A 72,089-nucleotide genomic window follows, 5' to 3' on the forward strand; every position below is an offset into this window, starting at 1 on the left:
TAAACCCTCTTAAATAAATAAAAAGGATTTAGTAAAAAAGCTTGAAAAAGGTTTTCAATTTGAAAAGTGACAAAATTGTGTGTTCAAAAGGATTAACTCAGAGTCGCCACCTGACATTTGATTTCGGTGTGTCAAGTCACATTTTTTTTCTAAAAATAATAATTTTCCTTTCAAAATATTTTGAACTCTAAAACTAAGTCTACACCAGAGATTTGGGCAAGGGGGTTCATTTGACTCGGGGAGAAGGTGTTAGGCACTCCACAAGTCCCGTAACTAGTACGGTTGCGCACTTGATCTAATCGGCTTTTAGAATATTCGAATTGAGGTAAAAAACACAGAAAAAGGGAAATTAAACACACAATAGGCTTGAGGTCGTCCCTACCCAAATAAAAGAAAAAAGAAAAATGAAAATAAAATAAAAATACTATAAGTTTCTACTTTTGGCCTCCATTTACAAATACTTCGGGGCATACCCCTGAAATAAAATATATACAAATCTTTCGGGGCATTCCCCGGATAAATTTAACAAAGGGGACAACCTCTCACTTCAAAAGCTAACAAACAATTCTAAGGCTTTCCTACCCGAGTGATGACGGCCTAGCATGCTCCTAGCGGTTAAGTAAGAAAGAGTACAAATATAAAAATAAACTAAGTTAAATAGGATTCTTTTCATGTTCATTCTCCTTTTAACCTATAATTTTAATGTATTTAGACTGAGCCCAATCCTAAAGCAAGCAATTTAATTAAATACTAGCGGGCTCGATCTTTTTCCGATTCCCCACGGCCCAACAATTATGCAAAATAATTCATGTATTCAAGATAGGAAACACATAAAAGAAAGAAAGAGATCACGATTGACAAAGTAGAAGAAAAGAAAAGGGCAAAAATATTAAAGTGGATCAAAATTTGATGAAAGCCATTTAGAGTTTAGCTAACCCCCCCCCCCCAATTCCAACATGTCCTTCATTTTCAGATTTTACCTTCCCAGAAATCTCACTTGTATGCACCTTATGCGAGAATCACTACCACAGATATCTTTCCTTGTTCCATTTTATCCACAAAATTAATCCTATCACACTTTGCTCAAAGAATTTATTCAAAGACATGTATCCTCATGTTAGACTTACAGAGGCATGCAATCACAGTTTAACAAAATGGATCAATGCATTAAAACATGTAGTCAACCCGCAACATGGTCATAAGACAAATGAATTGAACCATACTACAACAAACCTTTTAAACACTGATTGGGTTTTCCACTCTTACAAAACCAAAATTCTAATAGTGACAACTTAGAACATTTGAAACACATCCGTAGTAGACTCGAAACAAACAATTTTCATGTTCAGATTCCACTTAGCACGAAGAGTAAAGAAAATCAAAGAAAAATAAAACCGCATCCACTGTAACCATTTCCATGTCTGAATGACACCCTGTATGGGAGTAAATAACAGAGAATTCAAACAGACAATTCATAGGATTCATTCCGAATTAACATAGACGAAATGGAACAACCAGTTTAACTTAGTTCCTATGATCATTCAAATTGCTTAGACATGAACATCAACTTAGCATTGAAACATAATCACCATTTGATTACCATAAGATATCTAGCAAACTGTTTGTAATTGTTTGTAACAAGTTGAAGACATGTTTTAGAACCTTAATTAACTTAACTACGCAATCATCAAACAAGGAAAGTCATGGAGGAATTCAGTAACTTCAGGCCAACAAATATACACCTACAATAACCACAAGCAGATCAGTCATTTATTCATGTTTCCTTAATAGACATACGATTAACCAATTCAAGTCGAACACACAAAAAACTAGGCATTCAGATCTGAAATAACTCCCTAGAACACTGAAACGATTTCATGAATAGCTAAGAAACATACTCGAGTCAATTCTTAACATCCAAGTTTCAAATAGCCCCGAACCAGTTAAATTTTGGCTCTCATCATATTAAGATCGACAACACAGAAATATAGTAGGAGGGAAAGATAAACCTGATATGCGAAAAGTTTGATTAATTCTGGAAGTTGAATACAAGCAAGTGCGGCAACAAAATCAAACGAAACAACAACTAGAACTCGAACATAAACTGGACTGAATTGGCTCGACGTGAACGGAACCGCAAATGAAACTCGATTTGCAAACAATGAACAGCTCGAACGACCTCGACTCCACGACAAACCTCAATCAAACTCCATAGTTGAAGACCAAGTCAAGAATCCAGTATTCATTTTTTTTTTCTGTTTTGGAAATCAAAAGAACAAACTAAAAAAACTCTAATGTTCTTTATATAAACTGAAATTAGAAGATTAAGATTGCCAAATCAGAACTAAAAACCTAGCTTGATGCCTCTCCAATTTTCTCTCCCTTTTCTTTCGATTTTGTTTCTCTCAAAATCTGAAAACGAACCCCTTATATATCGAACCTGGAAACCTCCAGCCTTTCTCTCCAAGGAACTGAAAAATCCCTCAACCAAGTAAGCGCGTGGTTGAATGGAAAGCTTGGATCGATTTAGATCAATCCCATGCTTCTCATTCGTCCAACACATACTCGAAGAGATTCTCAGTTGCGCATGCAAAAACGAGTGAGAAGAAAGAAATTAATTCGAGAATATTCTTCACGTGGTTTGGATGAAGTGGAGAAGAGAGAGAGAGGGGATGGGGGGGACCATGGGGACCAACGAGTGAAGTTTTTGGGTGGTCTTACCATGGCTGAAGCGCGGCTAGGATGGGGTGAAGAGGGGGCACCGTTTGGGTGGTGTTACATTAGGATAGGGTTTGAAAATATTAGGTTTATATATGGGTGTGGGATTAAATTTGAGCCTTTGGATGAAAACTGATTGATGGGCAGGATTTAATTGCGAAAATGGGGCGAGTTGGTGGGTATTTGGGGCGGGTCAGTGGGGGATGTGGGCTAGACGGATTTGGGCCTCTTCTTGCCCGAAATTGGGCCACAAATTTGGGACTATAACGCTTTAAATCCATCAAATTAAAAAACTTAAACCTTTTCTTTATAAAATAATTTAAAATTAATTCTAACTAATTAAAGTAAATTATATCGTACTATGAATCTATATATATATATATATAAATTATTATATTCAATATAAAAGTGAGAATCATGGTAAAAACAAAATATATTGCTATAAAAATATTAATAGCCTAAACTAAATAGAATAAGATAGAACATGAAACTATTTTTGCATTTTTTTTTTAATTTTTGTGCCTTAAAAATAGAATTAAAATTAGTAATAAAGTAAAATCCTATAGAAATAAACTCAAATAAATATCCTAAAAATATTAGAACTATTAGAGGTGATTCTAATGTGTGGGTCAAAAATTACATGTCTACAGCTGCCCCTCTTTGACGGGAAACACAGAGTGTTTTCAGACAAAGAACAACAAGACATGTTTTTTGATCCGACCCTTATTTAGAAAGATAAAAACTAGAGAAAAGAGAATGTGACCGAGCTCTGGTATCTGAGCTGCCTACATATCCTTGGCTATAAAGGAATCAGGCCACGTGTAGTTCAGAGTGAGAAGAGCGATGGAGTATACCGAGGTGGAGAGCCGAGTGAAGTGCCGTCGAGGTTCCGGTCCGCGGTTCCTGCCATTACATCAAAATAAAAGCAAAATATTACAGCATAAGCAAAAGAAAAAATACACGATCCTATCTACTTCTTGTCTTGAATCTCTATTTGATCTTCAATATGAGACTGAAAAAAAAATGGACCCTGTTCTTCAGGTTGGGATCCTGATGCTTCTTAAATTTGCGAATTGAGGTAACTCTAAAATGAATTCCCTCGTTCTCTAGGTGGGCGCCTGCCAATAGCTTGACCTTGGTATAAAATGAGTTCCCTCGTTCTCCAGGTGGGTGCCTGATTTCCAAAACTTGAATTGTATTCCCTCGTTATCCAAGTGGGCGCCTGATTACCAACAATTTGAATTGTATTCCCTCGTTATCCAGGTGGGCACCTGATTGCTAAAACTTGAAACTGTATTCTCTCGTTATCCAGGTGGGCGCATGATTGCTAAAACTTGAAACTGTATTCCCTCGTTATCCAGGTGGGCGCCTGATTGCTAAAACTTGAAACTGTATTCCCTCGTTATCCAGGTGGGCACCTGATTGCTAAAACTTGAAACTGTATTCCCTCGTTATCCAGGTGGGTGCCTGATTGCCAAAACTTGAATAGTAACCTCTCGTTATCCAGGTAGGCGCCTGATTGCCAAAAACTTGAATTGTATTCCCTCGTTGTATAGGTGGGCGCCTGATTACCAAAAACTTGAATTGTATTCCCTCGTTGTACAGGTGGGCGCCTGATTACCAAAACCTTGAATTGTATTCCCTCGTTATCCAGGTGGGCGCCTGATTACCAAAAACTTAAATTGTATTCCCTCGTTATTCAGATAGGTTCCTGATTCTCGAAACTTGAATTGTATTCCCTCGTTATCCAAGTGGGCGCCTGATTACCAAAAACTTGAATTGTATTCCCTTGTTATCCAGGTGGGTGTCTGATTACCAAAAACTTGAATTGTATTCCCTCGTTATCCAGGTGGGCACCTGATTGCCAAAAACTTGAATTGTATTCCCTTGTTATCTAAGTGGGCGCCTGATTGCTAAAACTTGAATTGTATTCCCTTGTTATCCAGGTGGACGCCTGCCATTACAACAAAACAAAAGAAACTTTCTGCCCCAGTTTGGAGTCCGGGCACATCTGTGAGTGTCAATCGAATCATGTTATCTAAAGAGCTCTAAGCATTTAAAAGCTAAATCCAATTATCTAGGAGGGTCTTGAAAATTTCAAATTAAATCTCATCTTAAGAGTGACAACTTTAAAGCTAAGTTATATTTCCTACAGGTAGAACTTACGTTAAATCTCGTTATCTATGAAGGTTTTCAAACCTAGCTAGATCCCATTATCCAGGAGGGTCCTGAAAGTTTTAAATTAAATCTCATTATCCAGAAGTGTCCTAAGAACTTTTAAAATTAAGTCCCATTATCCAGGAGGGTCCTAAAAATTTTAAATTGACTCCCATTATCCATGAGGGTCCTGAGAACTTTTAAAAATTAACTCCCATTATCCAGGAGGGTCCTGAAAACATTAAAATTAAATCCCATTATCCAGGAGGGTCCTGAGAATTTTAAATTAAATTCCATTATCCAGGAGGGTAATGAGAATTGAGAATGAACTTACCTGAGCCATGCTCTCGTCTTGGAGGATTCTGAACAGAATTTCTTGCCCCTGAACCATGCCTTCTTCGTGGGAGGGTCCCTGTGGATTAACAAATTTTCTTGCCCTTGTTTCAGACAAATAAAATCTTGTTAGTTGGAAAACGTGGTGGTTAGTTTGTGGCATCATTGTTGAGCGTCTGCTTCTGCCATTGCCATGCTTAATTCTAATCAGCTGCTTCGAGCCGTCAAGGAGTTTTTTGACCTTTTGATTGGAACTGGACCACAAAATCTCTGAATGATCTGAATCTTTTACACTCACTTGTTGCATGGAGTTTTCATTCTGAAAGTTGTTGAGTCCTTGTATTTTCTCAAAATTCAAGATTCAAATGATTGCCTGAACCTCAGTTAGCACCATACCGCTTATTCTAAATCAAGTCAATTGTGATGTGCCTGGCCGAACTCCACTTTGTGCAATTTAGAAGCTGGTAGTAGGCTTTGAAATCTTTTCCTGCTTGTTAACCAAGGGCTAATTCCAAAGAGACTCATAAAGATAGACTCAAAGAGCAAAGTGAAAATGATTTTTGATAAAAGGAACAAATGAAAATTTTGAACACAGATGACTATGTGAAGAAGAATAAGAAAAAGAAGACTTATCTAAGGGAAGCAGCCAGCTCCAATGATCATGACATGCATTTCGGACTGATTAGCCTAATCCGTCCAACCAATCATATTTTCAGTTCATGTCCTCTCTTCATAGTTCAAAATCGGGCTTTTACTGATCCAATTTCTTTGTAAAGTCATGAGCATCATTCGACTTGTAGTGCCCTGAAGGGTTTTCACCAACAAGCCTCTCTCATTTGTTCATCTCTCAACTCACCATCTCCATACGGTGCCCGCGAGGGTTTTCACCAATAAGACTCTCTCATTTTAAGTTTCTCTCAGCTCACTATTGCCTTATGGTGCCCGTGAGGGTTTTCACCTGTAAGACTCTCTCATTTTATTCACTTCTCCTTTGTGCCCATGAACAAAGTGTTACCCATGATGTAAATAATACCTCTATCTCGCTTGACCTGGCATCCTCAAAGATTGATCGGAAGGTCTTTCTTTGGACCGTAATGTAGGCTTTTGGAAAGGGTCAGAAAGAAGGGTGGCATGAAGGCTCAAACTAATTTAAGATGAAAAAGGGGTCAAAATTACAACTTTTGGAATCAGATCTTTTCAAAACCAAAACTTCTGCCCCAGTTTCTTTAGGCCTGGGGAATTTTAATTTTTATTTTGATGGGACCGAACCGTGAGGCTGCCTACGTATCCTTAAAAGGAATCAGGTCGAACGTAGTTCAAAAAAAAGAAATTTGTTTTTGTAGCTTTTCTTTTCTTCTTTTTCTTTTTTTTTTCTTTTTTTTCTTCTGTTTCTTCTTTTTTCTTTTTTCTTTTTTCTTTTTCCATTTTTCTTATTTTCACTCATTCATCGTCATTTTTTTTCATTCTCCACTTCTGCTACTAATTCCAAAAGAGGGGTGTGAAAGAAAATAAATAAGGCTCAAAAGGGGTAGTAAAGGATAAAAGTGTTTGGGTAGCGGAACAAAACGCCTTCGTCATTTTAACTTTGAACATGCCAAGTACAAAATACAACTGAAGGTAAGCAAAGAAATCATACATAGTACCTCTTAACTACATCAGAATTGATAGCCATATCTACACATTTGCCTTCTATGTTGCTAAATGCAAAGAACCATTGTGCAAGACTCTTGTCACTATGAACGGCCCCTGCCAGTTTGGGGAGAACTTGCCTTTAGCTTCAGCCTGATGAGGAAGGATGCGTTTCAATATCATCTGGCCCACTTCAAATTTCCAAGGACGCACCTTTTTGTTGTATTCTCTTGCCATTCTCTTCTGATACAATTGACCATGACATATTGCAGCCAATCTTTTCTCATCAATCAAACTCAACAGCTCGAGCCGGGTTTTGACTCACTCATCATCATCAATTTCAGCTTCTGCAACGATCTGAAGGGATGGAATCTCAATTTCTGCAGGTATAACTGTCTCAGTTCCATATACCAGCGAATAAGGAGTTGCATCTACTGAAATGCAAACAGTAGTGCGATAACCTAGTAAGGAAAAAGGCAACTTTTAATACCATTGCCTAGAACCTTGCACCATCTTACAAAGTATCTTCTTTATGTTCTTGTTAGCAGCCTCAACAGCTCCATTTGCCTTGGGGCAATACAAAGTGGAGTTCCGATGCATGATCTTGAACTGTTGGCATACCTCTTTTATCAAATGACTGTTGAGATTAGCAGCATTGTTTGTGATGATCACCTTGGGAATTCCGAAACGACAAATGATATTTGAATGAACAAAATCCACCACTGCCTTCTTGGTCACGGACTTGAAAGTTACAGCTTCGACCCACTTGGTAAAGTAATCAATGGCCACCAGAATAAACCTATGCCTGTTTGACGCTGCCGGCTCAATTGGTCCAATGACATCCATGCCCCAGGCAACAAAGGGCCAAGGTGCAGACATTGTGTGTAACTCAGATGAGGGAGAATGAATCAAATCACCATGTACTTGGCATTGATGACACTTGCGAACAAAACTGATACAATCTTGTTCCATGGTGAGCCAATAATAACCTACTCGAAGTATCTTCTTTGCCAACACATACCCATTCATATGCGGCCCACAAACTCCAGTATTTACTTCGGCCATGATAGTTGAAGCTTCTTTAGCATCTATGCACCTCAGCAGTCCCAAATTTGGAGTCCTTTTGTACAAGATTCCCCCACTTAAGAAAGATCCACTAGCTAGACGTCGAACGGTTCTCTTTTGGTCACATGTGGCATATACTGGATATACCCCCGACCTGATGTATTCCTTGATATCGTGGAACCAAGGTTCACCATCGATTTCCTCTTCCACCACATTACAATAAGCATGTTATTCACGAACTTGGATATGCACGGGGTCAACATAAGCCTTGTCCGGATGATGTAACATTGACGCCAGAGTAGCCAAGGCATCAGCAATCTCATTATGAATCCTGGGAATATGTCTAAATTCAACCGACCTGAATCATTGACAAAGATCATGCAGGAACTGCCGGTATGGTATGAGCTTCAAGTCTCGAGTTTCCCATTCTCCTTGAATCTGGTGAACCAACAAATCTGAATCTCCCAGAACAAGTATTTCCTGGACTCCCATGTCTATAGCTAACCTCAAACCCAGAATGCATGCTTCATACTCATCCATGTTGTTGGTGCAATAAAATTGAAGCAGAGCTATTACAGGGTGGTGCTGCCCTATTTCAGAGATAAGTACAACCCCTATTCTGACACCTTTCATGTTAGCAGCTCCACCAAAGAAGAGTTTCCAACCTGGCTTTACATTGTGGTCATCCTCGTCAACACACATGACCTCTTCATCAGGAAAATAAGTCTTTAGTGGCTCATATTCATCATCCACTGGATTCTCGGCCAAGAGGTCGGCCAAGGCTTGGGCTTTCATCGCGGTCCGAGTCACATAGATGATGTCAAACTCTGTAAGTAAAATCTGCCACTTTGCAAGTCTTCCCGTGGGCATAGGCTTATGAAAGATGTACTTTAGAGGATCCATGCGAGAAATGAGGTAAGTAGTGTAGGACGACAGATAATGCTTCAACTTTTGTGCCACCCAAGTTAGGGCACAACAGGTCCTCTCAAGCAGAGTGTACTTAACCTCATAGGGAGTGAACTTCTTACTGAGATAATAGATTGCTTGCTCCTTCTTTCCCGTGATGTCATATTGACCCAATACACAACCAAAAGAATTATCCAAGACTATCAAATAGAGAATCAAATGTCTCTTAGGCTCTGGTGGGACAAGCACAGGTGGATTCGACAGGTACCTCTTAATCTTATCAAATGCTTCTTGACACTCGTCAGTCCGCTTGACTGCAGCATTCTTCTTCAGCAGCTTAAAGATGGGTTCATAGGTTTTCGTGAGTTGAGCAATAAACCTGCTGATGTAATTTAACCCTCCAAGTAGGCTCATCACCTCTGTTTTGTTCTTTGGCAGCGGTAACTCTTGAATGGCTTTGATCTTCGACGGGTCCAATTCAATACCGCGTCGACTGACCACGAATCCCAACAGTTTTCCAGATGGGACACCAAATACACATTTCGCTGGATTGAGCTTCAGGTTGTACTTGCAGAGCCTTTGGAAAAACTTCCTCAGGTCCTTAACATGGTTAGACTACTTCTTTGACTTTATGATCACGTCATCTACATAAACCTCGATCTCCCTATGTATCATGTCATGAAATATGGTGGTCATCGCCCTTATGTAAGTTGCCCCAGCATTTTTTAAATCAAATGGCATTACCCGATAACAGTATGTTCCCCATGGCGTGATGAATGTTGTCTTTTCTACATCTTCCTCATCCATCAAGATCTGGCGATATCCCGCGTAACAGTCCACAAAAGACCCAATCTCATGCTTGGCACAATTATCACTCAGAATGTGAATGTTCGGCAATGGAAAATCATCCTTTGGTCTTGCTTTGTTAAGATCATGGTAATCAACACATACCCTTACCATCCTTCTTTGGTACTGGTATAACATTAGCTAACCAAGTGGGATATCTCGTGACCCGAATGACCTTTGCGGTAAGCTGCTTTGTGATTTCTTCTTTGATCTTCACACTCATATCAGTCTTGAACTTTCTCAACTTTTGCTTGACAGGAGGGAATGCTGGATCAGTTGGCAACTTATGAACTACCATATCAGTGCTCAGGCCCGGCATATCGTCATATGACCATGCAAAGACATCTTTGTACTCAAACAATGTCTTGATTATTTCCTCCTTAACTTGCGGCTCTAAATGCACACTTATCTTGGTTTCCCTAACATTATCCTGGTCCCCTAAATTGATTGCTTCAGTTTCACTCAAATTAGGCTTTGGTGTTTCTTCAAATTGTTTTAGCTCTTTACTGATTTCCTCAAATGCAGCTTCTTCATCATATTCTACTTCTTAGATTGTTATTTCAGAATTATATTGGCTTTTAAGACTCGACTGAAAATTCTTCGTGCATGTCACGTCACTACAACCAACATAAAAAGAATTGTACAAAAGAAAAAAGAACAAAATAAAACACTATTAAGAATAACGGAAAACGGGAAATTGCATTTCATTGAAAATGAAAGGATAGAAGGGTTTTAACATCAAAATAAGCAAAACTAAAAATCTAGATTACAACCCTGGAATAGCCCAGATAACAGAAAGGAAAACAAAGCAAACTACCAAAACTCCATCCTGGTGGGGAGAGGAGTAGCTTCCCAATTGCTAAGCTTCACGTTTGGGCCAATGAGCTGCACATCTGCTTTACTAGAGCCTTCACCAACTTCTACCATATTGACCTCTTCGAACAGACTTTGGAACCTCTTGATCAGCTCTTCATCAACATCAACCACAGGTTTTGGGATTGAGAAAGTTGGAGGTTTTTCGGCCCCTGGTTTGACAAAAAACTTAGAGATGTGTGGGACGGGCTTGGAGAGCGACCATACCTTCTGTTTCAGATTTTTAACCTTTTTCATGTCCTTCTCTATGAGCATGAATTCCAAACCAAATGTACCAAGATTTCCACTAGGGCGCACTAGATGCACAATACCTTGCAGAGATGAGCCCAGACCCTTGCCCGGCACAAAACCATTCTTCAACATTTCATTCGCAACCATGATGGACGCGGAAAATAGCTTAGGACCCGAAATGCATTTTCCTTCAGGAATCTTCTCAACAGACACTATTTTAAAAGTTTGATAGACCCAAGGTCCCTTATCATCTTCAGCTTTGATAAACAGAACAATTGTGTCATTACGAGCTGACAGGTCCTCATCACTGTGCACAACTATTTCCTGCTTGTCCCATTCGAACTTCACCATTTGGTGTAGCAAAGATGGGACTGCCTTAGCGGCATGTATCTAGGGCTTGCCCAACAACAGATTGTAGGAGACAGCCACATCTAACACTTGGAATTCCATGGTGAACTCAACTGACCCTATCAACAATTCAATCATTATATCTCCAACAGAATCTTTTCCTCCCCCATCAAAGCCTCGAACACACACACTGTTCAAGTGGATTCTTTCGGTGCCAATCTTCAATTTTTGTAGAGTAGACAGGGGACAAATGTTCGCACTAGAGCCACTGTCAACCAAACCCCTTGAGACGACATAATCTTCACACTTCACCGTGAGATAAAGAGCTCGGTTGTGTTCTGTATCCTCCATAGGAAGTTCATCATCTGAGAAAGTGATCATGTTTACTTCGAAGATCTTGCTAGCTATATTTTCCAAGTGATTTACTGTGATCTTATTAGGAACACGTGCCTCATTCAAAATCTTCATCAAGACCCTACGATGTTCATCTATATGTATCAGCAAAGACAAAAGAGAAATCTGAGCTGGTGTTTTCTTTAACTGCTCCACAATGGAATAATCCTGCACTTTCATCTTTTTCAGGAACTCCTCAGCCTCTTCCTCGGTGACCGATTTCTTTATTGAAATTTGGATATCCTTGAATGGCTTGGCTTACCTTAATTCTTATGGGGTGAAACATCTCCCAAAACGAGTCAATCCTCCAGTTTCATTAACCTCTTCCTCTATTTCTTTTCCTTTGTATGTTACTATCACTTATTTGTAGTTCCACGGAACAACCTTGGCATCGATCACTGGTAGCTGGGTCACCTTTTTAATGATGATAGGGGTGATAGGATCCCCCTTCACAACTATAACAGGCTTACTTGGAATCCCTGGCACTATCACCTTTGAACTTTCCGGACTTGACCCAATATCTTTTGAAGGCGCTTTCACGACCAACATCGGTGGCTTCAAATTGAGCGAGCTTGGCTTTTCTGTCGCCCCTTTAACTGTCAAGTGTTTTGCTTTGGTAGAGTCTAGAGCTTTAACCAAATTACTTTCAATGGCACAAATCATCATGACGGACTTAGAAGACTTCTTGGTCTCCCCATCCTTGCGAACTATTTCAATCATATGTGTCTCTCATGTGCTGGCAAAGGGTTTTGGTTGATGTTTGGCACGTTTGGGTTTTGGACTAAAATTTGGTTTGTATCAATGAGCTCCTGGATTGCCCTTTTCAAATGCCAGCACTTCTCTATGTCATGCCCTGGAGCATCAAAACAATAGGCATACCTTAGGGAATAATCGAGGTTCTTTGGAGGAGGATTTGGTATCTTTGACTCAATCGGCCTCAACACGTCCAGCTGCCTTATCCTTTGAAACAGACTAGCATAGGACTCTCCAAGCGGGGTAAAAGTTTATTTTCGCTGCTACCTCTCTTTTCTATACTCTGGCCTTGATCGAAAATTTGAACCATTGGGGTTTTGGTAAGGTTGTGGAGGTGGATAGGCATTTTATGGAGCTGGGTAGGTATTCTATGGGACTGGGGCACGCCATTGTGGGTAAGGAGGTGGTTGAGCATATGCCTGTGCATGGTGAACAAGGTATTGGGATGGCCTGGCTGAGTATTTGGGGGTTTTGTGGGGAAAAGTAATGTTGGGGTAGATTATATGGAGCTTGGGCGTAGGTTTAAGGTCGGTGTCGAAGATAGGTGTACTGATGAGGTGAACCCCTCTGGACATGCCATGATCCGGAGACAACTATAGCGACATCTTCCTTCTTCTTATTGCCTAGCAAACTTCCGGTACCACTCTGGATTGCCTGGGTGGTTGCTTTTATAGTAGAATAGCTCATGATCTTACTCGACTTGAGCCCCTCTTCCACCATTTATCCCATCTTTACCACATCATTGAAAGACTTACCAATGGCTGAGATCAAGTGGCCATAGTAAGTGGGCTCCAGGGCTTGAAGAAAGTATTTAACCATCTCGTCTTCTTCCATCGGAGGATTGACTCGTGCAGCTTGCTCCCTTCATCGGAACCCATATTCTCTAAAGCTTTCACTGGGTTTCTTTTCCACCTTGGTCAGATATAGGCGGTCTGGAGCAATGTCTATATTGTACTGAAAGTGCCGGGTGAAGGCCTGAGCCATATCGTCCCAGGTGTACCACCTGCTAGCGTCCTGGCGTGTGTACCATTTTAACGCTACCCCACTAAGACTTTGGCTGAAGTGTGCAATTAGTAATTCTTCTTTTCCCCGGCTTCTCTCATTTTACTGCAATAACCCCTCAGATGAGCTACATGATCCCCATGTCCATCATACAAGTCAAACTTGGGCATCTTGAACCCGGCAGGCAGTTGGACATCGGGGAATAAACACAAATCCTTATAGGTCACACTCACTTGGCTTCCCAACCCTTGCATATTTCTCAATGATTGCTCCAGACTCTGTACCTTCCTAAACATTTCTTCTTGCTCTGCGTTCTTGGGTGGTTTGTCAGTTTCAACATGAGGCTCAAATTGGGGAGTGTAAGAGTAAGGATCTGGGACTTTGAAGATGGGCTTTGGTGCATAGTAATGGGCATCTGTAGCGGGGAATGTGGGCTCACTAGAGGATCGGTGGAGGGTAGCTTGTGTAGGGGGTACAAAAATAGGAGCAGATGTCGGAGCAGGGTAGGTTGTTTTGGCTGGCGGAGCATGAAAAGTTTTCGCTGAAGTGTCGGGGTAGTTGTGGTAAGGGGTAAAGCCAGGTGCGTGTTGTGGGGAAAGATCAATGGTATTGGGCATCTGGGATTGAGAGAGTGGTGGTATGGAAGCAGGGTTTTCTGTGTAGTTGGTAGGGAACGAGGGTGGAGGGTGTCCCTTAATCCATGCTTGATACATTTCCGCCATCTGATGCTTCAACCTCCGGACCTCCTCTTGCAATTCTGATTCTGACTCAACAATCTCCATTGGTGGGTCTACAACTCCAGTATTTGTTTCCTTGCTAGCCATAATTATTTGACGCTTTGATCGGGTGTTGTATGGATGACTTGCCAGGATGCAAACAAACTAACCACCTCCTGTTATTAAATAAAGATAACAGAGGACAACAACACAAAACCACCATGTTAGCGTTAGGGCATTTATCAAATAATAATATCACATTACGTGCAATGCACCTAGCAACAATTAACGGTTCTAAAATGGCTTTGAGGGTTGCAGGGTCATATGGCGTCATCCCAATTTGCTCATTTCAATCCTTCTTTCTCTTTCTTTTCCAACACCTCTTATCACTCTTTTCTCTTTTCTTTCTTCTCTCTTTTTTTTGAACCAAAAATGATTTGATCGAACCCGCTGTAGGTTGCCTACGTATCATGTCCCTCATGAATCAGACCAAGCGTAGTTCTGGAAGAGTGAATAAAATCTTTTTGGGATTTTTCATTTAAAAACTTTTCGATATTAAAATACAATGGAAAGTATGATAATGAAAGATATGACAGACTCGACTACACTATGACAGACTCTGACACTACCTAAAGGACTCGGTACTCCTAGACAAGACACGAAAGTAAAAGACAACATGAGACTATCTCAAAACATCTAAATAGAATGACTCATCAAGCTGCTCCTGAATCGACGGTCCTGGCTGGGACGGGTCTGATGAAGGTCCGGATGGCCCTATCAGTCCTGCCGAATCTAAGCTCTATATTATGCCCTACAAAGACACCTCGAAGCTGGGAATGAGAATCCTAGAATGTGAGCCTGCATCTGGAAGGCTGACTCTAGTAAGATACTCACGGTGTTGTCCCATGTTCTCTACCAACCCTGCCAACTATGATCTCAGTGACTGAAGTGTAGCTCGAACCCCAACCCTTTCTGATGCATAGGCCTCCTATGCCTGGGTAAATCGATCCATCAATTGTCTATGCAATATCCGTGAGGTGGCCTCCTCGTTAAATACTCCTCTAATACGTCAGGGCAATGGCCTGCTAACCCCCCGCTAAGTAGACTGTAGCCATATAAAGTACTCATGGGTATACCCAGGTAAATGTGGGTCGGCTGCTAAAGTATCTCTACCCATCTTCATTGCATAACGCTAATAGGTCTGGATGTCGACCTCCCTGTGAAGCATAGTATCAAACTCCCTAATGAAGTCACGAGAATCAGGAATGTAGGGGACTTCTTGCTGCCTCCCTAACTGACGCATCACTCTAGCGGGGGTATATGGTCTAGTACACCAAAGTCCAATCAGTACCAAGAAGTCTTGCACGCGATATCCTACTAAGATCACGTCCAAATCAATCCATAGGTATGACCACAAAATCTTCTCTTCAGTCAAGGATCCTAAATAATCAACCCAATCCTGAACTTCGAGTGGTAAGGCAAACTTATCGAACGCCATCCTATGCTCGATGCACTTTACTCGATCTCTCAGACAACGGTCAGTCACATCTTTCTCAAACATGGTGGCGGGATGTAAGTGTTCCATCATCCACTGCTGAAGCAACAAGTTGCTTCCCTCAAAGAACCTCCCACCTTCTCGAATCCTGGTCAAAGTATAATAGATCTCTGCCAAAATTGTCGGAACTAAGGTGACCTTACTACTGTGTTTATCATGGAAGAGTGCAAAGGCTATTGACCCCAGACGCGTGCTAATATGTCTACCCTCCAAAGGAAATACCAGGAGACCCAACAATGCAATAGCGAATACCTTAGGACGCCTCTTCTTCCAAGAATCATATGATATGGAAAATTCATCTCCGAAGGTCTCATACCTAGTAGGACGAGCAAACCTTTCGAATAAAAAGTCCAAAGGTACCTAAGATTGATCTAGACATCCCATGTGAGTTTCCAAATCCATCCCTATGATCTTAAGGAACATGGTGCTTGAATGAGCCCTTGTGTAAATCAAATCTTTGTCTAGGTATGGCATGCGGGTTAACCCGACTATCTCAGCTAAGGTGGGTGTCTTCTCAAGATCACCAAACTTGAATACCATTCCCTGTGGGTCCCAAAATGTTAACATTGCTTCTACAAGGTTGGGATGGAGGGTGATGTCCATCAAAGAAATAAGAGTCCCTAATTTATCCATCAAATCACGTTGCTCAAGTAATGTGAACATGTTCCACCATTTTACTAGCCTTCTAGGGACTTTGACCACCATTGATACTCTAGCGTTGATGAGTGGATCCATACCTGAATGGGAAAAACATGGTTAATGACTCAAGACATTATGTGACACCACAACATTTCCTAGGGGACGGTTGGGCTATTTTTGCAAAGTGTCCTGAGGGGCCAAAAGTGGCTAAAGATGCAAACTCAAGAAAGGTGACCTCAAAGACATGGGAATACCTCACTAAAGCTTATATGGATTCAAACTCCTAATAATCATGGCCCAAAATTAATTTGCAGATATGACCCGTTTTGCAAAAATGGCCGATATGGCCAGAAGTGGCTAAAGATGCAAACTTGAAAAGGACGGACCTTAAAACAATATGACTCCTAGTTGTGGACTCATGATCCTAAAACATGGGTTATTGAACCACTTTTGCGAAAATGACCCCAATTTGCAAGAATGGCCGATGTGGCCGAAAGTGGCTAGAAATGCAAGATATGGCTAAGACCCCGCAAAACCAAGAACCTAAGACACTAGGAAGACCGGACCCTATGTGGACTAACTATGTATCACGCCCTGAAAGACGAGAATCAGGTTCGCGTAGTTCAGGAAAATTGGACATGGGAGAAAGCCTGAAAAATGACACTAATTTGGAAAAAATATATTTTTTTGTCTTTTTGAAAAATGATGGAAAATGTAAAATCTTTTTGGATTTTCTTTTTCTCTTTTTTTTTGAATTTTTGGAAAATGATGGGAAAGCGTAAAATCTTTTTGGATTTTTCATTTTCATTTTTCATTTTTTTTTTGAATTTTTGGAAAATAATGGGAAAGTGTAAAATCTTTTTGGATTTTTCATTTTCATTTTTTTGGGTCTTTTCTTGAAAAGGTTGTGAATGAAAAACATTACTGGTCCCTACTTGCTTCATTTTTATACTTCACCCTCTTTTCTTTCTCATTTACCCTCAAACCGTCATTGGTCCGCCAAATAACCTTTTTACCTTTAAAGAATGCAGCATGTATCACATAGGGATGATTTAATGTCTTCTTGGGCCGCAGGCCCATTTTCGACGAAATTTGGATAGGTTTCCTACAAATGGACATGGTGCTTGGGACCGAGCCCTACTAGGTCCAAATGACATGATGCAAATAAGAATGACCTAAAGGCTGACCTACGGTTAGGGTTCACTAGACAAGGCAATTCGGGGCGGCACGTGGTCGATGGCGGCTGCTCTAGCTGTCTGCCCACTCCATGTTCTCATGTCACCCCCCTAAAGACACGGGTGACTGACAAAAAGGCCATGTACGCTCAAACGTACTCCGGAAGACTTGTTGCAGAAAGAAGACCCGGGGTTATGCAAATGATAACAATTTATAAAGCAGTAACACATAAAGAAAAATTGTAAACATATAAGCAACTAGCAAATAATAAAACGACATAAACAAAAATAAAAATCAAATAAAGCAAACAAAACACATAAAAACCTCAACCGAACATCCTAAAAAGCCAACAAGATCAAGTACTAGCTCGAACCTGTAACTCCCCAGCAGAGTCGCCAAAGATGTCACACCCCTTTTTTTTTACAAACTTTCACTAAAGCCTCTTAAATAAATAAAAAAGGATTTAGTAAAAAAGCTTGAAAAAGGCTTTCAATTTGAAAAGTGACAAAATTGTGTGTTCAAAAGAATTAACTCAGAGTCGCCACCTGACATTTGATTTCGGTGTGTCAGGTAACCGTTTTTTTTCTAAAAATAATAATTTTCCTTTCAAAACACTTTGAACTCTAAAACTAAGTCTACACCAGAGATTTGCGCAAGGGGGTTCATTTGACTCGGGGAGAAGGTGTTAGGCACTCCCCAAGTCCCGTAACTAGTACGGTTGCGCACTTGATCTAATCGGCTTTTAGAATATTAGAATTGAGCTAAAAACATAGAAAAAGGAAATTAAACACACAAGAGGCTCGAGGTCATCCCTACCTAAATAAAAGAAAAATAAAAAATGAAAATAAAATAAAAATACTACAAGTTTCTACTTTTGGCCTCCATTTACAAATACTTCGGGGCATACCCCTGAAATAAAATATATACAAATCCTTCGGGGCATTCTCCGAATAAATTTAACTAAGGGGACGACCTCTCGCTTCAAAAGCTAACAAACAATTCTAAGACTTGCCTACCCGAGTGATGACGGCCTAGAATGCTCCTAGCGGTTAAGTAAGAAAGAGTACAAATATAAAAATAAACTAAAGTAAATAGGATCCTTTTCATGTTCATTCTCCTTTTAACCTTTAATTTTAATGTATTTAGACCGAGCCCAATCCTAAAGCATGTAATTTAATTAAATATTAGCGGGCTCGATCTTTTTCCGATTCCCCACGGCACAACAATTATGCAAAATAATTCATGTATTCAACATAGGAAACACATAAAAGAAAGAAAGAGATCACAATTAACAAAGCAGAAGAAAAGAAAAGGGCAAAAATATTAAAGTGGATCAAAATATGATGAAAGCCATTTAGAGTTTAGCTAACCCCCCCCCCCCATTCTAACGTGTCCTTCATTTTCAGATTTTAACTACCCAGAAATCTCACTTGTATGCACCTTATGCGAGAATCACTACCACAGATATCTTTCCTTGTTCCATTTTATCCACAAAATTAATCCTATCGCACTTTGCTCACAGAATTCATTCAAAGACATGTATCCTCATATTAGACTTACAGAGGCATGCAATCACATTTTAATAAAATGGATCAATGTATTAAAACATGTAGTCAACCCGCAACATGGTCATAAGACAAATGAATTGAACCATACTCTAGCAAACCTTTTAAACACTGATTGGGTTTTCCACTCTTACAGAACCAAAATTCTAATAGTGACAACTTAGCACATTTGAAATACATCTGTAGTAGACTCGAAACAAACAATTTTCATGTTCAGATTCCACTTAGCACGAAGAGTAAAGAAAATCAAAGAAAAAGAAAATTGCATCCACTGTAACCATTTCCATGTCTGAATGACACCCTGTATGGGAGTAGATAACAGAGCATAATCAAATTCGAACAGAAAATTCAAGCAGACAATTCCTAGGATTCATTCCGAATTAACATAGACGAAATGAAACAACCAGTTTAACTTATTTCCTGTGATCATTCAAATTGCTTAAACATGAACATCAACTTAGCATTGAAACATAATCACCATTTGATTACCCTAAGAGATCTAGCAAATTGTTTGTAACAAGTTGAAGACATGTTTTAGAACCTTAATTAACTTAACTGGGCAATCATCAAACAAGGAAAGTCATGGAGGAATTCAGTAACTTAAGGCCAACAAATATACATATACAATAACCACAAGTAAATCAGCCACTTATTCATGTTTCGCTTAACAGACATACGATTAACCAATTCAAGTCGAACACACAAAATACTAGGCATTCAGTTCTGAAATAACTCCCTAGAACACTGAAACGATTTCATGAATAGATAAGAAACGTACTCGAGTCAATTCTTAACATCCAAGTTTCAAATAGCCCCAAACCAGTTAAATTTTGGCTCTTGTCATATTAAGATCGACAACACAGAAATATAGTAGGAGGGAAAGATAAACCTGATATGCGAAAAGTTTGATTAATTCTAGAAGTTGAATACAAGCAAGTGAGGCAACCAAATCAAACGAAACAGCAACTAGAACTCGAACATAAACTGGACTGAATTGGCTCGGCGTGAACGGAACCGCAAATGAACCTCGATTTGCAAACAATGAACAACTCAAACGACCTTGACTCCACAGCAAACCTCAATCAAACTCCATAGTTGAAAACCAAGTCAAGAATCCAGTATTCGTTTTTTTTTTCTGTTTTGGAAATCAAAAGAACAAACTAAAAAAAAAACTCTAACGTTCTCTATATAAACTGAAATTTGAAGACGAAGATTGCCAAATCAGAACTAAAAACCTAGCTTGACGCCTCTCCAATTTTCTCTCTGTTTTCTTTCGATTTTCTTTTTCTCTCAAAATCTGAAAACGAACCCCTTATATATCGAACCTGGAAACCTCCAGCCTTTCTCTTCGAGGAATTGAAAAATCTCTCAACCAAGTAAGCGCGTGGTTGAATGGAAGGATTGGATCAATTTATATCAATCCTACGCTTCCCATTCGTCCAACACATGCTCGAAGAGATTCTCAGTCGTGCGTGCAAAAACGAGTGAGAAGAAAGAAATTAGTTCGAGAATATTCTTCACGTGGTTTGGATGAAGTGGAGAAGAGAGAGAGAGGATGGGGGGGACCATGGGGACCAACGAGTGAAGTTTTGGGTGGTCTTACCATGGCTGAAGCACGGCTAGGATGGGGTGAAGAGGGGGCGCCGTTTGGGTGGTGTTACATTAGGGTAGGGTTTGGAAATATTAGGTTTATATATGGGTGTGGGATTGAACATGAGCCTTTGGATGAAAATTGATTGATGGCCAGGATTTAATTGCAAAAATGGGGCGGGTCAGTGGGTATTTGGGGCGGGTCAGTGGGGAATGTGGGCTAGGCGGATTTGGGCCTCTTCTTGCCCGAAATTGGGCCAAAAATGTAGGACTATAACCCTTTAAATCCATCAATTTAAAAAACTTAAACCTTTTCTTTATAAAAATAATTTAAAATTAATTCTAACTAATTAAAGTAAACTATATCATACTATGAAACTATATATATATATATATATATATATATATTATAAATTATATTCAGTATAAAAGTGCGAATCATGGAAACAAACAAAATATATTGCTATAAAAATATTAATAACCTAAACTAAATAGAATAATATAGAACATGAAACTATTTTTGCATTTTTTTTCAATTTTTCTGCCTTAAAAATAGAATTAAAATTAGTAATAAAGTAAAATCCTATAGAAATAAACTCAAATAAATATCCTAAAAATATTAGAACTATTAGAGATGATTCTAATGTGTGGGTCAAAAATTACATGTCTACAATTAGTCTAGAACTTGCTTTGAATGTTTGTCTAGGCGAAATCCTAAGTGTAATTTGACTTGAGATATGATTATAGGCTCTTCTTGATCCGAATGTTATCTTGAACAATTCCATAGCCTACCAATGATAATATCCCTAGTCAACCCTTTTAAGCCATAGACCTTTTTCTTTCAAGAACCACGATATAAGCCTTTACCCGTTCTAAAAATACCCTCTCTTGGCACCCGATCTTTCCTTAACACATGACAAAAGCATAAGTTTGGGGGGAGAAACGAGGAATGCAACAAAGTGGTAAAAGGTACAAAATGAAGAAAAGGAAAGGCAATGAAAAAGAAAGAAAATCAAAAAGACAAAAAGAATGATCAATGTAGAAAAGAATGAAGGGATTCAATAAAAGTAAAGAGATGAAAGGTGTGGAAAGTTGAGAAAGGAGAAAAAGCTTTGAAATGAACAAGAAAGAGTGACAGTGTGTCTCTCTAACCCCTTAGAAAGAAGTTAAAGGACTTTACAAGTCAAGAGAATATGTGCCAAAATGAATCAAAAGAAGTGCTAAAGGGAAGATGGAACTACTTAGACCAAACATTTCCTACCCTGAACCAAAAGCCTTCACTATATCTCCACAAAAGCCCTATATAATCTTGAGTTGAATGAAGCTTACATTAGTGGTGGCTTACATAAGGGGCAAGCATATGGTACTTAAAGCCAAACTTGTGACTTTTCTTTGATGTGTTTAGGACTTTAGGGAGGCTACAATCCTAAAAGTGAGGTTTGCTTAGGGAGAGTTGAGGATGTGTGAGTTTGGGTTCCACAATGACCAAGGTAGTAGAAAGAGTTTCTTTGATGTGTTGAGTCAACTCTTGATGCTTTTGTGTCGTAATAAATCCATGGTGCTTAAAAGGTCGAATATTGTTAATGATTCATTTGAATTGAGTGCAATTGTTAGTCCCAATTGATGCTCGATGAGGTCACTTTACGTCAGCTGAATTTTCTTGGATTTACTCTAAAGGGGTGGGACTTATTTTGTTTACTTGAGGACAAGCAAAAGCTTAAGTTTGGGGGAGTTGATAACTAGGGATTATGATGCATTTTACACTCCTTCTTACTTGAGTTTTGATTAAAAATGTGTACAAAATAGCCCCAAAGGCTCACATGTTGTACTTGTTTGCAGGGTTTGGTCAACAAGGTGATAATTCGTCAAAACCAGCTCAAAAAGGGGTGAAACATGCACAAGTACCAAAAACAAGTCCAAGCACAGTGCAACAGGTCCAATGCGGCCGCACTCCATTCTGTGCGGTCTGCAGTGAGGAAGTTCAGAGAGGTGCTCATTTCAGGCACTCAAGCAATGCGGCCGCAAAGCATTTTTTGCAGACCACGTTGGCTTCATCGCGGCCGCACTCGATATTGTGCGGTCCGCAAAGCTAAAGTTCAGAGAGTTGCCAATTTGGGGAATCATTGCCAATGCGGTCCGCGGTCCTTTTTGTGCGGACCGCAATAGAAGCCACCGCGGCCGAGGTGCATTTTGTGCGGCCCGCGGTGGCCAAGTTCAGTGAGCAGAAGTTTTAAGCCAAGAGCCTCAGTGCGGCCCCACAGAGGTATTTTTGTCCAGAAAATTTAGCCTAGTATAAATAGTTTATTTTCCCATTTTTAGGTTATCAGTTGTAGTTTAACGTAGAGCTGTGCTCGTGAACAGTGTCCTTATCCATTTTGAGTAATTTTACAATAGTTTTACCATTGAATCTTCAAGTTTTAGCTTGTAATTAAATATTATGTATTTTTCTTCATCTATTTCTTTGTTTTCTTCTATTATCATGAGTAGCTAGACCCATTAGCTAGGGTTGTGGCTCAATCCTAGTGTGGGTATTTGATGGGTCTTGTGTTTTAGGGCTTGAATGTCTATGGGTGTTTGATATTTGGACTAATTTATGGTTTTAATGTTGAATTAGTGGTTGCAAACACTAATTTGTGCCTATTTGACTTGGGCTCTTCTTGAGAAAGAGAGCCTAAGTCTAGGAAAATTAGTCCAACAAGGAATTGGGGTGTATTCAAGAGATTGATAGCTCCAATTAAAGGGTTAAACCTAGAGATAGTAATACCCGACTTGAACCTCAATTGCTTGCACAAATTATCATACCCAACTAGTCTTGAGAAAGTCAATTAGGACAAAATCACTCAAACTACCGAGAGGTATAGAGTGAGTAGTATCGTGCAAGGGTTATATCGTAAGCCCCAACATGACAACCTAGTCTTATACTCGAGAACCCGTCAAGTGTCCACCTAGGAGAAAGTCACTTTCCTAGCGCCTTTTAACTATTTAGAAAACCTTCAAGTATCTTGCTCTTAGCTTAACTTAGCTTAATTTAGCATCTTATTAGTATAAATTTAGAGGTAATATCAAAACCAACTATGATTAGAAGTGCAATTAAGAGCAATTATGCATCTCCAATTTAGATAGAAACTCAATTCACATTTCTAGCTCCCTGTGGAAATCAATCCCGACCTTCTCGGGTAAAAGCTGTTTCGACCACTCTCGCTACTTTGTAGTAGTGCAGGGTTGGCCTCAATCAGAGATCCTGAGTTTCAGTTTCACCGCTACCTAAAAAGGAAAAAAATTCCACATATTGCATAAATGGGAATGAGGTGCACACATGACGACACTAAGTATAGACTTTTCTGGCCATGACCGTTCCTTATTTTTTGGCATTCTAGGGCCATAAAACAGGATTTCAACACGATTTTCAAATTTTCGTATGTTATAGTCTATATCATTTGTATGAATTCGGGCGACCGGCTCCGAATCGCCTAAAATTTATAGGACCATCAAAAATCAGCTAATTAAATATAGGCATCACTTCTCCATGACCATTCCTTATGTTTTGGTGTTTTATGGCCATAAAACAGGAATTCAGCATGATTTCAAAATTTTCGTGTGTTATAGTCCCCGCCATCTGCATGAATTCGGGATACTGATTCGGAATCACCTAAAATATTGCGGGACCATAAAAATGACCTTATGAATAATAGTCGTCACTTCACCATGACCGTTCCTCAATTTTTAGCATTTAGGGCTATAAATAGGAATTCAGCATGATTCCCAAATTTTCATGTGCTATCACGCCATCTGTATAAATTCGAGCGACCAGCTCCGAATCACCTAAATTTATGCGGGACCATAAAAATGACTTATTGAACAATAGACATCACTTTGCCATGACCGTTTCTTATTTTTTGGCGTCTTAGAGCAATAAAACAGGAATTCAATATGATATCCAAATTTTCATGTGCTATAGTCCACGTCATCATCATGAATTCGGGCGACCGGTTCCAAATCGCCTAAAATTTTGCGAGACCATATGAAATGACCTCATGAACAATAAGCATCACTTCACCATGATCATTCCTCATTTTTTGGCGTTTTAGGGCCATAAAATAGGAATTCAACACGATTTCCAAATATGCGTGTGTTATAGTTCACGCCATCTACATGAATTCAGGTGACCGGCTTCGAATCGCCTAAAATTTTGCGGGATCATAAAAAATGACCTAATGAGCAATAAGCATCACTTCGTCATGATCGTTCCTTGTTTCTTGCGATTTAGGGTCATAAAATAGAAATTCAGCACGATTTCCAAATTTACGTGTGCTATAGTCCATGTTGTCCGCATGAATTTGGGTGAAAGACTCTGAATTACCTAAAATTTTGTGGGACCATAAAAAATAAATTAATGAACAATAGGCATCACTTCTCCATAACCATTCTTCATTTTTAGCATTTTAGGGTCATAAAACAGGAATTCAACACGATTTCCAAATTTTCGTATGCTATATTCCACGCCATCTGCATAAACTCGGGTAACCGGCTTCGAATCGCCTAAAATTTTGCGGGACCATAAAAAATGACCTAATGAACAATAGGCATCGATTCGCCATGACCGTTTCTAATTTTTGGCGTTTTAAGGCCATAAAATAGGAATTCAACACGATTTTCAAATTTTCGTGTGCTATAGTGCACGTCATCTGCATGAATTCGGGCGACCAGCTTTGAATCATCTAATTTCTTGAGAGGAGGGTATGGAGATCAAGGATTAGGGTAGAAGGTTAGGGGGTAATCGAGTGTTTCCCTTTGTCTTCCTCATTTCGATAGCATTAGTGTTAGTTTGTAATCCCTTTACTCTTAGACTGCTATTATTACCGTTTTAATTGCTATCTTGGCTTCGGTCCTCTTTTTATCTTATTGTTGTTTATACTTGCTGCCATTACTTCTTTTTATTTTTATATAGCCGAGGGTCTTCCGGAAATATTTTCTCTGTCTTCTAGGATAGTGGTGGAAATTCACTGGCTTCTGGTCGTTATTGTTGATAATATTATTGATGCTGTATAAATTTATGAATACTGACTAAAAATAATAATAATAAATTCGACCGACTATTTATATAAAGTTTTTATTTTATTTTTAGGAAATCTGAACTAGTCGTAAATTTCAGATATAGATGGTTAATTATACCAAAAAGGTATCTTTGTGGCGTTGAAAAAGGCAGAATAAAATAAAGAAAGTTCACGTGTTTACATATTTCAATAAACCTCATAATCTATAACGATATCTTGCATTATCCAATGAACTGGCTTTTACCAGTCTTTGTGTCCACTGTCAGCGGTGGGATTCAGGATTTTAAAGTTATTATGCTCGCCGATAAAAATTTCAAAAGAAAAGAAAAAATAAATTTACTTATGGGTGCTCGCTCAATATTTATCTAAATATTTGTAAGGTTACCTATATAAATTTATTAATATGATCAAAGTTAATGGGTGATTAAGCACCCACAACTCCCTACGTGCATCCGCCACAGATTGTCCGCAACCTCACTTTGATGTGATGTTACGGAAGAATTAATCTCACCTAACATGTTAAACTCAAAATAGTCTGACGGATGGATAATATATGTATAATTCATGTATATCTAATATATATATAAACATAAATATAATTAATGTATATAACTGTGTATAATTAATGTTTAATCAATATATACCGACTAGAAAAAGTAAACATAAACTCTGACCGGCTATTTGCATAACAATCCCATTAGATATAACACTAGATGTATTATTGGATTATATATTCTTCTTCTTTTGTTCAAGTTCTATTTGTTTAAACGTCTAGTCATGAGGAATTTCCAAAAACAAAAGTGTTGGTTGTCATAAGTTCCTATCTTCTTCTGTAATGTAATGATATATTTACTGCATTCAACTTTAAGTCACTTCATGGATTCAGGTTATTGGTAAAGGACATATGAGCTTCACATCACATAGTATTGAATTCAGATGAGTCGGGATTTAAAGTTTATAGGTTTTGAATTTATTATGAAACTCATAGCTCGTTTATGGGTTCTGAATTTATCATCAAACTCATAGCTCGTTTTAGTTACCTAGCTATATTAAGAATGAGTTCAAGTTTTGTTTATACCAACAGATAGAATTAATATACAACAATTAGAACTCTTCCAAGCAAGTGATGCGACAACCAAAAACAAAAGTAATAACCAATTGTAATCGATTAAATTACACTGATAGTGTAACGTTTCTTTACAGCGCCACTGCATATAAATGTAAATCCATTATGAATACGCCAACAACTGATGAAATAGAAATCATTGGATGAACTATATATGACTATCATTTTAGAATAGGTAGAGCAATTAAAACATATTCCGCAACAAGCATCTCTTGATATTAGTACAAATTACTCCCGCTAGAAAAGATAAACAAAGAAAAATAAAGGCAGAATCAGAATTTAAAGTTTATGAGTTCAGAATTTATCATCAAATTCATAGCTTGTCTTGGTTATTGGATTCGCAATTAAATACATATTTAATGTATTTGCTAATATAAATACAGAATCTAGCAAAACTACAACCCGTACGTTACACTCTAGTGAAGAAAATTAAAGTCCATTAAAACAATAGACATAGAAAATATAGGGATTAGAAACGAAAACCAGTAAGTCCCAGAGTCATCCATCCATAAATAATCCAGGTACACGAAGCATTTCGCACGTGTTCCTGTAACCTATCCTAACGCAAGCATCAATGGATGATTTCACGTCATATATCCATCAATCCGGGACTCAATCTGAACATGAGTTCACAAAACTCAACCTGATTAAGAGCTCCATCTCCATCCAAATCTCCTTCAGCCAACATACAAACAAGCTCATCATCTCTCAATTCATGCAATCCCATTAATGTAGTGTTTCTCTTCAAACTTTCAAATGTTATTAGCCCTATGCTTACATCCATCAGCAAGCTAAAACCATTGCATAATTCCATCATAAACCTTTCTGCACCCAATGTTTCAATCATTGAGGGAAAGTAATCCTCAAAACCAAAAGGATCCTCAAGATGAGCAACAGCCGCCATGCATGAAAGAGCTGATTTCGCCTCAATAATTTTACCTGTTGAGACATAATATAATGAAATAATTAAAAGTCTTTTTCTATCAAACAACTTATACCTTTTAGATAAGTCGGTCGTGCCATTCAACATGGTACTAGAGTAGGCAAAAAAAAAAAAAAAGTCCATGTTCGTAACTCAACCCATAAGCTAGCTTAGGAGCTGAGCATTGTGCAAGACCAAAGGATTCCATCCTCATGAATATAGAATATCCAATACCCCCTCCAGCACTCCCAACTGGAGCGTGGACAACATAATATGGAGGCTCAACATTAAGTAAATCAAGTATTGGGATGAGACTGGCGGAGCCAGAATTTGAAGCTTATGGGTTCGGCATTGCAATCCTTTTAAGTTACTGGGTTCTAAATTATATATTTATATATATTCAATGAATTTTTTAAGTGAAATATAGTGTATGAACAAAAGTTACTGGGTTCGGCCGAACCCACATCCGGTGCTGTAGCTCCGCCACTGTTGCTCAAGACCATTTAAAGAGACCAAAAGGATGCTATTCCACCAATGTGAGATATTCCACACAGAGGTTCTAAGTTCTCTAAAAAGGAAAAAAAGAAGAAGAAGAAAATTTACACATATTGCATAAATGAGAATCAGGTCCACGCGTAACCACAGTGAGACATAATATAATTAAGCAGTTAAAAGTATATATTATCTAACAACTTAATTAAATAAATCGGTCACAGAAATTAACAATTCAACATTTACCTAAAGAGAGAGAGCAGATGCAAAAGTATTCTTTTTGAGAAGCCTCGGAAAAGAAAAGAAGAAAAGTGAAAGATAGTACTGTTAATAATTGATTGTTGGGAATAACCTGAGGCAACGAGTACGAGAAGAATTAATTATATATATACAAAAATAGAATTTTTTTGGAGCTCGTGAAATTATTGGCTTTACAGTTACAGGTTAATATATCAATATGGCTGTATTTGATGTGTCCACAATTGCTATTTCGTTGGTTATACTATAGTTCTCCTTCCTGGAAGTTGCATGATAATCAGAAAACCGTATAAGTGGTCTCATAAGATATGCCTATTCCAGATGATAAAGATGTTTGTGGACTCTTTGGTAAAGGTTATATGGCTTGTCACTGACGTATACAGCTAATTTTTAGGGCAACTGCGGATTTAGAATCTGAAATTTATGGATTATTACGGCAACATCAAGTTAATATACAATAATAATGAGGTTTACAATTATATATTTATAAATATTTAATAATTTTTTTTATGAAGGGGAAACTTGGCGTAACTGGTAAAGTTGTTGTCATGTGACCAGGAGGTCATAGCTCGCGCCGTGGAAACAACCTCTTCTAGAAATGCAAGATAAGGCTGTGTACAATAGACTCTTGTAGTCTAGTCCTTCCCGAACCCCGCGCATAGCGGAAACTTAATGCACCATGCTGCCATTTTTAATGAATATTATTGAGTTTACAAATTCGCCCCTAACTACTGTCCATGCAATAGTCCCAACGCTAAATTTAGATCAACTATTTATTGTATTTTTTCTGAATGGAGAATGTCTTTGGTAGGGAAATGTACGAAGTTGGATAAGTGAAAGAGAAGGATTGGGTGAAAATGAAACCTTATAGTACAGTTGCATTAATTGCACCCACAGCTTAGCCTTAGGAGGTAAAAAGTTATTTACTTCAATTTAGGCGTAATGGTTTCCTAGCCACTTAGACTTGTACCGAATTTTAAAGCTAATACATGAATTTTGAATTTTTCCATTTAAACACTCGAACTTGACAGAATGAGTACAAATAAATACATACAGTAATACGTGTATATCAATTGCTCTGATATGTACAACACGTCATATACTAGACTATATATTACTTACATGTGTTATTTGTGGGTCATATTCTTAAATACTAAATAAACAGAAAAAAAGTTAAAAATAAATAAAAAAGAAAAAAGAAAGAGAAAAAAAGACATGACACTTCCCTCTGTCCACCCACCTCTCCCTTCTTCTCCGTTCACCACTTCCATTCCTTTCCTTATTTTTTTTCTTCTTTTTTTTCCTTTTCTTCAGTGGATAATTTTGAATTCTAAAGATTAACAATAATGTATGAGTATTAGTCGGCGTAAGTAATATAAAATTAAAATTTCCACTCGTAAGTAATTGAGTGCCAATTCACATGCATAATATCTCTTTTTCTTTCTCCCTTCCACCTCTCCAAATAAATAAAATAAAATAAAACTTTTCGCTTATAAATGAGTGAAATCATTTTCCTCATTTTATGAAAAAATATCGTTTTTTTCATCAAAAAAATATTTAACTAAAAAATAATTTTTGTCGTATCAAATACACCTAATTAAACATGAGGGACCATAAATTTGTGACCACTTGGGGACAAGTAACATGAAATCTGTTTTTTCCCAGAGGCAAGTAGGATAAGTATGAAAATAGTGAATATTCCTTGAATAAAACTATACAAGGGTCTTAATTTTCATCATTTTAATTTCCTTGGCCATACTTGGAAGGTTCACTGCGGCTTCCTCCCTAGTTTTAAACGTGTGTTTTGGCACCATCTCAATTAGTTATTTTTGTTGTTGTTAAATAACCGTAGTATGATGACCAATTTATATTTGCTCTGTCTTTTAACTTATTTGCTATCTCCACCAATATATGTATAAGGTTTTTCCTACTAAGGTTTACACAGATGAGAAGGAATCACTTAGTCGTATTTTTTGTGTATGCTGGAATTTGATCATATGTCTCGAAGATTTGCCTCCACTTCATTCGGACACTAAATCACACCTTTGGGTGAAAATTTAGTTAGGTTTTTGGTAATAAATTAATTAACTAATATGTGATTTACATGCTTTTTTAGGTTATTTGAGTCATGGAAAAATATAATTATGGAAAACTATAATTACTTATTACGGTTTATAGAGCCATAATAACTAATTTGTCTTTTCCTGGGTGAAAATTCTAATAAATTGTATCTAATTATTAATTTATTATGACAGCAGATATCACGTAATTTCTGCGGAAAAAGCATAAGTACTTCCCCGAAATATAATCGAATTTTCAACTACATGCTTTTATTTTGCTGAGGTCCTTCATTCAACCCAGACCGCTACATCCCAAGTGATGAAATGTGCACGCCTAGCCAAATCTGACACGTGTATTTTCCATTTAATATATTTTTTTTTCCTTTTTTTCTTCTTCTTCTTTCCATCACCATCCACCACTTTTTCACCATTAAAACAATTCACAGCTTCTTCCGCAGGTAGTGCTTGAATAAATTGTCATCCCAATGAATTTATTTATTCCTACTCGTTTTTGTAATACTTTTTTACTGGTTACATTTTACATAGTTCTTCCATCCTTCCATTTGAATCATTAAGTTGTTTGTGCTAATTAAATCATTGTATTTTCCATATAATTAAATAAGACTTTAAATTCTCACTTACACCATGAAATTTTAACTTTAATAGATAGGAGAGAGGAGATGAAATTTAAAAAATAAAGAATTGCCGGAGTTGAAGAGGAAAAGGATGGTAGTCGATGGATTTTCAATAATCAAGTGTTGTGCCTCTACTATATTATTGTAACGACCTATAGGTCATCTAGAGTTTTAAATCCTAATTTTGTATTTTGAAACTCCAAATATCTCATTTTAACCTTCCTCAATTTGTGTGCGCAGTCCGTATCTTTTTTTCGGTAAGCTTTTATGTAATTAATAAAATGTGAAATTATGCCTTAATAATCCATTTGAGATGACTTCGATTTATGTTTTGAGCAAACGTATTCGGATTTTTTGTTTCGACGGTCCCGGTTGGTCCGTATCGTGATTTGAGACCTGGGCGTATACCGGAATCAAATTCGAGATCCCTAGCTCGAGTTACCGCATTTTGTCGAAAATTTGAAGTCTAAAGGTTTAATGAATACAAATATTTGACCAAAGTTTGACTTTATTGCTATCGGGTCCGGATTTTAGTTTCTAAGCTTTGTATATGTTCATTTCTATATATATGACTTGTTTGCAAAATTTGGTGAAAACGGAGTTGGTTTGACGTGATTCGGACTTCCGATTGTTGAAATAGAAGTTCTTGAGTTTCATTGAAAGTTTCAATTGATTTGGTGTCTGATTCGTTGTTCTATATACTATTTTGGCGATTTGATCGCGCGAGCAAGTTTATATGATATTTTTGGACTTGTGTGCATGTTTGGTTTGGAGCCTCGGGGGATCGAGTGAGTTTCGGATAGGCTACAAAGTGGATTTGGACTTAAATTCATAGCTGATGCATTGTGTTTCTGGTGTCTGTTGCAGATCTAGCATTTGCGAGATCTAGCTCGCATTTGAGAAGAAACCTTCGCTTTTGCGAGCCTAGGCATGGTTGGGGGGTCCTCGCATTTGCGAGATAAAGTTCGCAACTGTGAACTTGCCATTTCCGCTTTTGTGAAGGCAGAGTCGCATTTGTGACTCAACACATTTTTGATGATCTTCGCAATTGCGAAGAAAGGTCCGCATTTGCGAGGGCATCAGGGTTCGCATTTGTGACGAATTTATCGCAATTGTGATCACTTGGATTCTGAGAGGAGTTCACAATTGCGACCACTTTCTCGCAATTGTGAACAAGATATCGCAATTGCGACATCTGCAGGTGGGTAAAAGCTAGTTAGCCAGGATTTCTCTCATTCTTTCAAACTTTCAAACCTAGAAATCCTAGAGGCGATTTTTCCAAGAGCACTTCTTCCCAATTTATTGGTAAGTGATTCTAACCTACTTTTTTCAATTACCCAATACATTTCATAAGATTTCAACCTAAAATCTAGGATTTTCATGGTGGAAATTGGGGATTTGGGTAGAATTAGGGATTTTTGTAAAATTAGAATTTAGACTTAAAATTGAGGTCAGATTTTGAAATAAATTACATAGCCAGGCTCGGGGATGAATGGGTAATCGGGTTTTGGTCCGAATTTTGAGTTTGGACCAAGCGGGCCCGGGAGTTGACTTTTGTTAACTTTTTTAATAATGACCTAAATTGAACCTTTTTTATTCTTGGGTAGTTCCTAAGGCTTATTAGTTTGGTTGATAATTTGCTAGATTTAGTTGTTTCGGAGCCTTATTCAAAAGGCAAAGCTGTGTTGAGCTTTGAGTCAATTTTTGGAGCGAGATAAGTGTCGTGGTTAACCTTGACTTGAGGAATTAGGACTTGTTTGCTTATTTGCTACATGTCTAAGTATTGGGTACAACGTATTTGTGACATGACGAGTACTTATGCATTATTTTTGGGTTAAAGCATGCGGGTGGGACTTATTACTTGTAATTTACTTCCTTCTTTGATAGTGATATCCATGCTTAGACTAGTTTATTATTAAATTGATCATTCTTTCCGCATTTATGCGTTATTTGTGATATTTGAGTATTGTATCGGAAGTTGAGGTTGGTATTGTGAAACCATTATTGACGTAAGGCTTGTTCTTGCTTATTCTATCTCCGTATTGTTATATATTTATTGTTACATGGTAAGGGAGAGTATTAAATCACGAAGGGTGATGTCGTACCGAGTGTTGTTGCAATTATTGATTAATACATGATGAGGAAGAAAGTTAAAGCACGAAGGGTGAAGCCGTGTCGTATTTATTGTTTCATGATGAAATTGAGAGTAAAAGCACGAAGAGTGATGTCATGCCATATTTATCATTTTATGGAGATATTGAAAGTAAAAGCACGAAGGGTGATGCCATGCCATTATTACTGTTTCATGGTGAGGTTGAGAGTAAAAGCACTAAAGGTGTTGTCGTGTAGCTTTTATTCATTACCGTTATCTGTTTCATTTGCTGAAGGTTTATTGACTGTTTCATGTGGTCATTCCCTGTTGTAGTTACCGTATCTTGTACCCCTTTCGCAGGTCCCTTCCCAATAGTACATGTTTAGCCTTTATTTGTTGTTATGTTGTACGTATATTTTCGTCTATACAAGTTTAATTACGTAGATGTCCTATCATAGCCTCGTCACTACCTCATCGAGGTTAGTCTCGACACTTACAGAGCACATTGGGTTGGTTGTACTCATATTATACTCTGCACTCCTTGTACAGATTTCGGTACTGGTCCCAACTATCCGTAAGGTACATCTGCTTGGATTAGCTTATTTGGAGACTCGAGGTAGATTTGCTGGCGTCCGCAAACCTTGAAGTCCGCTTTCCTCTTTTTATGCTTACTGTTTATTTCATTTGAGACAGTTGTACTTATTTTAGACCCTACTTGTAGAACCTCTAGAAGCTCGTGTACTTGTGACTCCAGATCCGGGTTGTACTAGATATTAGATTATTATGTTATTTCGTACTTTATTTTGGACTTCATTGCTGTTTAATTGGTTAAGTTGTTTGAAGTGTTTGAAATTGGTAAAGAATTACTCTAACATTGGCTTGCCTAGCAAGTGAAATTTTAGGCGCCATCACGATCCCAAGGGTGGAAATTTTGGATCGTGACAAGTTGGTCACTAGGTTTCTTAGGTCTCATGAGTCACGAGCAGGCTTATTAGAATCTTGAGGATCTGTAAGGAGACGTCTGGACTTATCTTCCATAGGCTATGGAGTTTTGGAACAATTTCACTTTTATTCTTCCATGTCGTGCGGTTTTATTCTATCATTGCTGATTGAAGTCTTTTATTCTCGTTCTCTTGCAGATGGCGAGAACACGTACTGCATCCTCAGCAGGACATCAGTCGGAGCCCCCAGTGGCAGCTCCTATGAGAGGCAGAGGTCGAGGCAGAACTCAGCCTAGAGCTCGAACAACAGCAACAATAGTGGAGCCTCATGTGGATTTTGATGAGGAGGTTCCGGCTCAGACTGTACCTGTTGGACCAGATCAACTCTCGTAGGGGTTCATCTCCACCCTAATATTTTAGGACGCTCTAGTCCATTTGGTGGGCCTTATGGAGAGTGTGGCCCAGACCGGTACATTTTTTGTGGCACCAGTCATCTCTCAGGCTGGGGGAGGAGCACAGACTCCCGCTACTCACACTCCGGAGCAGATGACTCCCAAGTATCAGACACCAACAACCCCGACAGCTGGGGTAGTTCAGCCGGTTATTGCGGCTCAGGCCGGTGATAGGCTCGCCATGTCTTCTGAGGGCTTATTGAGATTGGAAAAGCTTACAAAGCTCTTCCCAGTTCACTTCAGTAGTGCACCTTCTGAGGACCCACAAGATTATCTTGACCGCTGCCATAAGGTGTTGCCGAACATGGGTATAGTTGAGACCAATGGGATCGATTTTGATGTGTTTCAGATGACGGGTTCTGCTAAGAGGTGGTAGAAGGATTATGTATCGACCAGGACAATTGGGTCGCCTGCTCTCACGTGGGACCAGTTCTCTTAGCTATTTCTAGTGAAGTTCCTTCCAATCACACTGAGAGAGGATTACCGCAGGTAGTTTGAGTGTCTCCAGCAGGGAAGTATGATTGTTACTCAGTACGAGACCGTTTTGTGGATCTAGCCCGTCATGATATCATTCTGCTTCCTACTGAGAGAGAGGGTGGGGAGGTTTATTGATGGACTCACTCACCCTATCAGGCTATAGATGGACAAGGAGACCGGAAGTGAGATTTCCTTGCAGACGGTTGCTAATGTCGCCAGGTGGATCGAGATGGTTCTTGCACAAGAGAGAGGGTTGGGGTCTAATAAAAGGCCTCGTAATTTCGGTGGGTTCAGTGGTGCCTCGTCAGGAGGCATAAGTAATTTTGGTAGAGGCCATCCTCCCAAGCCATTTCATTCAGCGCTCCAGGCATCCCACAGTGCTTCGAGTGCCCACGACCCTCATATGTCTAATTCCAACCAGCTAGCCTATAGTGCACCACCAGTTCCTTAGTGCACCTCCGCTTCAGTGTTTTTAGGGTGGTTACTCAGGTCGACAGGGTCAGTTTCAGGGTCAGCATTCATAGTAGTCGAGGTCCTGTTATACTTATGGTGATTCGAGGCACATTGCTAGATTTTTGCCCTCGGGCACTGGGTAGCTCACAGCAGTAGGGTTCTCGTGCCATGGTCCCAAGCACCAATTGCTTCACCGCTCGCTCATCCAACTAGAGGTAGGGGTTAGGTAGCTAGAGGTGGAAGTCAGGCCACTAGAGTGGAGGAGGCCGCTAGAGGTGGAGGCCAGCCAGCTAGGGCCCGTCCCTGAGACATAGTTCAGAGTAGAAGGGCTCCGCCCCGACTTTATGCTTTCCCAGCTAGGCCTGAGGCTGAGTCATCTGACGTTGTTATCACATGTATTATTCCAGTTTGCCAAAGAGATGCTTCAGTTCTATTTTATCCGGGCTCTATTTATTCCTACATGTCATCCTATTTTGCTTCATATCTTGTTGTGCCTCGTGAATCTTTGAGTGCTCCTATGTATGTGTCCACACCTGTGGGAGATTCTATTATTGTAGATCGTGTCTATCATTCGTGTGTGGTTACCATTGGGAGTCTCAAGACTAGCGTAGATCTCCTACTTCTCTATATGGTAGATTTTGATGTCATCTTGGGTATGGATTGGTTATCACCTTATCATGCTATATTGGAATGTTACTTTAAGACGGTGACCTTAGCCTTGCCGGAGTTGCCTCAATTAGAGTGGGGGGGGACTCTTGGCCATTTTATCAGTAGGGTTATCTCTTATGTGAAGGCTCGACATATGGTCGAGAAGGTATGTCTAGCTTATTTGGCATATGTCCATGATTCTAGTGTGGAGGTTCCTTCCGTGGATTTAGTACCAGTTGTTCGTGAGTTTCCAGAGGTATTTCCTACAGATCTGTCGGGGATGCCACCCGATAGACACATTGACTTCTATATTGATTTGACTCTGGGCACTCAGCCCAGTTCTATTCCCCCATACTGTATGGCCCTGCCAGAGTTGAAAGAATTGAAGGAGTAGTTACAAGATTTACTAGGGCTTCATTAGGCCTAGTGTCTCGCCATGGGGTGGGGCTGTGTTGTTCATGAATAAGAAAGATAGATCGATGAGGATGTTCATAGATTACCGGTAGTTGAACAAAGTCACCATCAAGAACAAGTATCCATTGCCGAGGATTGATGACTTATTTGATCAGCTTGAGGGTGCCAATGTGTTTTCAAAGATTGATTTAAGGTCTAGCTACCATCAGTTGAGGATTAGGGCATATGATGTCCCTAATATAGCTTTTCGGACTCGATACTTGCATTATGAGTTTCTAACGATGTCATTAGGGTTGAAAAATACCCCAGCAACATTTATGGATTTAATGAACCAGGTGTTCAAGCCCTATTTGGACTGCTTTGTAATTGTGTTTTTTGATGATATCTTGATCTACCCCCACAGTTGAGAGGAACATAAGCAGCATCTTAAGATTGTACTTCAAACTCTGAGAGAGATATATGCCAAGTTTTCATAGTGCGAGTTTTGGTTGGACTTATTGGTCTTCTTGGGGCACATCGTATCGGCAGAGGGCATACAGGTGGATCCTAAGATGATTAAGGCGGTTTAGAACTGGCCTAGACCCACTTCAGCTACAGAGATTCGGAGTTTCTTGGGCTTGGCAGGTTATTACCGTCGGTTTGTGGAGGGGTTTTCATCTATAACAGCCTCATTGACCAGGTTGACCCAGAAGGGTCCCCGTTTAGATGGTCAGATGAGTGTGAAGCGATATTTCAGAAGCTCAAGACTGCTTTGACTACGGCGCCAATGTTTGTGTTGCCCACAGGTTAGGGATCGTACGCAGTTTATTGAGATGCGTCTCATATTAGGCTCAGTGTAGTATTAATGTAGGATGGTAGGGTGATTGCATATGCGTCGCGGCAGTTGAAGGTTCATGAGAAGAATTATCCTGTCATGACTAAGAGTTGGCCGCCATTGTTCATGCACTGAAGATTTGAAGGCACTATCTTTACAGCGTGTCATGCGAGGTATTCACGGATCATCAGAGTCTACAGTATTTGATCAAACAAAAGGATCTCAATTTGAGGTAGATGAGGTGGTTGGAGCTATTGAAAGACTATGATATCACCATCTTGTATCATCCCGGGAAGGCCAATGTGGTGGCAAAGCCTTGAGTAGAAAGGCAGTGAGTATAGGCAGCCTTGCGTATATTCCAGTTGGTAAGAGACCGCTTGCATCAGATGTTCATGCCTTGGCCAATGTGAGGTTAGATGTCTCAGAGCCTAGTCGGATTCTAGCTTGCACAGTCGCTCGGTCTTCCTTGTATGAGTGCATCAAAGAGCGGCAGTATGATGACCCTCATTTGCTTATCCTCGGTGCGGAACGATGGTGCCAAGTAGGTTACTGTTGGAGATGATAGAGTTTTGAGGATGCAAGGTCGTATTTGTATGCCCAATGTAGATGGGCTTTGTGAGTGACTCTTGAGGAGGCCCACAGTTCCCGGTATTCTATTCATCAGGGTACTTCCAAGTTGTATCAGCACTTGCGGCAGCATTATTGGTGGAGGAGGATGAAGAAGGATATAGTTGCATATGTAGCTCGGTGTCTAAATTGTCAGCAAGTAAATTTACGAGCACTAGAGGCATGGTGGTTTGCTTCAGAAGTTAGAGATTCCTGAGTGGAAGTGAGCCTATCACCATAGATTTTGTTGTTGAACTCCCACGGACTCAGAGGAAGTTCGATGCGGTATGAGTTATTGTGGACAGGCTGACCAAGTCAGCGCATTTCATTCCTGTGTCAGTTACCTATTCTTCGGAGCAGTTGTCTGAGATCTACATCCGCGAGATTTCCCGTCTTCACGGTGTGCCTGTGTCTATCATTTCTGATCGAGGTATTCATTTCACCTCGCATTTTTGGAGGGCAATATAGCGTGAGTTGGGCATGCATATTGAGTTAAGCATAATATTTCATCCTCAGATGGGCGGACAGTTCGAGCGCACTATTAAGATATAGGAGGATATGCTTCGCACTTGTGTTATAAATTTCAAGGGTTCTTGGGATCAGTTCTTGCCACTTGCGGAGTTTGCCTACAACAATAGCTACCAGTCGAGCATTCAGATGGCTCCATATGAAGCATTGTACGGGAGGCGGTGCCGTTCGCCAGTTGGATGGTTCGAGCAGGGAGAGGCTCTGTTGTTGGGTAAAGATTTGGTACCAATGCCTTGGATAAGGTCAAGACTATTCAGGATCGACTTCGCACAACTCAATCTAGGAAGAAGAGTTATGTTGACCGTAGAGTTCATGATGTTGTATTCATGGTCGGAGAGAGGGTATTGCTTCGGATTTCACCCATGAAGGGTATGATGAGGTTCGGAAAGAAAGGTAAGTTGAGCCCTAGGTATATATGACCCTTTGAGATTCTTCACATAGTGGGTGAGGTGGCCTACAAGCTTGCATTGCCATCTAGTCAGTTCATCTAGTGTTTCATGTGTCCAAGCTCCGGAAGTATCACGGAGATCCATCCAATGTGTTAAATTTTAATTTAGTCCAGTTAAACAAGGATTTGACTTATGAGGAGGAGCCGCTGGCTATCTAGCTCGGCAAGTCCGACAATTGAGGTCTAAGAGTTATCCTTCAGTTCGAGTGCAATGGAGAGGTTAGTCGATCGAGGCATCCACTTGGGAGTCTGAGTCAGACATGCGGAGTAGATATCCCAACCTTTTCACCGGTCCAGAACTTTTCTATGTCCGTTCGAGGATGAATGATTATTTTAGAGGTGGAGAATATGATTAGAGTTTTAAACCCTAATTTTGTATTTTGAAACCTCAAATATCTCATTTAAGCCTTTCTTGATTTGCGTGCGTAGTCTGTATCTTTTTTTACGGGAGGCTTTTATGTTAAAAATTGATAAAATGTGAAATTATACCTTAAAAACTCATTTGAGTTGACTTCGGTCAACATTTTGAGCAAACGGACCCGGATCCGTGTTCTAACGGTCTTGGTGGGTCCGTATTGTGATTTGAGACGTGGGCGTGCCCGGAATCGAATTCGGTGGTCCCTAGTTCGAGTTACCGCATTTTCTCAAAAATTTGAAGTCTAAAGTTTTAATGAATATAAAGATTTAACCAAAGTTTGACTTTAATTCTATCGGGTCTTAATTTTTGTTCTAGAGCTTGGTATATGCTCATTTCTATATTTATGACTTGTCTGCAAAATTTAGTGAAAACGGAGTTAGTTTGACGTGATTTGGACGTCCAGTTGTTGAAATAGAAGTTCATGAGTATCATTGAAAGTTTCATTTAATTTGGTGTCTGATTAATTGTTCTATGTATTATTTTGGCAATTTGATCGCGCGAGCAAGTTCGTATGGTCTTTTTGGACTTGTGTGCATGTTTGGTTTGGAGCTCCGGGGGCTCGGGTGAGTTTTGGATAGACTACGGAGTGAATATAGACTTAGAATTCATAGCTAATGCATTGTGTTTCTGGTGTCTGTTGCAGATCTCACATTTGCAAGATCTGGCTCGCATTTGCAAAGAACCTTTACTTTTTCGATCCTGGGCATGGCTGGTGGGTCCTCGCATTTGCGAGGTAAAGTTCGCAATTGCGAACTTGCCACTTCCACTTTTGTGAAGGTAGAGTCGCATTTGTGACTCAACACATTTTTTATAATCTTCGTAATTGCGAAGAAAGGTCCGCATTTGTGAGGGCATCAGTGTTCGCATTTGCGATCACTAGGATTCTTAGAGGAGTTTGCAAATGCGACCTCTTTCTTGAAATTGCGATGTTCGCAATTGCAAACAAGATATCGCAATTGCGACATCTGTAACTAGGTAAAAGCTGAGTTAGACGGGATTTCTCTCATTCTTTCAAACTTTCAAACCTAGAAACCCTAGAAGCAATTTTTCCAAGAGCTCTTCTTCCCCAATTCATTGGTAACTAATTCTAACCTACTTTCTTTCAATTACCCAATACATTTTCAACTTAAAATCTAGGATTTTCATGGTAGAAATTGGGGATTTGGGTAGAATTAGGGTTTTTTATAAAATTAAAATTTCGACCTCAAATTGAGGTCGGATTTCAAAACAAATTACATAACCGGGTTCGGGGGTGAACGAGTAATCGGGTTTTGGTCTGAATTTCGAGTTTGGGCCAAGGGAGCCCAATAATGACCTAAATTGAACCTTTTTCATTCTTGGGTAGTTCCTAAGGCTTATTATGAATCGTTCGGTTGATAATTTGTTAGATTTAGTTGGTTCAGAGGCTTGTTCGAAAGACAAAGCTGTGGTTGAGCTTTGAGTCAATTTTTGAAGCGAGGTAAGTGTCGTGGTTAACCTTGACTTCAGGGATTAGGACTTGTTTTCCTATTTGCTACATTTTTAAGTGTTGGGTACAACGTATATGTGAGGTGACGAGTACTTATGTATTGTTGTTGGGTTAAAGCATGCGGGTGGGACTTGTTACTTGTAATTTACTTTCTTCTTTGATCATGATATCCATGCTTAGACTAGTTTATTATTAAATTGATCGTTCATTCCGCATTTATGAGTTATTTGTGATAATTGAGTATTGTATCTGAAGTTGAGGTTGGTATTGTGAAACCATTATTGACGTAAGGCTTGTTCTTACTTATTCTATCTCCCTATTGTTATATGTTCATTGTTACATGGTAAGGTAAAGTGTTAAATCACGAAGGGTGACGTCGTACCGAGTGTTGTTGCAATTATTGATTAATACATGATGAGGAAGAGAGTTAAAACATGAAGGGTGATTTCGTGCAATATCTATTGTTTCATGATGAAATTGAGAGTAAAAGCACGAAGGGTGATGTCGTACCGTATTTATCATTTTATGGAGAGATTGAGAATAAAAGCACGAACGGTGATGTCATTCCATTATTACTGTTTCATGGTGAGGTTGAGAGTAAAAGAACGAAGGGTGATGTCGTACAGTTTTTTTTCGATATGTATATCCGTTTCATTTGCTGAAGGTTTATTGATTGTTTCATGTAGTCATTCCTTGTTGTAGTTACCATATCTTGTACCCTTTTCGCATGTCCCTTCCCAATACTACATGTTTAGCCTTCATTTGTTGTTATGTTATATGTATATTTCTGTATGTACAGGTTTAATTACGTGGGTGTCCTGTCATAGCCTCGTCACTACCTCGTCGAGGTTAGGCTCGACACTTAGGGAGTACATTGGGTCGATTGTACTCATACTATACTATGCACTCCATGTGCAGATTTCGATACTGGTCCTAGCTATCCATGAGGCGCATCAGCTTAGATTAGCGTATTTTGAGAATCGAGGTAGATCTGATGGCGTCCGCAGACCTTGAAGTCCGCTTTCCTCTTTCCCTGTTTACTGTTTATTTCATTCGAGACAGTTGTACTTATTTATGACCTTACTTGTAGAACCTCTAGAAGCTCGTGTACTTGTGACTCCAGATTCGGGTTGTACTAGATATTGGATTATTATGTTATTTCGTACTTTATTTTGGATTTCATTATTGTTTAATTGGTTAAATTGTTCAAAGTGTTTAAATTTGATAAAGAATTACTCTAACGATGACTTGCCTATTAAGTGAAATGTGAGGATCCATCACGATCCCGAAGGTGGGATTTCCGGATCGTGACAATTATGATAGATTTTTTCTATTTTAGATAAGAAGTGAAATAGGGAAGGGAGAAAGCAATAATCACCAGAGTGAGAAGAGGGAGGTGGTGGTGGTAATAATAGTGGTGGCAGTATTGGAGAAAGGTTGTGGCTATGACAAAGTGGCGGAGTAGAAGAGAAAACAAAAAAAATGAGAAGAGAAAAAGAAAAAAGAAAAGAAGAGAAGAAAAAGAAAAAGAAAAAGAAAATTAGAGGCTTCTCACTCTTTGAGAAAGTGAAACACGCTCTCTTTGCTACCTCATTACTTCGGGAGGTAATAGTTCCCTTTCAAACAAGTTGGAAAGATAATAGGACCCTGTAAAGATAACATGTATAATTAAAAATTCGGTTATAATTCAGGGGTATACTTATGCATTTTTCTAATTTCTTCTACATAGATATTTGTATATTTTTGTGATTGTGATAAAGATTCATCTAACAAGTTTTCCTTGGTCTTTGTAGCGTGAATCGACATGGAGTTTAAAAAATTAAAATTTTTTGAAATTTGTTGCCTTAAAGGAGTAATAACATTTGTGTAACTATAAGACTTTTGAAACTTTTAGTTTGAACATGCTATAATATTCTTGTGACTATAAAAGTTTCTTTTTATGTATAAAATGAGAATTTAAAGTTAAATTATATTCAAGTATATAAATGTGTTGCTTTTGTTGTATAGACTAAAAAAATAATGTCACATAAACTTGAACGAGAGAGTATTTAGTGTGCCATTTTGACTTGTAATTTAGGTGAAACAGATTAAATGCGAAACATGTACACCAATACTCCAAAACGTAGGTATATAATTTGCAATATCTATGAGAGTGTTATTATTTTACTTTTGAATGATGAGGTAATCTGATCGTTAATACCACTATGATTATTTACAGGAAAAAAGAAAGTTATACCAGGACGGTGATCTTATATATTATACCAATGATGCAAAATGCATCTTTTGCGACAAAGGGTTGTGATGGAATGAATAGAATCTCTCCACCCTTAATCATACTTCTCGCGTTCGAAATTTAGGAATTGAAATTTTTTTGATAGAGAGTACTTCCCTTTTAATGTGCCTTACACGCGAAAATCCGAGTAAGTCGATGCACCAATGCGAAAACTGAATACTAGGTGGAAAAAGAGAAAAGAAGAATGCATCTACTTTGTAAATTGCAGTTTAGGAAATAGTTGAACATTAGGCAGAGTTAATAGAATGCTAAGACTTCATAATGGCGTTTAGCCTAGAGAAGTTTATTGAAGTAAAAATTATTTATTTTCTTGTTTAGTTATTGAAATAATTCTAATTTCAAGAAACAACCCTTTTTTTTTTTTGGAGAGACCTGTACTATAGGCAGTCCAGTGCACCCACGTTCACACAGGATTCGAGAAGGAGTTGCACCCACGTTCACACAGGATTCGAGAAGAAGTTGCATCCTAAGGGGGTATAACATAGACAGCCTACCCTAATGCAAGTATCAGCGGTTGATTTCAACAACTGTTTACTTCTTTATATTATAACTTTCTTAATGAAAATTCTGGCTCCGTAACAATATTTAAAGATACTTTAGCAGGACTTATGAGCACAAGTAGAGAAGGGGACTGGAGGATCTCCTCCTTATGTCCAGTAATGACTAAACAATGATAAAAAAACAAAGAGACATAATTCTAAATATTCCAATTCATAGGGGCTTTGGTCGTACTGAATAATTTTGATCCGAACCCTATATTTATTTTTAAAACCTATTGAATATGCATAAATTATCAATTTCGAACTCAGTAATTTAAAAAGATTAAAATTCTGAACCCATAAACTTCAAATCTTGGCTCCGTCTCTGCCAATTCATATTTTTTGAACTGGGATTTTATGATACCATTTGGTTAGTAGTATTATTACATTGAGAAATCTAGTCTATCTTGCCTCAAGAATTGTTAGTGACACTGTATTTTCAGTGATACATCTTTCATCAGTTGATTCAGTTGATTCAGTTGAATATCTTTCAATAAAGAAACCAGGCTGCTTTGGTTGAGGCAATTTCACACCTTCATTGCTTAACCAGAAAACTACTGATTCCATTGTTGGCCTATCTTCTGGGAATTTTTGTACACATAGTAAACTTACTTGAATGCATCTTATCACTTGAGATTCAATATAGGATTCTTTTAAACATTCATCCAGTAGTTCTAAGGCCTTGCCTTCATTCCATAGTAACCATGCCTGAAATATTACCACAACATAATTTATACATCAGTATTAGAAGAAGAAAAAAAGGCTACAACAACAACTATAGAACTATTCGACGCCTCAGTCCCAAACGCGTTATGGTCGGCTATGTATTGAATCCTGAATAACCATGTTTCTTCATTTAAGCTTATATGTTGATTGTGTGAACAAAACTCCAGATTGGTTGCTGAAAAGATTGGGAGACTACATATAAGGTTTAGGGATCTCATAATGGTATAAGCGTGGGCGGATTTAGAGGACGTCAGGAGGTTCGCCCCAGTCCCTTCGCCAGAAAATTACACTATACATATAAGGCAAAATCTGTTTTGTGCCCCTTGACACAGTCCAAAAGCATGACTTAGTAGTCGAAGGGGTCAATACCTTTGTGAGGTCGCCAGTTTAATTCTCATTGGTCACAACTTCTTTTTTTTTTAACCGCCTACGTGGAAATTTTGTCTCCGCCAGGGGGTATGAGGTCTTTTGGGAAAAACCGTATGGGCTTGACCCAAAACGAACTATATCAGACTTACGCTGGTTGCTCGCCTACTGCAACCCTCTTCCTTTATCTGGCTTGGGACTGACAATTTGACCAAGCTCACAAAGTCGGAGTTTTCAGTAAAAAAAAAAAGGGTAAAGGATCAAAGTTTTGGTGATATATGTACTTACATGTCCCAAAAGATTATGATGATGAATCAAATGATGAAATTTCCTGTTCTTTCTGCCACTAACAATTTCAAGTAAAAGCACACCAAGACTGAAGACATCAGATTTCACTGAAAATTTCCCATCAACTGCATACTCTGGGGCCATATATCCGCTGCACGACGCATCAAATTTAAGTTGATGAACTGTTGATAATCTCAAAAACTCAATCATATAGCTAAAATATTGAAACTTACTATGTTCCTATTACTCGCTTCGTTTTTCCTTCCATTTGATCTCCAACAAATATTTTAGCTAGGCCGAAGTCAGAAATTCTTGGATTCAAGTCAGTATCCAATAAAATGTTGCTGGTTTTTAGGTCTCTGTGAATAACTCTTAATCTTGAGTCCTGATGAAGATAGAGAAGGCCTCGAGATATTCCCATAGCAATTTTAAAGCGATTTCTCCAATCGAGTGATCCTTTTCTGCGTGAATCTGCAATATGTAGTTCATTAAGTAAAATGTCAGTGAATCCTAATTCATTCCTAGCACTTCAGAAATAAATATTTACTACTAAGCTCCTCCAAAAATGTCGTGGCGCCCGTGTTGAATCCTCCAAAAACAGTACGTACATCTTTTGAGGACCTGACACGGGTGCAGCAGCAATATTTGGAGGACACGAGCAACACGGAATATAGGTAACTAGTCAAGAGAAACATACAAACAACAACAACAACAACAACAACAACAACAATGACGACAACAAACCTAATGTAATCCCATAAGTGGGATCAAATCCTCCAAAAATGTCATGCGCCCATATTGATTCCTCCAAAAACAGTATGTACAACTTTTGAGGATCTGACACGGGTGCAGTAGTAATTTTTGGAGGATACAAGCAACATGTTATATAGGTAGCTAGTCAAGAGAAACATACAAACAACAACAACAACATCAACAAAAAAACCAGTGTAATCCCATAAGTAAAGTCTGTCGGTCTGGGAAGAGTAGTGCGTACGCAGACCCTATAAGGTAGAGAGGATGTTTCCAGCAGACCCTCGACAGTCAAGAGAAACATACCAAAAATAAAATAGTCCAAGCTATTGTTAGGCATAAATTCATAGATTAGCATCCTTTCTTCTCCTTCAAGACAACAACCCAAAAGCTTGACAAGATTTCTATGTTGTAGTTTGGATATTAGAATCACTTCATTTTTTAACTCTTGAAGACCTTGTCCTGAGTATTCCGAAAGCCTTTTCACTGCTATTTCTGGTCCATTTGGTAGTTTACCCTGCAATTTTGTCGAATCAACGAGTCAAAGATGTCATTTCTAGCTAAATTTTGAAAATGGAATTCGTAATTGTACCTTATAAACAGGTCCAAAACCACCTTCTCCGACCACATTAGCAGAAGAAAAGTTCTTAGTCGCAGTTGCAACAGTAACTAAATCAAACAATGGTAACTCCATATCGTCCGTTCCAACTTCTCTACCTGTAGAATAATCAATTGGTAATATCTACGAAACAGAACGTTAGCAGTACGATGTTTTGATAAAGGTGAACGATAGTTAATTTACCTGTTCTCTTTTTTCTTCTGTGGAATGCATACCAAGCTAGAAGGCCGAGGACACAAGTCGCGACTGCTGCTGATATGATTGCAATCAGCCTTGACCGCTTTCTCTTTCGTTTCTTGTCTTGATCTGTTGATAGTTAGACCATAAATAAGATATCAGCCCTCAGTTTCTAGTTAGAATCGAAAATAGTAAGTGCCTTCTCCGTTTCAGTTTATGTAAACTTTTTTGCTTTTCGAGGTTCAAACTATGTAAGCTTTGACCAACATTTTGAAATGCATTTTTCAACGTATTGACATGAGAAGCATTGCAACTTATAGTACTTTTCGTATAGTTTTTGAATATCTGAATTGTAACTTTAAAATATTGAGTCAAATTGACTTTTAAAGAGCGAAAGGTTCATATAAACTGGAACAAATAGAGTAGTAGAGTAAGTAGTTATTACCTACTTCTGAAGCAGCGACTCTCACAAACAGATCTTGTTGATTCGCGCTAAGCTCTCTCATATCGATGAGATCACCAAACCATAGTAAGCATCCACTTCCACCATTTCGAACATCAAGATTCGAATAGGCTGTACAGTTGCAATAAGCCAAGCACAACGTCTTGCATTCCTCGAGTCCAATGCTTCCATTATACCATGATTTCCGCGTATCAGGCACTTTAATACCCGTAAATGTCCTAAATCCATCTTGTTGACAAGCCAAAGGACTTCTCCTTACACATCCACTTGACCAATCTGCTACATCCCATTGTTGCGGATACTTTGGCTCGAAACCTCTCAAACATTCACACGGGGGCGAGTTATTAATCACACATCTTGCATAAGGACCACATAACGCGAAACGATCACAGTTATCAAACTGTGCTGTCAAGTAAAGAAACCAACTTTCTGTACGATCGATCCAAGTATAGTGATTTATCAAACCACCAGGAGTCAATACAAGCCTAGTAGGCATTGATCCATTTTTAAGATCATATTTGTAATAAACTTCCTCCTGATTCAGGACAAACCCGAACGAAAAATATGTATTTGGTTGTAATTTAGGACTTCCACTAAATGCAAGACCATTCCAGGGACCTGAACTAAATGAAATAGAAGAACCTTTCCATACAAATAACTGTGGATATCCCTGAATATCAAACCTGTCAACATATTCACCAGTAGCAGGATCATCCATACTTTTCCACGACGAAATGCACCAATCCAGGCCTGTTACAAAATTTCGCCCGAGCTTCATTCCAGGTAACAAAGTATCCCCTGGATAATCAAAACTTTGCCAGACAAAATTTTCAGGATCACTATTATTTTCATCCCTGACTATAAAATTCCCTGAATCTAATAATCTTGCTATTGGATTCTTCAATATTTTTGATGAATTCGACGACCAAACTGTCGTGTTAGTACTATTGATAAGTACTAGGATTCCTTCAGGATTGAGCATCAACACTCCTGTTGTATCATTTAATGGACTATTTCTGTTGGCAACCCAAACAACAGTTCCAGCTGATATCTTCTTGTACCATATACCGACGTAGCAATTCGTCGAATTTCCAGGCCTGAAAAATCCAAGTTCATAAACCCCACCAGGTGAAATAATTGTGTCACCATCTTTAAGTTGTTGATCAATAGTTATGGTGTCTAATGCTGTGGAGATTAGTGCAATGGAAAGAAAATTGAAACAGATGAATAAACAAGATAGAAAATTCATGGATTCAATTTTGAGCCTTTTTTCAGGTGTGGCTTTTGATTTTCAAGAACCTTAGTATAATAATTGATAGAAAAAAAAAAGTATAGTTTTAGTGTTAAGTTGAAAAGTTCATTTCCTGGAAGCCCACATGTTCATACTAGGAAAATGATATTTCAAAAAATTGTTTTTCTTATTTTTCTTGATTAATTGAATGATCTTACTTGTAATGTTCAAATGTCAAGTCTTCTTCTGACTTTATTTTATTTAGCATTGTGAATTTGTAACCACTTCAGGTTTCGACCTAGTTGAAAAGAGTAAAGGCCATAGGCGGACAGGAATTGAAAGTCGAGGTGAACTTTTGAATTCAACCAAAATCTACTTTGTATATACGATGTCCACTACTAATATATCACTATTTTCTAAATACGTATACGTATATATATAAAAGTTTCGCCAAACTTTACGGGTACCAGTGACCCTTTCAGTATAACATAGGTTCGCCTCTGGTAAAGGTGGCTGGGAAGCCATGTACTAAGGTTTTAGTTATGTGCTTCCTCCGTTCCAAAATACTTGTCACTTTTCGCTTCTCAAGATTCAAACTATATGAGTTTTGACCAATATTTTAACATGTATTTTTTTTACTATATTGATATGAGACAGTGACCCAGTATAGTCCCACAAGTGGGGTCTGGTATATTCATATGAGAAGAATTATAAATTATATTACCTTTTATATAGTTTTCAAATATTTTAATTTTAATTTTAAAATATTAAATTAATCGAATCCACTTTAACTTCAAAGATTATTCAAATTAACTCTCAAAAAGCGAAACATGACAAGTATTTTGGGATAGAGGAAATATTTGATACTGCATCGGCTCCATTTTATGTGACATTAATTCTATTTTAATCTTTTTTAACAGAATAATTTTATATCTGTATTTTACCCTCAATGACACTCTACATAGTCACACAATATATATATCTTTTCTTTCTTAAACATCATGTCTCGTCAAAAAATGCTAAATAAAATGAAATGAGTAGAGTAATTAATATTAATAAGAGAAAAAAAATCTTAATGAAATCATTTTTAGTATGTTGAGAAGTTTTCTCTAGCTAAGAAAACAACTTCCATTAAAAAGAACAACGACTTTTTCCTTGCACATATTTCAAATCTTACCCAATATCACTTGCTTTAACCAACAGTTAATATTCTTGTCAACTTTTAATACTAAGAAAAATCACATCTGAGTCTATCATTCACCTTCTACAATTACCTCAAACATTCTTATACCCAACTAAACATTAGAAAATAATATAAAATTAATCATTTTTAATTTAAATTACCTCAATTCTAAAGACCTTTTATTAGGATGTGAAAAAAGATCAAATTTTCAAAGTTGTACACCTTTGACTACTCAATCCCTACAGTTCAAAACCATCTCCCTTTATTCTTCCTAATATTTTTCTTCATATTCCTAGTTTTTTCCTCCCTCTATATACATTGACTTTTGATGGAGAATACCTTCTTTTTATCTTTATCTCCCTTTTAATTAATCTATCCAAAAAAAAAAGTACATGGTGCACTAAGCTCCCGCTACGTGTGGGGTCCGGGAAAGGGTCGGACTACAAGGGTATATTATATGCAGCCTTATCCTGCATTTCTGCAAGAGGTTGTTTCCACGGCTCGAATCCGTAACCTTCGGGTCACGTGACAGCAACATTACTAGTTATCAACATTTATTAATCTACCAACATTTATTTATTTTTGGGATTTTTTCATTCTTATGCACTATTTGAAACTTTATTACCCTTAATATTCATGTTTAGTAAATACCCGACATAAACAAGTTTTATTTACAAAATATATACAATCCACCTTTAAAGGCTCCCAATCCATTATTTGTGCCTTCAATCGAGGAATTTACCGAATAATTTTATTCAATTTGCACTTTGACTGTTGCAATTATGTCCTGATACTCTAATTAAGGTGCATCAACCAAGTCACTGTAAATACAAATTTTGCTACCTATTAATTACTATCTCACAATTACACTATTTCACCGTTTTTGCTGATATTTCACCTTATGGATCACGAAGAGGACGATGACTAATTTCCCAGTATGAGTTTTATTGATTTAAAGTGCGGTTCAAGTTGCGGTCCTCCAATCACCAATGACCAAACTAGCACAGTTCTCAGACCTATTGTGAATTGTAAAAATTGAAATGCTTTTAATGGGAGGAGAAATTTCACATACAACAGTTACTCAAAATGAGGAGGAGAAAATAAGTGAATTGGTAGAAAACAGAAAAACAAAGCAACAAATCAGAGATAATACAAATTGGGAAATCACAGTAAATATGGGGGAATTAACTTTCATACAATATGTATTTTGTATATTTTGTATCTGATTTATACATAGTAAAAATAAATTTCATACAACTAATTATATATTATACAATTTATCTACAATTTTCATACATTATTTCTACTCAGTTATATATAACTACAATATCATGCAACTTAAATATAATTTTAATACAATGTTGTTCAACTTTCATACAATAGTTAAATAAATAAAAGAAAAATATATAAACAACAGAATACAATTTTTCTACAATTTTACTACAATTTCGTAAATATAATGTATATCATGTTGTCTTTTTCTTCTTCGAGTTTCAATCTGAAATTCAGCCAAAACCAAGTCTAATCTTCACCAAAATCCCGCAAAATTGAGATATAAACTCCAAATCATATTCTCAATTATTTGCAACAACATCTAATTCAAACAAATAATGATTTTTGAAAACCCAAATTCGAATTCAAAGCTTTAAAACTTTTTAATGGTTGTCAACGGTGGAATTGATGCTCTCTTTTCCTTTGCTTTACATTACTGAAATTAGGGATTTAGAGATAGAGAGAGACGTAGAGAGAATTCTCAATTCTTTGCAACAACATCCAAATCAAACAAATAATGTTTTTTGAAAACCCAAGTTCGAATTCAAAGCTTCAAAGTTTTTTAATGGTTGTCAATGGTGGAATCGTGGGTGGGTGCAAGATATGCGGGGGAGGGGGAGGGGATGTGGAGAGAGAAACGTGGGGGAGTGGAAGATAATTATTATTATTAATTCCCTTAAAATGTACATAAATGGTAATTTGGTATATAAAATGTAATTATAGTAAAATTTGAGTAGGGAGGGTAACATAGTTTCATATAGTATATAAGAATGTAAAAATTGTTTTATTTTTTTCAGGAAAATGGGCCTAAGAAATATTATAACTAGTGTTTTAAAAGGCGTTTTTGGGGCAAGCCCTGGGGCGAGGCGCACCAAAAATGCTCTGAGACGATGGTGTGGGGCGAAAGTCTCAAGAGGCGTACGCCCAGCATGAGGCTTAATTATTGACAGTATTGATTAGTCGGACTAATTAATTAATTCTGAATAGTAAATGGTTAAAACATTCGTGCAAATGAGATGACTTCTTATAGAGAAGTCGCTGTAACAAATAGAAAATGACTTTAGCCTAAAAGTAAAATATAAAAATAATTAAAATAAAAAGAAAAAGAAAATGGTGCTCAGTCAAAAGGTTGGAGGTCTATTTGGGTTTGGTATCTCAATTTTTGGGACAAGATCGAAAGTCTTGATTAAACAAAAGCGACATCTATTAATATTTTCAACAATGTGGAAATAAAAAAAATATTGTCAAAAGAAAAACAAAAAAAATCATTGAATTAAAGAAATACCAATACAAAAACATGGATAATCTCCTCGTCTCCCTCTCTAATATGATACGTCAAAGCTATCGTCAGCATGACAACTACAAGATTCTTGCAACGAAAAAAAAAAAGAATTTAAAGAGAAAGTAAAACATATAAATTAAAAATGAGAAAATACTTTATAATATCTAGCGGATAATTTTAACATGTTATAATAAATTACTTCTCATCTATATCAGATTACTAACTAATGCTTATTATGAGATTTTAAATTATTTAATAAGTCATCTGGTTGTGTAAATATTTTTATATGGCCGGTGCATAGAATTTAAACTCATATTGAAATTCCAAGGAATAAAACACAAATATTATAGGAACTGCCAAAGAATTTACGTCCACATTTTCTTCTGGCTTATTAACACCATTACATTAAAGAAGGAAAAAGAGGCTATTCAATATACAAGGCTAAAAAATTAATAGTAAGAAAAATGGTATCTCTATATCCAGGGGCAGTGACATCCTTTAATAAGAGGTATCATAAGACCCGCTTCGTAAAAAAATAAATTCTTTATATAATGTGTATAAACAATATTTTCTTAAAAAAATATGCATATACACTATCATACAAAGTAAATCTTGATTCAGAAGGAAGTAAAAGCTGAATTGTGACAACAAACCGATACTGCTTGCACAAAATTGTGTGTACACTACTGTCTATATCGTATATATATTTGGAACGACAACCTTGGCATAACTGATAAAGTTGTTGTCATGTGACTAGGAGGTCATGGGTTCAAGCCATGGAAGCAGCCTCTTATAGAAATGCAGGGTAAAGCTGCGTATAATAGACCTTTGTGATCCGGTCCTTCCCCGGTTCCCGCACATAGCGGAAGCTTAGTGCACCAGGTTGTCCTTTATCGAGCATCCAATGAAGTGATGGTAACATCATTGACAGAACCAGGTGTATGACTACTCCAAGAATATGCAGAATCAGCTATGTTCCTTTCCATGAAAAAACCAGGAGGCTTAGGTTGCTGCAAAATGCTTTCATTTGTCAGCATCAGTACCACAGAAGACATGCTTGGCCTGTCCTCTGGACTTTGTTGAACACATAACAACCCGACATGTATCGATCGTTGCACTTCGGATGTATAACATGATTCAACCGCGTTGAAATCTACTAGTTCCGATGATCTTCCTTCTCTATGAAGCATCCATGTCTGAAAATTTTATGGGAATGTTTACACTGTGTAGCCGCCCATCCAAAAAAAAAAAAAATAGCCACCGGATGTAACATATGTATCATTAGTGTATAACTTATGTATATTGATTAGCGGATGTAAATATTTTTGGCTGAGCGGCCATTTTATATCCTTTTTGCTATCAAGTTCTCGTCCAACAATAATAACAAACCCAGTGAAATCCCACAAGTGAAATCTGAGGATAATGTGTATGCATCTACCTTATGAAGAAGGAGAAGTTGTTTCCGACTATGAAACTTATGATGTTTTATAAGAGGGGGAGACGGGACGTAGTACTTACATGTCCGAGGAGGTTGAGATTGTGGTCAGGATGAATAAATCTTCTGTTCTTCTTTCCACTCACAATTTCTAATATTAATACGCCAAAGCTAAACACATCTGATTTTACTGAGAAAATCCCATCGACTGCATACTCTGGAGACATGTAACCACTGCATAAAATCGTTCACAGAGTTACATAATGTGAAGAACAAATAAAAGGTGTCCAAAAACAATATGTATAACCAGAAATCTAATTTCTTACTACGTTCCAACCACTCGACGTGTATTAGCTCCTGTCTCATTCCCTCCAAAACTTCTGGCCATCCCAAAATCTGATATCTTTGGATTCATTTCAATGTCAAGCAAAACATTGCTAGCTTTCAGGTCTCTGTGTATGATTCTAAGCCTAGAATCTTGATGAAGATACATAAGTCCTCGAGCAATCCCGTTGATAATGTTGAAGCGCTTAGGCCAATCAAGTAATGTGCTCCTACTTTGATCTGCCAAAAGGTATCAACTTGCTTCTTATAATTTGCTACTATAGGTAAGAAAAATGACTAGTGTAACATCAATTTAGAAGTTCCAAACTAACTAAATCAAATCTTGAATAACAGAATTTCTAGATTCTTCTTTCTCAATTTGGTTTGGAGAACATTAGCATATGTTTACACTATCAACTAAGTTGCGCGGACTCTTCTTTTGTGGTGCTGCACTTGTGTCGATACAACACTGACACTAGTATGGGTGTGGGATATGTAGTGGATCTGGTCAATCAACGTTGGGTACTTTGACCACGAGGGCAGCATGCTTTGGGATGCGGAAGAGCTATTATCGTCCAGCTCCCTAACATAAAGTGGTACCTGGTTTGGACCGTAGGGAACCATAGCATGGGGGGACGTCTAATCCTTTTGCCGCTGCAAGGCAAGCTAATCGTACGCAGCAGGCTCGAATATCCCTGGTTCTGGAAGTTACATGAGTCTGAATGCTATGTTGATTGAGATAATATGATTTGGCATATTGATTTCTCAAGGCAAAAGCTACTATAGATTTCTCGATGGCTGCCTACAACTTGAGGATAAAAGATTGAGTTACTGTACTCTATAAGCTACATGTAAGTTTTGTAAATATCTCATAATTTAGGCATATTTTATAGTTCTACTTTTAGATATAGCTGAATCCTTGCACCCGTATTCACACCTAGATCTGTACCCTCAAATCTTAAAATTTAGATCATAAAAGATCCGATCTCTAGATCAGCACCTTTATCGGATACCTGCACCCGACTCCAAGCAACTTAGACTGGCAGTGTCTATATAAGTTATATTCATTTAAGAGGTCTACTGTATTGAAACTAGTTAATGCATTGAAATAATTGGCTGCATTATATGAACAAAACTAACCAAATATAAATAAATCCAGGCTTTTGTTAGGCATGTATTCATACACCAATATCTTCTCTTCTTCTTGAATGCAGCATCCCAAAAGCTTCACGAGATTTCGATGCTGAAGTTTCGCAATGCAGATGACTTCATTCTTGAACTCATCGTTTCCTTGTTTCGAAGTTTCTGAGAGACGCTTGACAGCTACTTCCTGTCCTCCTTCTAACACACCCTGCAAATGTGCACTTACTATTAGATACTCCAAACAACAATTGACATTCGTCCGACTTCATGTTCTTTTCTCTATTTGTCACCTATGTTTTTACAAACATTTTGTTCTGCAATCAACATCAGCAGAATAAGGCTCATGGCTTGTTCTATTGAGTGAAACATAATGCTATTTTCACTGATTTTCAAGATTTCAATGTATAATCAGTGGAGCATCAACAACAACAACAGCAAACCCGGTGTAATCCCACAAGTGGGGTTTGGGAGGGTAGAGTGTACGCAGACCTTACCGCTACTTTGTGAGGGTAGAGAGGTTGTTTCCGATAGACCCTCGACTTAAGAAATCAGTGGAGCATCATTACTTAGAAAAAGTTGCTTTGTGGCAATCTTTACCTTGTAAACTTTCCCAAAACCGCCCTGTCCGATCTTGTTCTGATTCGAAAAGTTATCAGTAGCCTTTATTAGCGTCGACAAGTCAAACAGTGGTAGCTCAAAATCTTCATGATGTCTTTCATTGCTATCGTTTTTCTTGGATGTGTGTCCTAATCTTCCTGCAATATATGCATACAAGTAGACAGCTTAGACCCGACGGGGAGCCAAAATATTAACTTTATGGGTTCTGAATTTTAGAACGACGTCTTCAAGTACTAATAACTGGCTTCTAAATTTAATATTTGTACATATTTAACATACATTGTTTGAACAAAAGCTACTGGGTTCAGTCGAACTCATAGCTGGGCTTCTAGCTCCGCTCGTGGCTTAGACCACCAAGTTAAAGAACTTAGAGAATCAATTACCATTATGATACTATCTGCTTCTGGTTTTCCAAAGATAAAATTAGTATGTTTCGCTTACCTTTTTCTATGAGCGCTATTTCCTCTCTCCTTTTCTGTCTACGAAGAATCAGGCATATTCCTACGACTAGCACAACGATTGCAACGAATAAAGGCAAAGCGACTGCAAGTATAACAGTTATCTTTCTATTTGATCCATCACTAGAACCTGCAAAAGTTCCCATCCGAAAAGATCAGATAGTTAGTACTTAGTTCGCGTCACAATAGCTTTAAACACAAACGTTGATCGATCAATTCAATGACATCAACTCCTTACTTATTATCTCAGAAGCAGCCATTCTAATATAGATATCCTGTCCAGATTCAGATAGTTGTCTGATGTCAACCAACTCCCCGATCCATAGCAAGCAGCCGCTTCCTCCGTTGCTGATATCCAGATTCGTATATCCCATACACGAGCAATTTCTCAAGCAAACTAACTTGCATTCGTCAAGTGTCATAGTCTCGTTAAACCAGGAATATCGCGTATCTGGCAGCTTAATGCCAGAATACTTAATAAATCCATCTCCTGTACAATTCAGTGGACTTTTTCGGACACAGCCACTGGACCAATCAGTCCTGTTCCAATCATCCGGATGCTTTGGCTCGAATTTATCCAAACAACGACACACAGGATCGCTAAAGATTGTGCAAGTTCCATATGCACCACATAATTTGTAAGTTTCGCAATGATCTGCATCAGCTGAATGGTAATTAATCCAACCCTCTTTCTTTTCCACCCAAATCATACGCATTGCGTTACCATTAGGCTTTAGTTCGAAAGTTGAAATGACAGATTTATTTACTAGTTCATATTTGTAGTAAATTTCCTTACTGTTCATGACTAGCCCGAAAGAGGTGATCGAGTTGTTCACCATGTTCGGTGCTCCACTCCATCGAAGACCATTCCATGGCCCTGCTCTGTAAACTACATTAGGCCCTTTTCTCATTAGGTCCTGTGGATAACCTGTAGGGTCACAATGGTATGTATAATCCCCAGGAGCAGGATCATCATCGCTTTTCCATGAACTAAGATACCTGTTGAAGACATAATTAAATTAAGCAAACAAAAGTATGGTCTCTCTAACAATTTAGAATTCTAGATGGAATAATCACATAATTCAACTTGGTATCAGAGTAGCAAGAAGAGGTCCTAAGTTCAAGTCTAATGTAACAGCGCGCGAGCCACTAGTAGTTAATGCGAAAGGGAGTTCTCCAAGAAACTTGCCTTTAGGCAAGTCTCACATCAGAATAAAGGGTAGCGCGGTGCACTAAGCTCGCAGGGTCCGGGGAAGGACCGGACCACAAGGGTCTATTGTACACAGCCTTATCCTGCATTTCTGCCAGAGGCTGTTTCCATGACTCGAACTCGTGACCTCCTGGTCACATGGGAGCAACTTTACCAGTTACGTCAAGTCTTTCATTAGAATGGGAGGGGAAAATTAGGGGTCATATAAGGGCAAGTTCAAGATTTAACTATTGAGGTTTGATCCCAAGGGGACAAAACCGTGAGGCTCAATAAGCCTTAAGGTGGCCCAGATAGAGGTCGGGGCAAAGTGGACAATACCTTGATTGGTGAGCCAGGAATGTGGGGTTCAAAATATAAAAAGTAAACATACGAAAAAGTAGAGTATTCAGCATCTACTATACATGTATAAAAAATAATTTTGACCTAGTATATATAGTGCAATTTTTCGGTTCGAATGAACCCCTTCCGCCCTTGGCTCCACCATGCTTGACTTAGTATATATATAGTGTAATTTTGGCGAAGGGAACCCCTTCTGCCCCTGGATCCGCCCATGCTTGACATACATCTCACCACCTAAAAAAATACTGAGACGTGCTAGGGGCATGTTGAATACATAATTATATTAAGTAAATAAAAGTATGCTCTCTAAATGTTTAATTTTTTAGATGAAACGATATGACAATTCAACCTACCTTTCCAAGCCAGTCACCAAGTTTATTCCAAGCTTCATACTTGCTAACAAAGTATCAGTAGGATAATCAAAACTTTGCCATAAGAAATTATCAGGGTCATGATCATTTGCATCTCTAACCACCAAATTCCCTGTATCTAGTAACTGTGCAACTGGATTTTGCACATTTCTTGTAAAATTAGTTGACCAAATAGTGTCATTAGTAACATTAATCAGAACAAGAAAACCTGGATTAATAACTTTCAAGATTCCAGAATTATCCTTAATAGGAATTTCTCTATTAGCAACCCAAACTGGAGTAAAAGCTGAGATTTTCTTGTACCAAATACCAACATAACGATTTGTTGAAGTATTTCTTGGACTAAAAAATCCTAACTCAAATGTTCCATCTGATGAAACTATAGTCTGACCATCTTTGATAAATTGAGCAGTAGTTATTGTGTCAACTTGAGAGTAAATATTTTGAAAAAAGGAAAAAATAAAGAGAAAGAAGAAAAATGTATTCATGGTTTTTTTCTGTTTATGTTTTTTGTTTCATGGCAGCTTTGAATTGGTGAAATGAAAAGATGAGAAATTTGTTGGCGACCAAAGTCAATTTGCAATATTTTCTAGTCTTGTTCTGGGTCCCATTGACAAATATATTAATTGGATATTGGCTAGGACTATTTAGGCAGTTCACACATATTGGTCCATTTTTCCAAATTTTTTTTATAATATGGAAAGTATTAGACAAATTCTTAAAAAAATCGTAAACTACATGGTATTGGTCTTTCCCAATTTTAATAAAACCTCTTTAAATTATAAAATTCAATGCATATAGCGACTTTGGTTTAGGTTATACGGTTAAACCTCTCTATAAATAACATCGTCGTTTGTTCCGAATATTTTTGAATGTTACAACGCAGTGTTGTTATAGAGAATATATATTAGAACATAACATGAAAATTGATTCTGGAGAAAGCCTGATTTTTATAGTGAAGTATTGTTATATAGGGATGTTGTTATAGAGAAGTTTGACGGTACGATATTCTCATTAATTTACTAATTCACGTGTTACCAAACTTTAATATCTTTTTTTTTTTAAATTAAAAAAATAAAGTTTCACCAAATACTCAAATTACTAGATTTATATCCCTAGATATGCATTTTGATATTTGAAGTATGGTTAACAAATCTCTCAATAGTCAATATAGAAATATTGATTACTCAGTCAACCATGTGTTTACTTAGTCAATGCCTTTCTATATACGTAGGGTTAGCAGTTATTGCACAAAGGAGTATTTTGTTCCTACCAAATTAATTCATATATTCCACTAATAGTAGGGACAGAACTACAATTCCACTTATAAATTCGGCAAATTTCAGTAGTTTTGATTAAAATTTTATATTTGTATTAAAATTTTATTTAATATATAAATAATTTATTAGAATCCAACGAATTGTATTTTCAAAAATCAAGAAATCATAAACTTAAAATACTAGCTTCACCTCTGATTGATAGCAATCTGCACGACCAACATGAATATCATTGCTTTCAAGGCGGAGGTAGCATAGTAACTACGGGTTCGGATAAATTCAGTAGCTTTTACTTAAATCCTGAATTTGTATTAAAAATTTATTAAATATATAAAAATATTTAATTGCGAACCTAGTAGCAAATACAAATTATGATTCAATGACATGAATCAATAACCTTTAAATCTTGGCTCCACTTTAATTACGTTTTGAACCGTTTCACACGAATGTCAAATATAAAAACAAGAACGAGCATTCTTTTTCTATAGAAATCATGACGAACGTGATTACGAGAAAATGAAAAAGGTGCTACAAGTAGCTATCAATGAAAATTAAGAAAATGATATTATATAGACGCTTTCAAAATAATAGTTGAAAAAATATATATGTTTTTTATATATATATATATATAAATTATGCAAATTTTTTTATACACTTTTTATTTATATTTTTTCGTTTATCGAATATAAATAATTCCGGGTTAAAATGATACTTGCCCTTGAAAATTGTCCATCAGATTTCCTTTGCTTTAGGCAATACAGTTGGTTTGATATGCTTTTCATAATTCATATGCATTCTCATGGAAAAAGTCAAAACACAAAGTAAGAGGGGAGAAAAGACAATGGAAGTTTTTAATGGGGTTATATAATTTTTTTATGGACGTAAATATTGAAAAAGTGGATCTTAAGGAATGGGATGGATTTACATGCTACACGTTATTTTATTTTATTTTATAGATTTTATGTCTTTTGAATTGCAATTCTTTTGTTAGCAACTCAACAAAGTATTCTGTTTTTGGAGTGTGTTTACCTCGAAAAATGGGGATAACAATTAAATATGATTTGTGGTTTTAAAGATATGTGATTTATTCTAATACTAGTGAATATACACGTAATGTTAGGTTTAAGTAAGAAGAATTGATTAACCAAACCAGTGTTGCTAGAGCAATAAGGACCTCGAGCTCGATTTCCTTGGAGGCCTCGAGGTGAGCTAAGAACAATAAAACATGAACAATAAAGTAAAAGCAATAAAGCTGAAGAACACTTGTTGAGCACGTTAAACAAGAAAAGCATAGAAGAATATTCTATTGCAGTGAATAATGTGTGATACAAATGATTGGGGTCCCCTTTATATAGGAGGAGAAAACCCCAATATAGTACATTCCTAATTGAGGCAAAGAATTCTATTGGTACAGATGTATAACAACCTAGTACGGACCTGTACCATTTCTTACAAATCTTATCCTTTAATTTATGCCCTGATCTACGTGTCTTTGAGAAATTTTCGCTCTTTCTTGAGTGCCCTCGAGAATGTACTGCCCTCGATGTAGGTCGTGTCAGGCCTTTGATCTGCTTCCTCGAGGTGTGTGTCCTTCAGCCGGGTCCGACCCCTACTCCGAGTCGCCCGGACTCAGACTCATAGCCTAATTCAATACTTCAAAATCGGGCTCCTTGATTTGACCGTATACAGATAGTCCCCGCGTTTCTTAGAATGAAATGATATGCATTTTCTCTAAGTGAAGAACTTTACCCTTTCTTCTATCCTTTCCCATCTTCATCTCTTTCTTCAATCACTCGCTTCTTCCGCCTCTTTAAGCGCTGGAAAACACCAAGCTCATGCTGGAACACCACATCCATGTGCATCTGCATTCTTTAGCTTACAACCATGGCCAAAAACTTTCAAAGACAGTCCCCAAAAAGGAGAAAGCATCATCTTCCTCTGCCTCTCGGCCGGCCACAACGGTGGTGCCGCCAACACTTGAGGAAATCACCCCTGGTGATTGCATCATCAAGAAGGACTTTGGTATTGAGAATCCTCCCAATGTCGAAGGTCGATGCGAGCACGTATCCCAATACATTAGCCTTATAACGAAGTAGCTCGTCAAGGAAGTAAAGAAGGATTGTTGGTGGGGAGACGAGGAAGGTGAAGAAGATGCTCCCGAAGGGGAGGAGACTCCCGAAGATAGGGTCGCTGAAGACGAAGACAACACTCCCGGGGGTGTGACCCCTGGTGATTGCATCTTTTTGCTCTATCCTCGATTTGTGTTGAATTTTATTTTATCCCCGTTTGTGGAAAATTTCGATGATTCAAACACTTAGCTCGAGTATCAATTTAGACTTGTAATAAACCCTTAGGTCTCTATCGCTCAAAATCATATCCCTCAAGGTTTTAGATGATCTTCGATCCAAGCTTAAAATTACTTAGATGTGAGCTCGGAACGATGGGGCCTTTGGGTCCGAGCCAAATGAGAACAAAGTCTCGAACTCCCATAAGCTTTTGGCCCTATATCTCTTTTAGGCTGGTGTCGTGCCCCCTTTTTCTCGCGAAATCGGGTTTAGGACATTTGGGAGGACAACTCGTTCCCCTTTGGGAATTGGGTTTGAATTGGAGAGTCGCCACTTAATAGTTAAAGTGCATTAGGACACTAGGAAGGAATTGATCTAGAAAACCAAAGATTGAGTAAGGGCTAGAAATTATCCCGAGGGGAAGGTGTTAGGCACCCCTCAGGATCCACTAGTGTAGTTCCCGGCCATGCTACAATTGTGACTTTAAATAACAAGTAGGCAAATAGAAGTTTTAAATTTAAGGGGTTTTCACGTAATGGTTGCAAATAGATTAAAATTTAAAGAAAACAAAAGGAAGCTAAATTTTTTAGGAAAACAGTTTGAAAATTCTGAAAAAATAAACATGTAAAGGGAGAGGGGGTCCTAGTTTTACAAATAATATGGATCACCCCACACAACATCCGGTAATCACTCCTCAAAGAGGGGCTACACGAGATGTTATCGTGTGATCATCATATTCATATCTACCCTTTCCCACCCCGTTAAGGTATCAAAGCCCGGAATGGTTTCGTTACTTATTGCATGCTATTACCCGCTCCATTCCTATCAGTCCTGGAGGTACTTGGGACTACCAATCCTAAAAGGGAGGGGTATGAGGTTTTGCAGTTTTAAAGGACAAAATTCTAAGGCGGCAATCCAAACATAAATAGCAAGTATTGGGAAAGCATGTAAACAGATACGACTCAAATAAACCTTCTTAAACCAAAGAGAGCATATAGTTTTAGCATGTCTTATACGTACTGATTATGGTCTGATTAAAATTAAAAGGTTAAAGCAGGCTGATTTATCACATATTTTCATATAAGAAGTCCGAATTAGACCTGCCCGCTGGTTGTAATTATCAAAGACTAGAGTAGTTATAGTTGGTACCCTAAAGCTTGCCTAGGTGTTGGGCGAAACCTATAGGCATGATATCTATTAGTTTCAGAAATAAAGAAGTAAACTGATTACAGGAAGGTTGCCAGTTTTTTACCAAGTTCTGCAGATTAAACTTAAAACGAGCGAGGCGATTCAAATTTGATTGATAGTTCCTATAGGCATATTTTCTAGGCGTTGTTAATTTAAAACATTGTCATTGGCATACATGAATCCTATAGGCAGGTCATCTATATGCAGTCGATTGTTTAAGCCTATAAACTCATTTTCCTAGTGACAGATGTAGGTGCAAAATGCAGGAAGTCCTATAGGCATATAATCTATATGATAATGCAAAAGTGCAGAAACCTATAGACATGGTCTCTATATAATGCATAAGTGCAAAAAAACTTATAGACATGGTATCTATATGAAATGCAGAAGTGCAAAAGCTGAAAGCAGGATACGTGAATGCAGAAGTATAGTAATCCCCTATGAATATGGTATCTACCCCTTTGCATGCACGATTGACCCTCCATTTTTTACCAACAGCCCCAATAGTTATTACAAATTATTACAGCCCAGAATGAATAAGAAAAGCAAAATTACATCAAAAATTAAAGTACAACCAAGGGGAGCCTAATTCAGACTCCAGGTCTGAAATATGAGATGAACCAACTCCAAAGATCAGGATCCCAAGCCTTTCTCTTATTTGGATGTGTCAGAGTTCCCTAAGAGCCTCAAATGGACTCCGGGCAGTGCTCACACCCAAACACATACAGGATTAAGAACATAATGCAGTGTGGAAGGGCCAGCCCTCAAGTATCCAAGTTTAAAGGGAACTCAAGGTCCCAAGGCAAGGCTTACAAGAGGGGGAAGGGCTTAGAAGCTAAGAGTAAGTGTAAGTGCAGAGTTTGAAAAGGGGAAAGGGAAAGTGGTAGAGAAACAGGAACAGGCTAGTGGGCATACCTAGCAATGGGAAGTGTTGGCACAGCCCACAAGCCTGTTAGAACACATTGTTTTGGGAGTCATGATCCTCTAAGGGATCAAGTCCAGAAATGAACAATAACTTGTATATTGTCATGTCATGAACTACAACTCAAATCACATAGAGGGAAATAGGGGTACAGGTATTCATAGTAGAAACAAGTAAAAGAAATTAACATGCTAATTAAATATTCAACTTTATATAGACAGTAAAGTAGACATGGATGTAAAGGCTATAAGTGAACACATTGAGATGATGTTGAAGCTAAAACTAGAACATACCAGTCTCAAAGAAACAAGTGAAAGAAAGCAGTAGTCTTGCAAAGCCAAAGTGCAAACAGGCAGTCAAAATGCTATGATCTTAGAAAAGAATCGTGAGGTTGTAAGGGTGAAGTATGAAGTGTAAAAGTGTTGAATTGAAGGTCTGTTAAAGTGCAGAAGGGTCATGCCCTTTTATAGTGTAGAAAGCAAGCAAAAATAGGTAAGGAAATAGTTTGAAAATCAATTACACAAGGTTTCCCCCTAATTAAGGGATTCTGATTTCAAACGGGCAAAACTAATTAAGGAAATGGATTCATCAAACACTTTTTCAAATCAGCATAAAAGGGGTAAATACATAAAGGTCTATTTAAGGATAGGGGCTTGACAACACACAGTTTGTGCAAATAAGGAAAGGAAATCAGTTAACAGCCAAAAAAATCAAAAATTGAAGATTTTGTATGAATGAACCAAGTCAAAAAGATGGGAAAGATTTCAACTTAAGGAAAATCAGCGCCAATCAATTAGACTTATTAAAAGGAATTCTGAAGCAATCACAAGTTGGAAAACCATTCTGAAGAAAGATTCCTCATATATAAAAGCATACAGACACGTTAAACATGAAGAACTTTGTCATGCTATTCAGAAGAGTCTAGTGTAGGAGAATCAGAATTGTGTGCAAACAAAAGAAGTTCACACTTAGTTTATAGACCCAGAAATAAGTCTGAAAGAGTCAAGGGTCCTCAAACAGAACCCTAGTTTGATCATATGACCAAACTCGGAGGAAACCCCCAAATTCTAGGGTTTCCGACTCGAGTCAAATACAGAGATGAGGAGGAAATAGGCTCAGAGATTTCCTTTCAGAATCTCTTGAGAAGACAAGCAGATACAAATAATATTCGAAGCAGACAGAGCGTAGGAGCATAATGAGAGAATAGTCACGATAGTAGAAGAAACGTGTTTAAGAAAACCTTTTAGAAGGGACTTAAATAGAGTTCAGTAGAAGGCAAACAAAACTTAAGAACTCAGTAGGAAATACATACAGTAGAAGAACACAAAAATACCGGAAAAGCATAGCAAAAGATCATATAGGAAGATACAGTAAGATAAATATGCGAGCATGGTACAAAACACAGTAGAAAAATAAAGCACAGAAGAACATGCATGATAAAGGAAAACATAAGAACACAGTAGAAGAACATGCGTGGTAGAAAAGAAAACATCAGAACATAGAATAGACAAATACACACAAAGAAAAGAAGAAGAAAAGTCAGAGAAACATTTTAAGCTTTTCAGAAAAACCCTAAATTGGAAAGAAGTGATTTTTGAAAGAAAAATTAGGAAAAACGTTTAAAAACTCAAGTAGAGCACAGATATAGAACAAATTTAAGAAAACAATCAGAGAAAACCTCGAATAGCTAGGGTTTCAGAGGAACCCTAAAGTGAGAAAGGCTTGGAAAAGGCCCGATATGAGTCGGATAAGTCAGAAATAGGCTCATAATGCTTGGATATGCCGGAGCAAGGCTGGAGAGGCCATAGAACCTCGAATCGGAGAGGATCTGAACGGACACCATTGAGGCCAGACCTCGAAACTTCGAACACCAAGTGTTTAAGAGCAGAGGGAGATGAGTTTAAGTCATCCATGGCCTGAGAAGCCGTGGATTCCGGTGAGCTGAAGGTAGAAGACAGTAAGAAATGATTAGGGTTTCAAGACCCTTTGAGAGAGTTTGAGAGATGAGAGGATTCAGAGGCGGCGGTTAGTGAGAAATGGGATAGGGTTGGGGTGTTTGGGAATTAAAAAGGAAAGGGGAAATTCTGGTCGTTGATCGAAATGATCAACGGCCTGGATCAAAAGGGGAAACCGGGCGGGTTGGATAAGCGGGTTAGGGGCGGGTCATTTAGGAATTGGTCTGGCCCGTTTGAATTTGAAATTGGGGTTAATTGGGGCTGATTTTATGCTATAAGAAATGAAATAGAGCTAGTATTTAAATAACCACTTTTCCCTTTTATATTTATAAAAATAGTAAAATGATTTCTGAAAACAAACTAAAAGTAATAAATTAATTAATAATGCATAAATATTAAATTAATAATACTATAATCAATTTTGTAATTATAAACGTAATTAAATCTTAAGATAGGCTAAAATTGCAATCATATGCAATTTAGCTTTAAAATACTAAATAAATTTGTAAAAATGCGTAAACATTACCTTAGCTATATTTTGGTATAAATGTGAGAACAAAATAAGTTATTCACCAAAATGATGATATTGGGAATAACTATTAGTTTTTGTACTGCTAAAATGGGCAATAAATTGATTTAAAAATCTTATAAAAATTAGTAAAAAATACTAAAACACTTGGGTATACTTATATATACATATATATGCTATTTTGAAAGTATTTTGCATATATAAAATGCATAGAAAAAAATTGGGTATCAACAGCCGGCCCTTAGGAACTTGTATATCGGCCCTTAGGCTCTTTTAAAATTGGGCCGTTTTGGCCTCTAAAAATGGCTATATAATTTTTCCCTCGTTTCGGCTAAAAGACTTAGTGAAATTTTAGTTATGCCTTGGCCTGTGTTTTTGTACCCGTTGGGTTTTTCGAAGGCCCGACGTATTAGAGCCTTACTAGTCACCTCGTTTGCGTAGGCATGATCGGATACCTTTTAAGGTTTTTCCGAAGACTGGTGTTATCTGAGCCTTTGGGTTATTCGAGGGTTGAATTTATCGAAGCCCTTAGATTTTTCGGGGGCCAATTTATCGAAGCCCCTTATGTTTTACTTTTGCCGAGGATATCCTGACTTAACTGGTTTTTCAATGTTTAAAGGCCTTTAATTTTATAGCGAAAGTCGGACGTCTCCGAATCGCATTATTTTGGTTGTAGCCTTCGGGTTTGTCACTTGGACTTTTTTCCGAAAAACTTTCCGAACTTGTTTGAAGAGTTAGTCCCTGAGTATATTGGCCTCGACCTTTGTTTCAAGGGAGTACCTCTTTGAGGTCTTATGAGTCCGAATTTTTGATGATTTGGATGTATTGACTGTCAGTGATAGTCCCCGGGTACTTCGGGGTGCTTTGGTCCTTGAGTCGCTTCCTGTAGGATTGTAAGTTAGAGCTCGTATGATATAAAACTTCTTTGAGATACAAAGTGTTTTTAAAATAACCAGAATGCTTCTTTAAATAGTTGATACATGCGTACATGTTTTGCCGTCGGGGCTCGATTATTCTATATGGACACGATTCACTTGACCGTTTGGTCCATTACAAAGTTCTCCTATTGAGGCCCTCTTAGGCGTGAAGTATCTTTCTCAAAAGTATAACCTCCGAGAGTGATGCCCCCGGTATTCGAGGTTGATTAAAAAGAAGCCTTGAGTACTTATTGGATGTTCCTTAGGTAGCATATAGGTGTTGCCTCGCTAAAAACCTTACCGGTAAAACCCATTTGGGATAAAACCCGATCTAAGGGAAAAAGATTGCAACGCATGCTTTCAAACTCAAGGTCTTCGAGCTGAGAGATGCCTCGATATCTCAAATTGAACATCTTCAAGGAGTTAGTTTTAACTAGAAATGGAAAAGGGGAGAAGGTCATACCTCAGCAGTAATATCGTTTGAGCATCGATACATTCCAATTGTTTGGTAGTTGCTTGCCTTCCATTGTGCTAAGTTTGTAGGATCCTTTCCCTACGATTCCGAGGACACGGTACGGTCCTTCCAAATTGGGACTGTAAGCACGTGATTTTTGCTCCACGAGCAATCACTCCAAAAGAAATCAAAAATAATAAATGGCATCACGGTACAATTTTCACGGGACATGTGCTGCTAGTCATTTGTGGTTCGGCCCGTGTTGCAATTAATCTTACAAAAAAAACACAAAAAAAAAATAAAAATAAGAACGCCGTGTGTAATCAGGCCGCAGTCCGGTTTTAAGAGAAAATTCACAAAAAATATGCAGCTTTTACTCTAGGCTGTGATTTAACCATTTTTAAAATTCTAATATGTGTGTTTATTGTTGTAAGTGTTACCCAATATGTGTGTAAGTTTATTTTAATTATTTGCATTGTTTTTAGGAATTTTTGGTTAATTTGTTGAAATTAAAAAGGGAAAGGAAAATCGGTTCGGACCCCAAATGAGGCCCAAAGCCAATGCAAGACCAAGCCCAACCCAGGCTGCCCCAGCAGGACCCCAAACGACATCGTATCAATACCCCTGTTAGAACCGTTGATCTGATTCAAACGAACGGTCTTGATCAGACTGCTCGTTTACCCAAACGACGCCGTTTCAGGCAAGATGATCTAAGCCGTCCAACCCCATTGATCCAACGGATCCAGGCCCTCCTCTAAACCCGTCAACATGACCCGATCCAATCCCCTACCCGGTCTTAACCCACTATCACCCCCCGAACGACGTCGTCTCTCTTCAATGAGTAGATCCTGGCCCTTGATCTCACTTGATCTAACGGCCAGGATCTAAACCCTCAATACATATATAAACTCTCCATTACACCCCACGCCCCCAAACCACACCCCCCCTTCAGCCACTGTTCACCATCTTCCCCAGGACCCCTTTCCTCTCAAACCCTAGCAGCCTAGGTTTTCCCCCGTGAGCCCGGTAACCACAGTTCCGATGACCACCAAAATAACATCCCCGATGCACCCAACCACCCTGAACATGAATCCGTTAACCGTTCACCTCGAATCAACCCGTAGCTTCTCGAATCTTCAAACGAAGATTCGAGCAAAAACTAGATCTACACCGATTGGCCCCAAACTCACACCACAGCCCCTCCTGACCTCCCTCACCCCCTGAATGGCTTTGGTTCCGTTCGAATCTGACTGGAATTGAATGGTTCCCAAATCGAACCTCAAGAGCCCTAGGATTCAGATCTATGGTTTTTTGTCCGAATCAGTGGCAGGATCAGGGCCTAGCAGACTTTTACCGAAGTGTTCTCAGTTTAGAACGCTTCGGTTAAAGTCCATTAGACCCCAAAATCACCTGGCCCGAGTTCGAGCATTGAGTCAGTCTTAGTTTCAGGTCCCAGAGGTATTTTCCCTTTTTTATTTTGTCATCTTAAACTCTATCTGTCGTACATGTTCTGGTTTGTTTTGGTTTCTGACTCGTCTATCCCTGTGTGTACATTTTGAGTTTAAAGTTGATTTGTTTGTTGATTTTGTTGGTTGTTTGCTGTATATTATAGTTCGCGTAGTCGTTTAAATAAGCGTCGTCAACTAAATTCACTTGAAAGATTAGAAAATCAGGAGTTGCATTTCAGTATTGATTACTATGCCTGTTTCTTGTTGGTGTTACTTGTGTCGGCATGACCAACTTGTACCCTTTAATTGGCACCCCTGTTTGATTAAATTGGAATCATTGGCTTGAATTTAGGCTGAAAATTGATTGTTAACTGTGGAAAGCTAACAGATTCACCTGAAGGCAGCATTGAGTTTAAGTTAAGTAGTCAGTAGTTAGCTGAAATCAAAGAGGTTTATATACTAATTATTAAGAGTTATGGTAATACAGTAACATGCCAGGTTAAGGGTAGTTTTGGCATAAGACAAAGTCTGATTAGGGGTTTAACTTAAGAATATGTCAAGTGTTAATTAAAATACTATTAACAATGGGGAACAAAACATAAGAGCATGGGTTCAAATGAATACTTTATTGCACCCATAATCCTTGATTAGAGCAATAGGACAAAGCATGGGGGGCTGATTAAGTTTACCGAGAAAGATGCCTTTAGGCATGGGGAGTTAAGGGGTATGGGCAGATTGCAACTGGCAGGATCCAGGCAGCTTGACTGCACTGGGTTGTTGGCTTATAAATAAGCTGTTGCAGAACTAAAAAAGGGCTGGACTTTTAGTCTTCAGAAAAAAAAAAGGAAAAAACAAAACAGAAAGAGATTTCAGAATACTGTGAATGAGTATCATTTGAAAACTGTGTAAGAGTTCAAGTTGTTCAAGTTGTCTTTGCTGATTGTTGTTGGCTGTTTGCTCAGCTTTTGTGGCTATTGATTTTCTGTTGTTACTGCATTGAACATTCTGGGTTTTCTTGGTTGTATCTTATTACTCTTTTCTGGGATTACTTGTTTGGTGCTCGACCATCTGCTGGTTCTCTTTGTTCTGGAAATTGTTGTTGGTTGTCTGTGGACTGTGGAAAACACTTGTGGGTTTGGTTTGTTGCTGTGTGGTTGCTATGTATCTGCTGTTGCTGTGTTTACTGCATACTGCCCAGCTGATCATTCCTTTCTTCTTTGTCCTCTATACCAGGTACACAACCAATGCACTGTCAAATGTAATTGGAAAAATTGAGCATGAATACAAATGAAAAGTCCTGAAGAATGTCTTTTATACATAGATTGTTACATTAAATATTCATGTAATGTGTAATAGTTTACATTCTTGTTTTGGATGCTGGAGATAGTCTTCATGCCTAATAAATGTCAATGTATGGTAGTTGAATGTTAGACTGTGTATATAGGTTGGTGATAAGAGTATGCCCAAGGCAGTAGGTTGTATCTCAGATTTAGTTCAATGGTGTAGTATAAGTCTGTAATGTATGCCAAGCATGAAAATCGTACACTACTAGTTAAGTTCTTTCCTTTCCAATAAATTGCCATATATAACTGTTAAACCATGTTTTAAGACAAAGAACACAGGGTTTGCAATCTCAACCCCATGAAGGTTGAGCCCAGGTCAAAACAGACCAAGCAGGCCTGCACCGGACAAACAATGGCCCAGGTCTGGCCCATCACGCGTGGGCTGGATTTGGGCCTTTAATTTTTGCTCGGCTGACTGTGTACGTGGCCGTGCTTCTGATTTTGCGCAAGTACTCAGAATTCTGTTATAGATAACTTGCAAGCATGTAATTAATTAGGACTATCTACTGTTTTCGATTAGTAGAGACAAACGCGACAAGAAACGTAGTTGCTATAGGATACCCTTTTAAAATAAGAACGAGATGAGCCTCGACAAATAAATAAAAACGCGCAAGCTGCGGGGCCCTCGTTAAATGTATATTATCGAAGCATTCAGTTTCCAGGATGGGTCGTTTAGCAAATCTCACGGCCCTCCCAGAATAATAACGCGATAGTCTCTTTAAGCGCGTACTTAATAATGTTATCTCCTTAAACTCGGGTGCACATTTATGTGACCCAAATCCGAATCTCAACGGAATCGAAATGTGTCTCTAACCACGGGTACATTGATTGTGGCGTGGTCTGAGATGCATTTCCACGACGTTGCAAATTCTTTTCATAAGGAATGAGACGAGCCTCGACAAACAAAGATGTACAAAGTGCGGGGCCCTCTAAATGTATATGTATAAAAATACTTAGAATTCGGGACATGCCGTTTAGCGAATTTCATGGCTTTCCCCAAAATAACAATACGCTAGTTGCTTTAAGCGCGCCTTTAATAGTTTATTTTCCTTAACTCGGGTGCACATTTATGTGACCCGAATCCAAATCTCAACCAAGTCGAGATATGTCAACAATCACGTGTACATTGATGTAACGTGATTCGAGGTATGTTTTCACGACGTTGCAATTCCTTGTAAAAATAATAATAATTATGAAAGCGGTTAAAAGATAAAATTTGCACACAAGTTCATATTTGTATAAAATCAGATAATTAAGCCGAATATAACAGTTGAGCGACCGTGCTAGAACCACGGAACTCGGGAATGCCTAACACCTTCTCCCGGGTTAACAGAATTCCTTATCCGGATTTCTGGTACGCAGACCGTAATATAGAGTCATTCTTTTCCTCGATTCGGGATTAAAATTGGTGACTTGGGACACCCTAAATCTCCCAAGTGGCGACTCTGAAATAATTAAACCAATCCCGTTTCGATTGTCCTTTAATTGGAAAAAACTCCCTTGCGCCCTCTCGGGTGCGGAAAAAGGAGGTGTGACAGCTCTGGCGACTCTGCTGGGGACACTACCCAGAACCACTAGTTCAGGGTTAAGAATTCGAGCTTAAAATAATTGTTATTATTTGGCTTTATTTATTATCTGATTTTTACATGTTTGAGCCTAATGTGCTAAATGCTGCTTTTACCGCTTTGATATTATTTGGACTGTATATAAACTGTGCCGAAACCCTTCTCTTCTTACCTCCGGGGAGAAGCTCGCTGGTCGAGACTCCCTATTCTGTTAGTGTCAATACCCGAAATAAGAAAGAGGACGGATAAGTTACGAAGCCGGACGGCCTTTTGGTTCCCGGTAAGTTGCCCCCTCCTCGACTCGAGTTGTCCGCTCGG

The 72,089-nt window shown here is 38.2% G+C and overlaps 1 long non-coding RNA gene and 1 pseudogene across 1 annotated transcript; both read right to left on the reverse strand.

The window, feature by feature from the left end:
- Positions 1–26,975: 26,975 nt before the first annotated feature.
- On the reverse strand, positions 26,976–28,448 carry LOC104227946 (uncharacterized). The gene is made up of 2 exons (XR_711219.2): positions 28,336–28,448; positions 26,976–27,614 (listed from the first exon to the last, which is right to left on the reverse strand). It is a non-coding gene; the product is annotated as an uncharacterized lncRNA (long non-coding RNA).
- A 15,485-nt stretch (positions 28,449–43,933) lies between these two features.
- LOC104227947 (G-type lectin S-receptor-like serine/threonine-protein kinase SRK) lies at positions 43,934–58,419 on the reverse strand (annotated as a pseudogene).
- Positions 58,420–72,089: the final 13,670 nt, after the last annotated feature.

The sequence above is a fragment of the Nicotiana sylvestris genome, chromosome 8 (assembly GCF_000393655.2).
Source record: "Nicotiana sylvestris chromosome 8, ASM39365v2, whole genome shotgun sequence".
NCBI lineage: Eukaryota > Viridiplantae > Streptophyta > Magnoliopsida > Solanales > Solanaceae > Nicotiana > Nicotiana sylvestris.